The sequence below is a fragment of the Lissotriton helveticus genome, chromosome 4_1, assembly GCF_964261635.1.
Source record: "Lissotriton helveticus chromosome 4_1, aLisHel1.1, whole genome shotgun sequence".
NCBI lineage: Eukaryota > Metazoa > Chordata > Amphibia > Caudata > Salamandridae > Lissotriton > Lissotriton helveticus.
Window position 1 is genome coordinate 1,344,976,096 of NC_136063.1, and position 72,089 is coordinate 1,345,048,184.

Consider the following 72,089-nt stretch of genomic DNA (forward strand, 5'->3'; position numbering starts at 1 on the left):
CTTTACGCTTTTTACATATAAATCAACTAATCTAGTCTGATGCTTATAATGATTCAGTCGACAACAAACACAAGAAAAATTAGGCCTTTCACTTGAATTCACTTTAAAGTTTATAATTTCATTTTCAAATTTTTCTGCACTTAAAATCTCTACATTCTCTTCTACATTACCTTCTATTACTGTATCAATTGCTGCACTAACCTCTTTTTCACCAAAGTAACAAAACTCAATTTCATCACAAATGTTTTTGACATCTAATTCAGTTCCATGCAAAAGAGCACTGTTTAACTGTTTTAGTTTAAGTGCTGGACTTTTTGCATAGTACAACCTTCTCACTAATTTCCTCACTTTATTATGATGCACTGCTAACATCCTAAAATGGTGAAAAACACTCTGACATACTTTTCTTGAAAGACAAGCTAGTGAATGTCCTTGCAAACCTGTTTTTTCTCTCACTCTACAAGGATTTAACTCTTGTAAAATTTTCATTTTTTGTTTTACACTTTTCTTAGTATATGTCCGTAAGAAAGTGTGAAACAAATTAATTGATTCCTGACGGACACTACAAATACTACTACAATTCCATGTATATACTGGAGCCTTAGGACATCTCCCTAAAACTTCATCAGCTAACACCTCTTCTGTATTTCTAGGCACAATCTCTTCTTTTTCAACTGGACAACCATCCTTCACCTCAAATGCTCGACCACTGGTGTCAACTGCATGAACCAAATCATTATATTGAAAGTAACTTTCTTCATTAAAAAATGGCACAGAACTTGAACTATGCTTCCATTTTCCAGAAAAAAACTCACAGAAATTAGTTTGATTAATTACTCTCCTCCACTTACATTTTGATTTGAACACACTGATTATCTTATCAAGTGTACAAATTCTATTCATTACTAAACAAAACAATTTATTTTTCACTTTAAATGCTTCATCCACGATCTTAACTATGTTTTTTTTCTTGTTAAAAGCAGTCTTTTTTATACCTTTTTACATTTTTTAATAAATTTGTCACTATTCTGTTGTAAAACATTCGTCTACGTATTTCAGAAAACTGCTTGCTTCTTCGTTTGGTATGCAAAATGTAATCTCTTTGTACAGATCTAACATTTTTAGAAGGACATCCTGTTTTCTTCGAAATTACAGGTATTTCATTGTTGTTTCTTAAAAAAAAAAAAATTCTTGCCATTTCAATAACTTCCTCAGACATTTTTTAGTTTGCTTACCAGGAGCATTTTTCTTTTTCTCTGAAGATTTTATTTTGGTTGGTTGTTGATTTTCTTTTCCCTTAGTCCTTAATTTTCTTTTATGATTTTTTTCTCTTCTTTCTTTAGAAGGCATCTTTTAGTTTGTTTGTATAGATGATTATAATCTGTAGTAAAGAAAAAAATAACATATTATAGACCACTACAAACATATTACACATCAATTACAATAAGTAAATAATATAAACACTAGTATACAACAAAAGGCTCATTTACATTAAATGTGCTTTCTTTTCTGTCAAAAACGATTAACTAATTAATTGTTATGTCTTGTTTATATATAGGTGGTCTGTTTTTGGCCTGTACATACTTTGAAATCATATAAGCAAACACACACATACTGCTTGCAGAGAAAGAGATGGTAGATTACATGTAATATGCTGGACATGTGCCTAACATCACACCAAATCTATTGCATTTTCAATGCTTGTTTACTTTGGCTCCATCAATAAGGCATTCATATGTGACACACATTTGCCATAAAATCTAAATATTACCACTCTAGTTGCTAATTATATCAAGCTTCAGTCACAGTGTGATCTTAGGCACATTAATAGGATTTTAAATATAATGTACCATGTGTGTCTCTGCCAACAGTATGTGCGACTCTGTCTCAGATTACAATGATGGGAGAATCAAGCTTCACTTACAGTGTGATCTTAGGCAGATTAGTAGGATTTTAGATATAATATACCATGTTTGTCTCTGCCAACAGTATGTATGACACCGAGGGCGAGATCTATTGCATTGTCAGTGCTTGTTTACTTTGGTTCCATCAAGAAAGGAATTCAGATATGTCATACATTTGCCATTAATTCTGAATCTTAGCATTCTACTTGGTTATTATATCAAGCTTCACTCACAGTGTGATCTTAGGCAGATTAATAGGATTTTTGAAATATGTGTGAAACATCTGAATGCCTTCTTGATGCAATGTTTCACATAGGTGCAAGCAGAAAATGCATGCAGAATAATAAAATTTATAAAGAAATCTAGCTTCACTTGCAGTGTAATCTTAGGCGGATTAATAGGATTTTAGATATAATGCTCCATGTCTGTCTCTGCCAACAGTATGTGTGAAACCGAGGGCGAGATCTATTGCATTTTTTATCTTTTTTAATTTTTTAATTTATATATTTGCCATTAAAAGAAACCTTTAAACATATCTCTGGACCAGCATTACAACTGCGTGCGCAATATTTGACATAGCTGTGTTTTATAAGCTAGATTTCTTTATAAATTGCGCAAGAGTCTTGTAAATATGCTCCTCTTTATCTTATATTCCATCTCAATTGATACCATTACTGAAAAACTTTATGCATCCCCCACACCATTTCATATGGTTTTCTATCTGCTATTCCTATCGCTCTCCATACATTCACTGCTTCCACCCATCCTAAAGGTTGCAGAAGGCGCTTCAAAAAGAGGAGCATATTTACAAGTCCAAAGAAACCATAACACAATTTCTAAACCAGCATTGAATCCAAGCATAAAAAACAATTTATAAAGAAGTCTACCTTTTAAACACACAGCTATATCAAAGATTGCGCACGCAGCTTGTAAATATGCTTGTCTTTTTTTGTATATTCTATCTCAATTTATGCCATTAAAAAAAACTTTAAACATCTCTCACGGCATTTCATATTCTTGTCTGGGTGCCAATTTTATTATTCTGCATGCATTTTCTGCTTGCACCCATGTGAAACTTTACGCAAAAGTCTTGTAAATATGCTCCTCTTTATCTTATATTGCATATCAATTGATACCATTACTGAAATAGTTTATGCATCTCCCACACCATTTCATACGGTTTTCTATCTGCTATTCCTATCCCTCTCCATACATTCACTGCTTCCACCCATGCAAAAGGTTGCAGAAAGCGCTTCAAAAAAAGAGCATATTTACAAGTCCAATGGAACCATAACACAATTTCTAAACCAGCATTGAATCCAAGCATAAAAAAGAATTTATAAAGAAGTCTACCTTTTAAACACACAGCTATGTCAAAGATTGCGCACGCAGCTTCTAAATATGCTTGTCTTTTTTTGTATATTCTATCTCAATTTATGACATTAGAAGAAACCTTTAAACATCTCTCATGGCATTTCATATTCTTGTCTGGGTGCCAATTTTATTATTCTGCATGCATTTTCTGCTTGCACCCATGTGAAACGTTGCGCAAAAGTCTTGTAAATATGCTCCTCTTTATCTTATATTCCATCTCAATTGATACCATTACTGAAATACTTTATGCATCTCCCACACCATTTCATATGGTTTTCTATCTGCTATACCTATCCCTCTCCATACATTCACTGCTTCCACCCATGCTAAAGGTTGCAGAAGGCGCTTAAAAAAAGAGCATATTTGCAAGTCCAATGAAACCATAACACAATTTCTAAACCAGCATTGAATCCAAGCATAAAAAACAATTTATAAAGAAGTCTACCTTTTAAACACACAGCTATGTCAAAGATTGCGCACGCAGCTTGTAAATATGCTTGTCTTTTTTTGTATATTCTATCTCAATTTATGACATTAGAAGAAACCTTTAAACATCTCTCATGGCATTTCATATTCTTGTCTGGGTGCCAATTTTATAATTCTGCATGCACTTTCTGCTTGCACCCATGTGAAACTTTGCGCAAAAGTCTTGTAAATATGCTCCTCTTTATCTTATATTCCATCTCAATTGATACCATTACTGAAATACTTTATGCATCTCCCACACCATTTCATATGGTTTTCTATCTGCTATTCCTATCCCTCTCCATACATTCACTGCTTCCACCCGTACTAAAGGTTGCAGAAGGCGCTTAAAAAAAAGGAGCATATTTACAAGTCCAATGAAACCATTACACAATTTCTAAACCAGCAATGAATCCAAGCATAAAAACCAATTTATAAAGAAGTCTACCTTTTAAACACACAGCTATGTCAAAGATTGCGCACGCTGCTTGTAAATATGCTTATCTTTTATTTGTATATTCTATCTCAATTTATGCCATTAAAAGAAACCTTTAAACATCTCTCACAGCATTTCATATTCTTGTCTGGGTGCCAATTTTATTATTCTGCATGCATTTTCTGATTGCACCCATGTCAAACATTGTGCAAGAGTCTTGTAAATATACTCCTCTTTATCTTATATTCCATCTCAATTGATACCATTACTGAAATACTTTATGCATCGCCCACACCATTTCATATGGTTTTCTATCTGCTATACATATTCCTCTCCATACATTCACTGCTTCCACCCATGCTAAAGGTTGCAGAAGGCGCTTCAAAAATAGAACATATTTACAAGTCCAATGAAACCATAACACAATTTCTAAACCAGCATCGAATCCAAGCATAAAAAACTATTTATAAAGAAGTCTACCTTTTAAACACACAGCTATGTCAAAGATTGCGCACGCAGCTTGTAAATATGCTTGTCTTTTTTGGTAAATTCTATCTCAATTGATGCCATTAAAAGAAACCTTTAAACATCTCTCACGGCATTTCATATTCTTGTCTGGGTGCCAATTTTATTATTCTGCATGCATTTTCTGCTTGCACCCATGTGAAACTTTGCTCAAAAGTCTTGTAAATATGCTCCTCTTTATCTTATATTCCATCTCAATTCATACCATTACTGAAATACTTTATGCAACTACCACACCATTTCATATGGTTTTCTATCTGCTATTCCTATCCCTCTCCATACATTCACTGCTTCCACCCATGATAAAGGTTGCAGAAGGCGCTTCAAAAAAAGGAGCATATTTACAAGTCCAATGAAACCATAACACCATTTCTAAACCAGAATTGAATCCATGCATAAAAAACAATTTATAAAGAAGTCTACCTTTTAAACACACAGCTATATCAAAGATTGTGCACGCAGCTTGTAAATATGCTTGTCTTTTTTGGTATATTCTATCTCAATTCATGCCATTAAAAGAAGCTTTAAACATCTCTCACGGCATTTCATATTCTTGTCTGGGTGCCAATTTTTTTATTCTGCATGCATGTTCTGCTTGCACCCATGTGAAATTTTACGCAAAAGTCTTGTAAATATGCTCCTCTTTATCTTATATTCCATATCAATTGATACCATTACTGAAATAGTTTATGCATCTCCCACACCATTTCATATGGTTTTCTATCTGCTATTCCTATCCCTCTCCATACATTCACTGCTTCCACCCATGCTAAAGGTTGCAGAAGGCGCTTCAAAAAAAGAGCATATTTACAAGTCCAATGAAACCCTAACACAATTTCTAAACCAGCATTGAATCCAAGCATAAAAAACAATTTATAAAGAAGTCTACCTTTTAAACACACAGCTATGTCAAAGATTGCGCACGCAGTTTGTAAATATGCTTGTCTTTTTTTGTATATTCTATCTCAATTTATGCCATTAAAAGAAACCTTTAAACATCTCTCACGGCATTTCATATTCTTGTCTGGGTGCCAATTTTATTATTCTGCATGCATTTTCTGCTTGCACCCATGTGAAACTTGCTCAAAAGTCTTGTAAATATGCTCCTCTTTATCTTATATTCCATCTCAATTCATACCATTACTGAAATACTTTATGCATCTCCCACACCATTTCATATGGTTTTCTAGCTGCTATTCCTATCCCTCTCCAATTATTCACTGCTTCCACCCGTACTAAAGGTTGCAGAATGCGCTTAAACAAAAACACATATTTACAAGTCCAATGAAACCATAACACAATTTCTAAACCAGCATTGAATCCAAGCATAAAAAACAATTTATAAAGAAGTCTACCTTTTAAACACACAGCTATATCAAAGACTGTGCACGCAGCTTGTAAATATGCTTGTCTTTTTTTGTATACTCTATCTCAATTCATGCCATTAAAAGAAACCTTTAAACATCTCTCACGGCATTTCATATTCTTGTCTGGGTGCCAATTTTATTATTCTGCATACATTTTCTGCTTGCACCCATGTGAAGCTTTGCGCAAAAGTCTTGTAAATATGCTCCTCTTTATCTTATATTCCATCTCAATTCATACCATTACTGAAATACTTTATGCATCTCCCACACCATTTCATATGGTTTTCTATCTGCTATTCCTATCCCTCTCCATACATTCACTGCTTCCACCCGTACTAAAGGTTGCAGGAGACGCTGCAAAAAAAGAGCATATATACAAGTCCAATGAAACCATAACACAATTTCTAAACCAGCATTGAATCCAAGCATAAAAAACAATTTATAAAGAAGACTACCTTATAAACACACAGCTATGTCAAAGATTGCGCACGCAGCTTGTAAATATGCTTGTCTTTTTTTGTATATTCTATCTCAATTTATGCCATTAAAAGAAACCTTTAAACATCTCTCACAGCATTTCATATTCTTGTCTAGGTGCCAATTTTATTATTCTGCATGCATTTTCTGCTTGCACCCATGTGAAACTTTGCGCAAAAGTCTTGTAAATATGCTCCTCTTTATCTTATATTCCATCTCAATTGATACCATTACTGAAATACTTTATGCATCTCCCACACCATTTCATATGGTTTTCTATCTGCTATTCCTATCCCTCTCCATACATTCACTGCTTCCACCCGTACTAAAGGTTGCAGAAGGCGCTTCAAAAAAAGAGCATATTTACAAGTCCAATGAAACCATAACACAATTTCTAAACCAGCATTGAATCCAAGCATAAAAAACTATTTATAAAGAATACTACCTTATAAACACACAGCTAACATTATGGAAAAAGGTAAAAATATAATTCCTTAATTCACACAGACACTCACTATGATACTTGTCAAAAATCTTTAAGCTCTCTATCTTTTTTAAAACAATCATTACTCACCTTTAAAAATGCTTTGGAAGATATAGAACAATGTCAGTCACACTCAACAGATTTTCTTAAGCGGAATCTCTGAACAATGCTACCTTCACTGGAGCCTTTTAATAATGGCACAGATTCTTTCTCATTTCAGACCCATATTCTTGTACATAGCCAATAAAAATTCTTCCCTCACAAATTCAAAACCGAACTGTACATTTTAATTGGTTATACATTTCAAGCCTTTGAAACTCACATAACATTCACCCATCCCCCCAGTGCTCATTTACCCTGTAACCATGGTAACTCCCTCTTAAACCAGCACACAGTTTACAAGTTTATCATACTATGTTGCAAAACAATCCTTCAAGGCTGTTTGACCTCTCAATCTACTAGCTAATGGAATGCAATGTTTCTTTAAATGACTTTTTCTCAACCATTGAAATGACTTCTTACAAAAAAAGCATGCACCCTAATTTTCAGTGGAGATTTTTAACAAAGCTCTAATCATTTATGGTTATTCAACTGCACTGATTCACAACCACTTTTTTTCATAATCAAACTGCCATTTCATTTCCACAACTCATCTGACTTGAAGCACATCTACCTTCACAATGACAAAAGTCCGGTTTGTGGGTCATAGCTATGTCCACTGGAGTCAAAAATACGCAGTTAACAGAGGTATTTTCAATCTTGATTTACCAAATGTGGACATTGTATGGATTGGGCAGAGAGGATTGAGGAGTCACCAATTGATACCATTGGTAAAATCCTTTATGCATTTACCACACCCTGACCTTTTAAAAGTGCACTGCGGTGGAAATTACTTAGGCACTTTGACTGGTGTAGGTCTGGAAATGCTTTTAAAGGACATCTTTGGGCAATTGATGTCACTTTTTCCAAAAACTGCCTTGGTATTTTCTAATATATGCCAAAGGCAAAAATGGAACTGGTCCAAGCAATTTTGTCCACAGATTGAGAAAGCAAGGAAACATGTGAATAAATCTGTTTCTGCTTACCTCAGAGACTATGGTATGGGTTCCATTTACCACAACAACTTGCGTTACAACATGCAAGACATCTATAGGAGAGATGGTGTGCATTTTACAGATGAGGGGTGTCGTGCCCACATGATGACACTAGGACCCTGGGGCTCAGGGTCAGGGGGACAGGGACACCGGACACCACATCCGGTCAGGGGGCGGGGGGTCAGGGATCACTTGCCTGCAGGACCTCAGGGCGAGAGGTCAGGGGACCACAGGCGCACCACGCATATGCCAATACATGTGTAATAATAAACAGACGCTGACCACCCTACCGTCTCCTGTGCATTCCTGATCCCGATCAGAGCGACGCGACAACTGGAGACGATGGCGGCGACATCGACCTGCGTGGATTCACCTCGTCGGAAGGGATCAGGTTAGATCGATCGGTGTCAGGAGACTGGTGGCCAGGGTCAGGAGACAACGAAAACGGCTAGAAGATAGAGCGCAGCGACGCGGGAGCCCACCCCGGCTGCTGCGAGGAAAGACTGCCTGCCCCCGGTAAGCGCTGTGCATGTAAGCCCGAAGCTTGAAGATTTGCCGCGAGCTCTCGCGAGAGTCTCGGCGGTCATCTTAGGAGCAGGCGGGAGGACCAATAGGCGAGCGGCAATGGCTTGGTGGCCATTTTAGAATCAGGCAGCGCGTCCATTGGCTGCAAAACACCGTGTGACCATCGGCGGCCATCTTAAAAGCAGGCGAACAAGCCAATCAGAAGCGAGATTGGCTCGGCGCCATTTCAAGGCCAGGAAAATCGATCTGCCCAAAAGAAGTGCCGATTTTCAGGAAAAAAAAGGCAAAAGTGCCTATAAAGCACATGCAAAATCAAGGCAAGAAATAAATGAAGAAATTAACAAAGGCAAAAAGACAGAAATCAGGAAAATAAAGGCAACACAGAAGAGAAAAGAAGGAAACAATAAAGGGGCACAAATGAAAGAGAATTAAGGGCACAAACAAGGAGAAGACAAAGAAAAAAAAGGAGAACATGGAAAAAGACAAAAGAAGACGAGAATAAAGGCACAAAGACAGAAATAAAGAAAATAAAATAAAAGCAACAGAACAAAGGAAACAAGGAGAAATGGCAGACCCGAAACCAAGTGCGCAATACAGAAGACCACTGCCATTTAGCCTGTCTGAACCGCAAACAGGGATAAGATGGGAGAAATGGCTCCGACGTTTCGAAAACTACGCTGACGATACAGATGTCACAGCAGCCAAGAAACGAGGGCTGTTCCTAAACTACGTGGGCGATGAGGTCGAGGATCTGTTGGTGACACTGCCAGCTGCGGACATTGGCACTTATGACAATGCCTGACAGACAAGTTTGATCGGCAAAGAAATGTCGACTTCGAGAGGTACAGCTTCATGATCGCTTTCCAACAGGCGGAGGAATCACTAGACGATTTTGCAACGAAGTTGAGGAAACTAGTGGCTCACTGTGCATTTGACAAGTTTGATAACGAGCAGGCCATAAGGCTACTGATCATCGCAGGCTGTCGGGACATAGATTTCCGAACAAGAATACTGAAAGAACCGATAACGTTGGAGAATATCCTCGCCCTCGGGAGGACAGAAGCGCGAGCAACAGCACACGCGAAAGAAATGGAACGTGGCAAAGGAAGAGGTGGAGAACAAATTAATCGGATGGCGAACAACAACAACAAAACAGGAAACTGGAGACAAGACAGGGGCGGCCAGGCAGGGAGGAAGCAACAAGAAGGAACGTGCTACAGATGCGGACTAGAGTTCCCACACCGAGGCGGCCCATGCCCAGCATTTGGCCAGACGTGCCGAAAATGCAACGGCCGAGACCACTACGCAAGTGTGTGTCAAGGTGCACAGTTCAGAAATGACCTTGGAAGAACGAGTAGAGGAAGGATGCCGACGCGCAGACACATCAGGCATGTCGAGACAGGAGTGAGGAGCTCGTCCGCAGAATCAGGGGAAGAAGAAGAAGAAAAAACGGAGCGGCTATACCTCATGACAGAGGTTAACACAGACTCAGAAGAAGAGGAAGAAGAATGCGACGAAATAATATGCCTGGTGGACAAAAAGAAAATAAAGAAAATGGAGTCCGTAACAATCAAAGTGGGACCACATGATACCACGTTTGTGTTAGACAGCGGCGCAACATGCAATATCATGTGCGTCTCTGAATATTAGAAGATGAAAGTGAAGCCGGCTCTGAAGCCATCCCGAGTGAAAGTATTCACATGGGGGGCAAAGCGTCCAGCGATCAACCTAGGGAAGTTCAAAGAGGAACTATGATATAAGGATCAAAGGCTAACGGAGCAGATACATGTGCTCAAAGGAGACATCCCAGCACCATGCTTGTTGAGCAACGTCACGGCACAAATGATGGGACTAATAGAAATGACATATCAGATGTCAGAAAAAAAAATAAACATTCTAAAAGAATATCCCAAATTGATAGAGGGTTTAGGAAAGCTGAAAGGGCGGCAGATAACGTTGCACATAGATGAGACAATGAGACCAGCTGCGCAACATCACAGAAGGGTGCCCATACACCTACAGCCACAAGTCGAGGAAGAGCTGAAGGCCCTACTAAAACAGGACATCATAGAACGAGCGGATGGACCGACACCATGGGTGTCACCCATCGTGGCTGTCCCAAAGAAGGACAAATCGAAGATAAGAATATGTGTGGACATGAGGATCCCGAACAAGGCAATTGAACGTGAGCGGCACCCTGGCCCACACCTAGACGACATGATTAGCTGTCTCACAGGCATGAGAAGGTTCTCGAAACTGGATCTGTGCAAGGGGTACCACCAACTTGAATTAGACCCTCAGTCGCGATACATCACGACGTTCTCCACCCACCTCGGACTATTTAGGTACAAACGTTTGAGTTTCGGGATCTCGTCGGCTGCAGAAATATTTCAGGAGACAATTCGTCAAGTCATCAGGCCGGTCAAGAACAGCCTGAACTACAGTGACGATATCCTGGTGTTCGGGAAGTCAGACGAAGAACATGACATGGCCTTAAGGGAGGTATGCTCACATCTAGAAGAAGCAGGTCTAACGCTAAATGAAGAAAAAGGCGAACTGGGGCGAAACGAGCTAGTGTTCTTCGGTCACATATTTTCCAAAAAAGGAATGCGGCCAGACTGCAGCAAGGTAGAGACATTGGAAAAAGCAAAGAAGCCCACAGACGTGGCGGAAGTGAGATCGGGGGCTAGCAAGTTACTGTGCACGCTACATTAAAGATTTCGCCACCGTCAGCGCGCCACTGAGAGAACTGACAAAACAAGACCAAACATTTCAGTGGACCAGCGAGTGTGACAAAGGGTTTGAAGAGTTAAGAAGGGCAGTGACAGCAGTGGATCATTTGGCATACTTCGACCCGAAGCTATGCACAGAGCTGACAGTGGATGCCAGCCCCATGGGGCTGGGAGCAATTTTAGCACAACATCAGCCCGGGAGAGACTCCCCAAGACATATTGTTGCATACGGGAGCAAGAGTCTGACAGACGTTGAGAAAGGATATTCACAACCCGAAAAAGAGAGTCTGGCAGTGGTGTGGGCCTGTGAACATTACCACATGTTCGTATACGGAAAACCGTTCACGATCGTGACTGACCATCAGGCGTTGATAACTATCTATGGCAACCCGAACGCAAAGATACCGCCAAGAATAGAAAGGTGGGGAATCAGGCTCATGGACTACAATTTTAAAATTATTCACAAGCCAGGAAAAGAACAAAACCCAGCAGACTATGTGTCAAGGCACCCCCTGCCGCAAAACTCACAAGCGACCACGATGGCAGAAGAGTACCTGAACTTCGCACTGAAACTCAGTACACCGGCGACAATAACAGAGAGTGAACTAAATCAAGAAACGAAACAGGACGCCACCATGCAGGAGGCGATGAGGATCACCAGGGCGCAGCGATGAAGACACGTAAACAACAACATGGGCGTAGGAAAAGGAATAGACAAAGAAGAACTGCTGGCATTCAAAAGAATGAATGAGGAGCTGTCAGAATGCGAAAATGGAACAATAATGAGAGGCATGAGGATAGTGATGCCCCAAACGCTAAGAAAAAGAACGGTGGATTTGGCACACGAGTCCCACCGGGGCATGGTAGCCACAAAAAAGATGCTGCGGGAAAAAGTGTGGTTCCCGGGACTTGACAGCATGGTGGAAGAGATGTCAAATAACAGGACCACCGTCAAAACCAGAACCCCTGCAAATGTCCCCGCTGCCACAGGCGGTGTGGACCGAGCTGGCAGCAGACTTCTACGGGCCACTAGAAACAGGAAGCTATTTCCTGGTTGTGATAGACGAGTACTCAAGATTTCCCCTAGTAAAGCCAGTGTCATCAACATCGGCGAACGCCACGCTACCAGTGTTAGATGACATTTTTGCAGCATGGGGCTCGCCGCAGACATTAAAAACAGACAATGGCCCACCCTCAGGAGAAGAATTCAAAAGATTCATGGCGTACCTAGGCATACATCACAGACGAATAACGCCACTGTGGCCACAAGCAAATGGGATGGCTGAGCGGTTCATGGGGACCATCAAAAAGGCGGTGCAAAGAGCAAAACTGACTCAAATTTCGATCGGACAAGCCCTGTGCCAGGTACTGAGGGATTATCGGAACACACCACACAGTTCCACAGGGAAGTGCCCCGCTGAACTGGTACTAGGGCGAGTGAGCAGAACGAGACTGCCGCAGATGAAGGAAGGAAAAAAAGCGGAACAGAAGGACGTCGCCATCAGAGACAAGGGACAGAAAGCAAAAATTGAAGAGTATGCCGATCAAAAAAGGCATGCCACGCCTCACAAGTTAGAGGAAGGGGACATGGTGCTCGTGAAACAGTGGCAGGTGAGAAAGTCAGACAGCGCGTTCGCAAAGGATCCGCTGAAAGTGGTGAAAGTGAAGGGGCCCATGATCACCCCTGCTGCTGGCCAACACCAGATCACAAGAAACAGCTCCCACTTCAAAGAGGTGAAAACGGAAGAAGAAGGAGACATGCCAAAGGAGGAACCGACCAGAGAGACTTGGCAGGAAGATCCACCACCCGTTGTTGGAGAACAGCGACCAAAGCGAGAATGTAAAAAGACGAAGAGACTGATCGAAGAGATGTGAGGGGACTCTCTCTCTCTCTCTCCCTCTCTCTCTCTCTCTCTCTCTCTCTCTCTCTCTCTCTCTATCTCTCTGTATGATAATGAGCATGAGTCAAAAAGGACAAGTGGCAAGAAACTTTGTTTTGCAACAAGTGGGGCGATGTCGTGCTCACATGATGACACTAGGACCCTGGGGCTCAGGGTCAGGGGGACAGGGACACCGGACACCACATCCGGTCAGGGGGCGGGGGTCACTTGCCTGCAGGACCTCAGGGCGAGAGGTCAGGGGACCACGAGCGCGCCATGCATATGCCAATACATGTGTAATAATAAACAGACGCTGACCACCCTACCGTCTCCTGTGCTTTCCTGATCCAGATCAGCGCGACGCGACAAGGGGAATAGAGTTTTCCTCTTGAATATAAGACTCTGCATTGGTACCTACTTGTAGGTACAAAAAACACCCACTTAACACAACAGCTCTTTTCAGAGCTAACTTACCTCTAAACTCTCTACATTATTTTTTTACTGTATTTTTTACACTATTTTTCCCCGTGGTGTGCTCAGGGTGCGCATACCGGAGCGCGCACCAAGCGCTCACCCTGCGAAAATCAAAAAAAACGAATGTTTTTTTGCCCTTCAGGGTCCTTCTAGGCACCCCTCAGAAAACCTAGGGGGTCAGGAAATGTCTACCCTGCCCCCTTTTCATTATTTCCCCCTTTCTTTTTCACCTCTTGTGTCTCGATTCTACCAAGACACAAGATGGTGGACTCTCCGGACTGTTTAGAATGTTGGCAGACACCCGACAGCCAATCAGCTTTCCGCCCGCGCACTCCCGTAGCGCGCCGGGTACGCTCCCCAGTATGCGTACCGGTGAGCGCTTGGAGCGCGCCTATAGATATATATGTGTTTTTGAAGTTAATTTTCAAAAAAACCACCTAAGCAATTTTCAGCAAACATAGCAAAGGCGCATCTGCATACCAGTCCCTACAATTTTGCCAAGTTTGGCGAAATTCCGTTCAGCGGTTCGGGCTGTAGACTCGTCAGACCGTCCTATGGAAATTAACATGGGGGAAACACGTTTTGGGACCCCCCTTTTTTCTCAGCCCCCACTCCACGAATCCCCCCGAAACTTCCAGGGAAGGAGCGGGGCGGAGCTGGCCAAAATTTGGGAAAATTACACGCAAATTCCTCAACCGGCGCCAAAGTTATTCCCAATAGAATGTTGCGGATTTCCTATGGTAGCCAATCCTAACTATAACTACCTACTGGCGACCACCAGTAGGTAATATATATATATATATATATATATATATATATATATATATATATATATATATATCCAAGATACCACGTCTTGCTTCCTTCACTCAGGCTTTCCCCCAGAACAAGGAGACGCAGACACGGACCATTTTGTGCAAGTATTTAATCAGCTCAAGTTAGCGCATGACGTTTCGCTCTTAGCGAGCCTTGTTCACATATATTTACCTGCTGGCGGTCGCCAGTAGGCAGTTATAGTTAGGACCTATTTTCCATAGGAAATCCGCAACATTCTATTTGGAATTACTTTGGCGCCGGTTGACGAATCTTCGCGAAATTTTCAAATATGGTGGGTGCTCCGGTCCGGCGATTTGTGAAGCGGGAGCTTATAAAAAAGGGGGGTCCCAAAACATGTTTTCCCCATGCAATATTCCATAGGAACCGTTCATCGCGGCTACAGCCCGAACTGCTGAACGGAATTACACCAAATTTGGCAAAGAGGTAGTCCATGGTTCAGACTCATGCCTTTTGCTTAAATGGTGTAAATGTGTTCAGTAGTTCCTGAGAAAATTACAATTAAATGTAAATATATATCTATGATCTCAGTGGATCCGCGTATCCTGCTCAAACTCTAAGCACACCATCCTGATCATGCGTTGAATGCTAATTGGCTGTCAAGTGGTTGTCAACATTCGAAACGAGGAAGTGTTGGCAGCCATTTTGTGCCGCGGTAGAAGCGAAGATCTAGAAATTAGTGGAACAAGTGTTCAAAACTTAAAAAGGGGGCTGGTGAAACATATTTTGACCATCTAGACCTGCTTAGGGGGTCCTACAAAGAACCCTAGGACCCAAAAAAAGTTATCTTTAAAAAAAAAAAACTAAGAAATATGCGCTGGGTGCATGGATCTTCCGTAAAATAAATAAAAATGAAGCGCGGGCTCCTGTGCTTGTTTATAAATTAGCTACCTGGGAGGGCCAAATCCCAGGGTCTAAAATGTTACTTTTGATGGTGGTTCAGTGGAGCCCTGTAGCCCGTGGACCGCCATTCATCAGTGCTATAAAATAAATGGGTGAGGGAGCTCAAAGGTCCGTCGAAACCCCGGGGAATACCACCCTCCGGGTCTTTTTATATTTTGGGAGGGCGGCACGTGGTCTCCATTCTGGAGCAGTCGAAAGCCTTGGGGGACACCACCCCTAGGAGTGCTACTGATGTGTCTTGGGATGCCTACCCCTGGGACACTGCTGTTTGCTATGGCAGGGTGGGATTCAAGGTTCCCGCTCTGATATAGCAAACTTGAGGACATATTATCAAGTGCCATTTCGCCACAATTTATTTAAAAAGCCAAAAATACGGTGAAAATAATATTGCCCTATTTCTTAGGCGACACTAAGATGCATTAACGCATATTAGCAGCCGGTTTGCTAACGGCTCGCCTCGTATCTCCAATGAGTTGCAATGTAGGCGTTCCCAGTGGCAAGGTAGGTGTCCCTATGTCAATATAACATGGAAGAGGGAGGTATGACAACTGCATTGTATTTACAAGGCGGCCCTGGATTTGAGGACCGATAGCAAAACTATTGGTAATTGCGGTTTATGTCGGATCCTAACGTCTGTTCTGAAGTAGACTTAAGCATGTTTAATATGCGAGGTGGATTGATATGTTAAGTCCACAGTCTTATATTAACAAGCTTTTCACTTGCGAACATGAATTATCGCTGTATTTCTCGCGATATTGGGCGCATATTTACAAGGACAGTGTTAAAATTGTCATCGCTTTAGCGGTAGAAAAGTTCAGTTAAAGCGGCCATAGTGGGCTTTATAATAGGCTTTTGAGAATTTGTGAGAATTCCAATAGAAGCCCAAGTGTACACCAGAACATTTTAACGCTGTCCTTGTAAATATGCCCATAACAGACTCCTAATTTTACAGTAAAAAAAAATATTACCTACTACTAATTTTTATTATTCCTTCCAGGATCCCATCCCATGGGCGTATATTCAACGTTGGGGACTGTTGGTGGACGCCCAATGTCCCTACGGTGCCAGTCAGCTTCCTGCGTCCTTTGGAAGCCACCATTACTTTTCCACATGGGGACCTGCTAATATGCAGCTCCCCGTGGGGAAAAGCATTTTGCTTTGCATTTTAAAAGAGAGAGTAGGTTTTTGTGTTCTCTCTTTCAAAATGCAAACCAAGTTTGCTATGGCAGGGCGGGAGCCTCGACTCTCACCCTGCCATAGCAAACAGCAGTGTAAAAATACCTTCCGATAAGACAGCAAAGGCTTTTAAAGTCCATTATTGCAGTTTTACTGTAGTTTGCTGCTGTTAAAGAGGCAATAATTTTAACTCTGTCCTTGTAAATATGCCCCCAAGTTTTGGAACGTCGACAATCCTGTCTCCCATTTAAATCGGCACGAAGTATTTAGTGAAGTGTACACTGTGAACCGTGAAGCAACAGTGACTGATTGTGATCGATAAATAATTGCCCATTGCTGAGTACAGAGTAGGCAAATTGTACATGGAGTTTTGTAACGTCAGTGGCTATTCCTCGAGCCTTCTCTGGAGGTTAATTCGAAGAGTTGTGTACTTCCTTTGCTCGTAATGTACATAGTGTTCTATCGTCTCAGTTTGCTTACCCCTCTGTCATATAGAGGATCCTGAGTAACAATAACAGCTTCTGTACAGCCAGTACCTTTCAACCCTATCCCCAAACTGCGTACTGCCTGTTACCATAGTAACAGTTCATGGAACACTTAACTGAGCGCACAGGTCACAAGTTCACCATACAATGTTACTAATCCAAACATCAAGTGAGCTGGACTTTTTCAAAATTTCCATAGGAACTGTTAATCACAGCTACAGACTCTGGTAAAAAGCTGGTAAAGAGTTAGCCTCAGTATTATACTTCTAGTTATAAACCTCATTTCTACTTTTTAATTTTTTAATTTTCACTAAGCATACGATTATCACACTAAATAATAGTGAAATGTTGTCAGAAAAAGAAGAAGACGTATACACTAATTTTCTTTTTTTTTTAAACAAAAACAAATAAACAGTAAATGAACAAAATGTGAGATGGACTCCAATGATAGGAGCGTAGGTAACCTGCAAAACAAAAATGAAAATAATTCTTTGAAATTAGATCGATGTGATTGAATGAGGTGAGAGATTACATCTTTACGAAAGGCAAGATTGGTTTTTCTCACATGCCCACTCAGGGTAGTGCACCCTACCCCTCCCACAGAATCACCCTCAACAGGAGTCTGTAGGGCAGCACTGATTGTATGGTATAGATGGCATTTAAAATGAGACAGAGATGTGACTGAATGAGGTCAAAGATCACAAATTAACATAACACTTGGCAATATTACTTATTCGCACATGTGCAGTGTGCCTGATACATCCCACCCCTCTCATAGGTCCGCGCTGAAGAGGTGTCTGCAGGGAAGTGCCTGCTTCAAATGATTCAGAGATGATACAGATTTAGGTGAGAGATCACGTCATTATGCAGGAAAATATAGTTTATTTGCAGGACATTTAATTAGAGGCATTTGTTTCTAGGCCGCTCTGCTTACCTTTTGGAAACACTGTTTTTAGCAGAGTTCCCAACTTGAAGTCTGCTTTGGTTCTATACTGCAGACTGTATTAAATTCAGCCTTGATGTATTTATGTGCAGAGTGGACAGCAGCGTCCATAACTTGAAAAGAGAAAGAGAAACAATGTGAGAGAGAGGGAGAGAAATAAAGAGAGAAAAAAAGACATTGAAAGTGTGAGAGAGAGAAAGTAATAGATGGAGCAGGAGAGGTAGTGTTGATACTGGAGAAAATCTTCGTAGCTCACCTTTTTGCCTCCGCAGTGTGTCCAAGCATGTGCCGGTTCATAGTGCACCCTCAAGTTTAGTGATCTGAAAGATAGTATAGAGATAGTAATAATAGAGTACATACAACTGAACACGTATATTTCTGCGTTATGCCTTTGGACACTTAGGATACAGTATTACATCAACTTCTACTGCAAGCAGGCGTCTGTGCGCTCTTGTTATCCCAGAGTACTATACCCATGCACTCCCACTGCATAGCGGTGAGTGTTCATTACTGCGCACCCAGACTGTTGCACCTCATTGACTCCCAGTGTCCAGAAGTGAGTGCCCATTCTTGCGCACCCGGAATGTTGTAACCTATCCACCCCCACTGCCCAGAGGTAATTGTACATTCGTACGCAGTCAAGTTGCTGCACACTATCCAGTCTCTCCGCCCACAGGTGACTTCTTGTTGCTTCGGAAACAAGCTTCTTTGCTCACCTTTTGACATTGGCGGGATTCAAAGAGGGTCCACCACATGTCGAAGCAGCCTTCTTATCCGTTGTTACGATGGCCACGCATCATCGCAGAATCCTCAAACGTTGAGCTTTGGAGGTTTTGGGGGGAACACCAATTTGGGAAACACAACCTGTTAGACCAAAGGGAAGATAAGATTGTGCGTCATTTCTTTATCAAAGGAGAGAGGAAGTGAGAGACTGACTGAAAAGAATATTCGCAGCTCACCTTTCTGTCACCGGTGTGTCTTCCACCACGTGCCATGACATAGTGCACCTTGAAGCTCTACTTCTAAAAGATAGTAAAAGAAAGATGGTATGATTGGTAATTATTACAATCTTAATGTGGAGTAGAATAACATCGCCCTTTCACACACCTTCCCTCCTGCATTAAAATACAACTATTTGTGGAGTTCCAACTTGTTTAATGGACTTCGATTTATGAAGAATTAGTAGAGTAGTAATGTTATCCATCTGGTCATAGAAAACAAGAGGTGCGCAGTGATCCACGTGGTTTCAATCATCATGAGCAACAGGACTTTTGACCGACTATAGAAACTTTCCTGATATAGGAAAAAAAAATACAAATGAAATAAGATACATTATATAGGACTGCGTACGCCTAAATCGCTGCTTCGCCGTCTTGTATCCAATCTGCTACACCCCATCTACTCCCTCCGCTGCGCACCCAGGCCTCACTGCTCACCTTTTCACGGGCAGGGTATGTTCTGTATTATGCAGTCCCGCTCTGCCACCAAGAAGTGTCACATTTGGTGCTGAGCCTTAATATCACTATGGCAAAGTACATACTCGTGCACCTATCTTCATCACAGGTTTCTCAATCTGGTCATTTTTAATACTCACCACACTCATCACTACCTTCACAAAAACCCATCTCCGCAGTAAATCTGGCATTGAAGCACACCGGGGAGGCATTCGGCTTCACCCGGTGGGGCCCAATGATGAAGCATGTCACCAACCATGTTGGTGAGTGAGGGCCTTCTACCTAAAACTATTTGATTTGTACACTGTGTCCCATGCTCTTTGGTTTTTGCTTTGTTTTCTATTGAATTTACACTCTTCTGTTGTTTATATTAGTCTTACAGGGGGACCGAGAGTGTACCCATTTCCCTCTCACTCTCTTCGATTGATGGTATACTCCCTCTCTCTCTCTTTGATTGATAATACTTAGCAGTGCACAGCTGAGAGAGCTTAAAGGAGATAGCACTTTTCATCTCCGTGCAGTTACGCCGATCCTTCTTTTGAAAATGGCAAATCTGGGACTAACACACTCAGAATCAGAAGTGGACGCAATTCTAGCAGACACTACCCTATTTGCTGACCCAGCAATCTCCCAGGCAGTTGCACACACTTCGGAATGGGAACAATTGACAGAACAGAAACGTGATAGGATACACACTATCCTGCAAGGAACCATACTAAAACAATACCTCCTGACTAATACTGCACCAAGAGGCCTTCTGGTCACAAATGCCCCTCGCATCTTCCTCAATGATGCCACCTTCCGCAAAGAATGGGCCATGATAGCGTGGCACGGCACAAGTGATTGGCTAGTGCTGATAATCAAGACAGCACTATGCCTATCAGAAACCCTACTGGTTGAAATTCAGAAAACTGAAGCTCACTTCAAAACAACCATAACAGGCTACAAAAATAAGCTTGAAGAAATTAATAAATATCTTAATGAATATAAAGATACCTTAATGCAGTCCAAGGTTGACAAATTCCAGAAAGACCTAAAGAAGTTTGAGTTTGACAAAATTATACACTTACACGGAACCCACCCACACACCGCCGAATAGGAACCCTAACAACTCCGACTACTCAGATAGTAATTTGTCTAACAGTAGTGGATCAAGTGACGGGAATCAGAGACAACGAGGAAGGCGTGGAGGCAGAGGCAGATTTACACAAAACAATCAACAACCAAGATGGCCAACCTTCCCACCACCTCCACCACTACACTATCAACAACCCCCTTCCCCCTAATGGGCTGGAACCCATATTTACAAACCCCCTTCCATCAAAACCAATATCCACCGCCTTTTTTAGGGCGAGGCGGGAGAGGGAGAGGGAGGAGAAGAGGGACCAACCAGGTCTCTTGGGAGACAGTAGACCCAGTGGGCAACTACACCAGGCGCAAATCTCGAACACCAGGCACCAGTGCCCAGTAAGTCTGATCACCAACCTATCCAACTAAGAATTAACCACCATTGAAAAGGAAGTTTTGGAAAAGGGGTTGGGTTTTGTACCTACAGCCAGAACTGACAAGTTCAAATTACACTGCGAACTCTCAGAGTTTTTTAGAAAAATCAAACTCAAGTCATTTTTTGAGACAAAAGATGATACGAATAGTACAACGCATCACGGTGACACCAACCTTAAAATCAAGTCCGGGTTCACACCACCACCAGCAGAAATAAAAGCCTTTGAACAGGCTGTCTTTAATGACATGGAGGCCCTAGAAGCCCCAACTAACTTTAAGAATTTCAGTGCCTCACAATATCAAGCACTTCAAGATCTACAAAATGATAAGAACATCACAATCAAACCAGCTGATAAGGGGGGAGGGATTGCTATTCAGAACACAACAGACTATGACCAAATCTGTCAGAACCTCCTAAGTGACAGAAAGAATTACACCCCACTAATAAGTGACCCGACATCGGAACTGAAGACACATATTGACAGTCTAGTCAAGGAAGCACTGGAAAATTAACATATCTCCAAACATGAGGCTGATTTTTTAATAGCCAAAGATAGTGTGATACCCTATTTTTACACACTCCCTAGACGCACAAAAATAAAACACCTCCCCGCGGAAGACCGATCGTGTCTGGAATTGGTTCGCTCCTTGAACCCCTTTTTCGGTTCTGCGACCACTTCCTCAAACCGATTATACAGAACACTAGCACCTACCTAAAAGATACCAAGAGTCCTTTACAACTCCTACAAATTAAGTATGGGCGAATTTTGCAAATTTGCGATCCGCGAATTTGCGGATTTGCGAATTCGTGATCCGCAAAATTCGCGAATTAGTGCGAATTTGCATTTAAAAAAAAAAAAATAGTGTTCGCGGGGCGCTTTGCGTGTTCGCGGGGCAATATGCATGTTCGCAGGGCGCTTTGCGTGTTCGCTGTTTTTTTTTGTGCCAGACCGCTCGTTTTTGTGCCCTTCTGCCCTCTGCCCCACTCATTTTTGTGCCATTCTGCCCTCTGCCCCACTCGTTTTTATGCCCTTCTGCCCTCTGCCCCACACATTTTTGTGCCATTCTGCCCTCTGCCCCACTCGTTGTTGTGCCCTTCTGCCCTCTGCCCCACTCGTTGTTGTGCCATTCTGCCCTCTGCCCCACTTGTTGTTGTGCCCTTCTGCCCTCTGCCTCACTCGTTGTTGTACCCTTCTGCCCTCTGCCTCACTCGTTGTTGTGCCATTCTGCCCTCTGCCCCACTCGTTGTTGTGCCCTTCTGCCCTCTGCCCCACTCTTTGTTGTGCCATTCTGCCCTCTGCCACACTCGTTGTTGTGCCCTTCTGCCCTCTGCCACACTCGTTGTTGTGCCCTTCTGCCCTCTGCCCCTCTCCTGTGTTATTTTAGAATGGCGCCGGCAAGCTGCCAGCGCCATTCTAAAATAGTTACTAAGTTAGCTTCATCAGGAAGCACTAATAGATAAAATAAAGCAGGTGCTCGAATTCAGTTAAACTCGAGCACTTGCTTCTATTAGTGCTTCCTGTTGAAGCTAACTTAGTAACTATTTTAGAATGGCGCTGGCAGCTTGCTGGCGCCATTCTAAAATAGTTACAAGCTTGAAGCTTGAACTTTTGCTCCCCGGATCCGTTTCGCTCGCGGATTTGTGGATTTTCGGCAAATTCGCGGGAATTCGCGGATTGCTGAAAATCCGCAAAATCGGCGAGCAGAACGGATTTTACGCCCATGCTTACTACAAACCATTACCTTTGAGGAAGAATCCATTACCCCAGTCACACTAGACATAGAAAGTCTCTACACGAGTATTCCACAGGATGATACCCTGAAGGTCCTGAAGGTCCTGAGGACGGCCATGGGAATATTAGACCCCCAAGAATTTCATCCTGGAATGTGCAATAATAGCCTTGAAGCAAAATTTCTTTGAATACAAGGGAAAATGATATCTCCAAAGCACCGGAACATCGATGGGCAGTACTTTTGCTCCTAGTGTGGCCGGATTGTATGTGCATGACTTTGAAACAAAACACATCTTGCCCTCCAACGGCCGTTACTTCACCTCCATAGGTCTTTGGAGGCGTTATATAGACAACGACCTCCTCATATGGAAGGACGACGAATTACTACTGGGACAATTCTTCAAATAGATAAACTCCCTGGACCCAAATTCGAAGTTCACCCATTGCAGTAGCAAAGAAGAAGTTGTGTTCCTGGACGTCGTAATTAAAGCAACAGGTAACAGCCTAATGACAAAAACACACTACAAACCAACTGCTAAGTACAACCTCCTGGAATTCTCGAGTTTCCATCTGAGACCACTTAGGGAAAACCTGCCACACGACCAATACCTCAGGATTAGGAGAAACTTCAGCAATGTAAAGTACTACCGAGACCAGGCCTCCGATCTAACTGCAAAATTGAAATCAAGGGGCTACCCTACCGCTATCCTCAACAAAGGCTACAAAAGAGCCCAAAACCAACCCCGAGAAGCCCTGTTGGAAGACAACATACGGGTCCCTCAGGACATACCCCTACCATGCATCACCACCTATTGTAGCTTCTCAAACGCCATGAAAAAATCCATCAACAAAAACTGGAACATCATCACAAGCAATAAAAAAGACTGGACCAAACCCCTTTTCTCTTTCAAGAAAGGGAGAAGCCTTAAAGACTCACTAGTCCACACTCGCCCCACAAACAAAAACCCCTCATTGGAGAGATCAGTGACAGACACGTGGGGGCTGCCACGTGTGACTGGCCACTACCCTTGCTCCAACTTTAGCGTATGCCATCTAACAAAGCACACTAACCAACTTATGCTTGAACCAGGTAAACAATGGACTCAACGAGTCCATACTAACTGTAACTCAATCAACGTAATTTACCTGATCACCTGCCCATGCCATCTACGTTATGTGGGCATGACGACTCACAAGATCAAGCAAAGAATATGCGAACACCGTAGTAACATAAGGTGCCATAAGATCACTACAAAAATAAGTGAACACTTTCTCCATGCCAACCATTCCATGAACGATCTACATTGGACCGTCATCAAGCAGGTGTCTACAGGGAAAATCATAGCCAACACCCTGTTCGAAAAGAACAACGATGGGTCTACCGGCTGGGGACCCATATCGATGGCCTGAACGACGATACCATGGATGTCAATCTTGAAAAATTAAAATGAGCCCCTTCCCCAATGCTATTGCTATGTGGGAACATTAGCTCTGAATAACCCCTTTCCAGTATCCTTGATTAAGCCTAGTGACTGCACGGCTTGGGTTCCTGTTACTGACCTATCCTGTTCCCATTCCTACCCCTACTGTAATCTTTACTGAGACCCTATGAAACCTGGAGTATATACCAGCATAATCCGATTGCCGTTGGTGTAACTTTATTCCTCACAATTTTAATTACATTCACGGCCGTTTGTTAACTGAGGACCTACATCTTCCCGAACGAGCACCGTGCACTCAATGTTTTGATGCTATTTGGAGTCAGAACACCTGTTAGGATTGAGCATAAGACTAGCGAGACAACAGTATCAGGTTGTCTTGGTTACAGCGAGGGATACCAAGCCACGCCCCTCAACATAACTTTAATGCTCTCTGCTGGACATTAACAATTTGGCCCGCTTAGCATTAAGCTCGGGTACGTCCATCTGGTAACTCCCCCCATTTATTTATGATTCCTGTTTTTAGCTTTGAATACCATCTAGTGGGAGTTTGGAGCAGAATCCAATCAGAATCGTTTCACTGAAGTAACAGCCTTCCGAGTGAAGTCAGCGCTCTAGCACCACTTGCTTTCATGACATTTATCCGATTGGTCCTTTTTCCCTCACTTCCGGGTACCCCGACCCGCAGGCCCCTGCCGCAGCCTTTTTGTTACAATCTCGGACCCCGCCACGCCATCCATGGGGTCCGGTCAGAGGGCGAGGACAGGTTCCTAGCGGGTGCCTGGCGCTGCGGTCGTGAGTCCTTCCTTCACTACTCTAAGCTAAGCAACCGAACGAGCACCGTGCACTCAATGTTTTGATGCTATTTGGAGTCAGAACACCTGTTGGGATTGAGCATAAGACTAGCGAGACAACAGTATCAGGTTGTCTTGGTTACAGCGAGGGATACCAAGCCACGCCGCTCAACATAACTTTAATGCTCTCTGCTGGACATTAACAATTTGGCCCGCTTAGCATTAAGCTCGGGTACGTCCATCTGGTAACTCCCCCCATTTATTTATGATTCCTGTTTTTAGCTTTGAATACCATCTAGTGGGAGTTTGGAGCAGAATCCAATCAGAATCGTTTCACTGAAGTAACAGCCTTCCGAGTGAAGTCAGCGCTCTAGCACCACTTGCTTTCATGACATTTATCCGATTGGTCCTTTTTCCCTCACTTCCGGGTACCCCGACCCGCAGGCCCCTGCCGCAGCCTTTTTGTTACAATCTCGGACCCCGCCACGCCATCCATGGGGTCCGGTCAGAGGGCGAGGACAGGTTCCTAGCGGGTCCCTGGCGCTGAGGTCGTGAGTCCTTCCTTCACTACTCTAAGCTAAGCAACCAAAACCCACGATGGCGGACTTTTGCCTGTTGTACTTACCTGTTTGGGATGTGTTTATCTTCCGTTTACATTGTAGAATGTGCCATTTGTCGCCTCCACCCCCCTCCCGAGACCCATGAGGCGTGGATTGCTCACGAAACAAGTGAGCTTTTAACCTTCAGTTTTTCATGTGTTTTGCACACTCCGTTGTTAGCCACAAGTCTAAGGCTCACTGGCCTCAATCATTGGCCCATTGATATACAACCTAGACCACCTTTAGCGCTAAACGCCCGAGTAGGCGTGCATGTGCCATAATGACCACAATACGTTCCAGGTAGCATGCACTTCTATTAGTCGCGACTTCGTCGACCAACGCCGCCACTGTAAAATACCATTACAGTAGCCTTCTGGTAAACCTCCTTGAGGTTCCTAACCAGATCATTCCCTTTGAGCATGGTTTATTTGTGAACAGACTACAAAAACCAAAGCATTGATTAGATGTTGTTTGTTTTATATGTTTGTCTGTCATATTTTGAATTCACAGATCCAACGGGCACCTCTAATTTAGAGGCTACCCCACAAACCTGTTGCTTTGTTTACACACATTTTTTCGCTATTTTTAACTTTCACGTCCTCAGGTCAGGGTGGGCATTAGCATGCCCATACCGCCGAGGTACACTCTCCCATGGTCCTGAAGAATGCCCAGTAAATTGCACGCTAAGGGCAGAAGCATGTCGACCCCACTCTAAGTGGAAGTAGCCAAACAATTAATTTGTTAAATTTTCTGATTGGCTAATAAATAAAAAAAAATTGTGAGACACAATCTGGTCATTTTTAATACTCACCACAATCATCACTACCTTCACAAAAACCCATCTCCGCAGTAAATCTGGTGTTTAAGCACACCGGGGAGGCATTCAGCTTCACCCGGTGGGGCCCAATGATGAAGCATGTCACCAACCATGTTGGTGAGTGAGGGCCTTCTATACAAAACTATTTGATTTGTACACTGTGTTCCATGCTCTTTGGTTTCTGCTTTATTTTCTATTGAATTTACACTCTTCTGTTGTTTATATTATTTTTTTGTGTGTGTGCCGTTCTGACAACTAGACCTGGAACTAAGAAATCACTACAATGGAAATCTGGGCCACGTAGCATTGTTGTGTGTTTCCTGGAAGCTTAAGCGGAGTGGGCTGGATTGACGTATGACAGGTGCTGCGCGATGCTGTGACCAATGACTCAGGAGCTATGGGCGTGGTTCCGTCGTAAGCTATATGAGAAATCAACTGATTCGGGTGTCTGTGTTGTAGTGCTATAAAAACCTAAAATAAATAAATAAATAAAATAAATTATGTCTGTAAAGTTCCACAACATGGCCAACATGGAAGGTGCGGGGAATCACTAATCCTACATTCATCCAAAGTTGCACACATAAAAGATGGTGGACACGACGCATTTCTGAGAATATGAATGTTTGTTGTACATTCAATGGAGTGTTGTAGCTGTAGTAATACAGGGCCATGAAAGCTTTAGGTTGGAGTTTTTGGCACATGAAGGGCAGCTAATATATTACCTACTGGCGGTCGCCAGTAGGTATATATAGTTAGGATTTTTTCTCTATGGGTTTTTTGAAAATTCTATGTCTAATAACTTTGGCGTTTGTGGACGGAATTGGCTGAAATTTTCACGAAAATGGCACATTTTGTTTCTGAGCAGCCCTTGAAAATTTGAGGGGGGTTCGTCCAGTGGGGGCCGAGAAAAAAGGGGGGTCCCAAAACGTGTTTTTAACATTGAGTTTTCCATAGGGCGGTTGGCCTCACTTTTAGCCCGAACGGCTGAATGGATTTGCACGAAACTTGGCAAAATTGTAGGGACTGGTAGCCCGATGTGCCTTTTGTAGGTCTCAATATATGTGCTCCAGTGGATTTTGAGAAATTAACGTTTAAAAAAAGATATATATCTGTAACAGCGGACCGGTTAGCGCTCTGGTTCGCGGACTTTTCGCGCAACGGAGCTTTGTGAAGCGAAGCTGATTGGTTCTCCGGCGTCTGTCAACATTCCAAACAGTCCGTAGCGGCCGCCATCTTGTCTCTCGGTAGGATCGAGAGACAAGAGGAGGTCAAAACAAAGGGGGAAATAACTATAAGGGGGCATAGTAGATCCTCGCTGACCCCCTAGGTTTGATGTGGAGGTTTTAAAAGGGCCCCGCGGGGCAAAAAAAAATAATAATAATAATAATTGAACGGCTGAATGGATTTGCACGAAACTTGGCAAAATATTAGGGACTGGTAGCCCGATGTGCCTTTGCTAGGTCTCAATATATGTGCTCCAGTGGATTTTGAGAAATTAACGTTCAAAAAAAGATATATATCTGTAACAGCGCTCCGCTTCGCGTAACGGAGGTTTGCGAAGCTGATTGGTCATTCTGTCACTGGGCTATAGTTGGGCTACATCTGGCTGATATTTGGGCTACATTTGTTTTTTTGTGTGTCTGGCGGCCATCTTTGGGCTACATTGAGATACATTGGGCTTCATTGGGCTACATTCGGCTAATTAGCAAATAGCTCATCGCAAACTAGGAATGGTAAAGAATCGCTATTTATTCCTTAAAGTTCGCTATTTAGGAAATGCAAAAAACTTTGATGATATATATGGCGGTTCATCTCTAACAAGATAAGAAGCATAGGGATACATTTATGATGACTGGCGCATCACCAGGGATGTGTTAGTCATTCTGTGCCGCTGTTCCGTCACCTATGGTGTGCTGCATTTACAATGCGGCGCATCATGGGGCAAAAACAGCACAGATGCGTGATGTATCTGTGCCGTAAAGGTGGCGCATTGCTGGAGTTGTATCGCAAGTGTGATGAAGCTCCAGCAAGGGTCGGGGGTGCCCCTGTCGCAGGGTTTCTGTTCCCACACAGAACTGTGGACAGAGGATTGGAACCTCGGCGAATGCATTGCTGGAGTTGTATCGCAAGTGTGATGAAGCTCCAGCAAGGGTCGGGGGTGCCCCTGTCGCAGGGTTTCTGTTGTCACACAGAACTGTGGACAGAGGATTGGAACCTCGGCGAATTAGGGTGTCCCAAAACTCACGTTAGTAATCAAAAACTCCTTAGCAAGCTAGGTACAGTGTCACATTGGATATAACAAACTCTCAATGTTTAGACAATCCAGAATATGAACTTATAGTACCTCAGGATACGTGGAACTCATGAACAGTCGGTCGTTATAGATTTCTTAGAAACCAGAACATGGAGTTAAGAAGAACAGATGTGTATTTGAAATGTTTATTTACTAATGCCGTCTTCTCAGGCGTAGTACCTTAGATAATAAAAGTACACATATTATCAGTAGCAAAATTACCAGCATAGTTACTAGTACATAAAAAGTGAATGGTGATAGTATGTTAACATGCTGTAAATGAATAAGAGTTAGCAACACTTATAAGCAGCCGCGGGCCGTGGAGGGAGTTACGGTGAGGCAGGGAGGCGGGGAGGGGGAGAAGCAGGGTGGAGAATACAAGTACACATATTATCAGTAGCAAAATTACCAGCATAGTTACTAGTACATAAAAAGCGAATGGTGACAGTATGTTAACATGCTGTAAATGAATAAGAGTTAGCAACACTTATAAGCAGCCGCGGGCCGTGGAGGGAGTTACGGTGGGGCGGGGAGGGGGAGGGGCAAGGTAGAGAGGGCTCCACCCTGCTTCTCCCCCTCCCCGCCTCCCTGCCCCATCGTAACTCCCTCCACGGCCCGCGGCTGCTTATATCTCACCCTCCCTAATACACATATTATATTATTTGCTAAGAAGGTCTCTTTGTGTTGGTTTAGGGCGTGCCCATACTTTAGTGTCTTAGATTTGAAGGAATCACATCACCATACACCAGCTCTCTCTTCATGTGAACCGCATCAACTGTTGTGTATGTGTGTTCGGCAAAGCAATATAAAACCCGCCTCATGCCCAGAATTGGCAGAAGTTGCACTTATGTTATGAGTATGAAGTCGTGGAGATCAGACCTCATAACAATTCTGTATCGTGTTGTTCTTGAAACTTTAGCACTCGCTGTACAGATATAGTTTAACAAGTAAAGCAGATAGTAGACCAATAACATATTATTCTCATGTAAACCACGATGAACTACTAGGTGGAAAGCTAAAGCAACAACTAAGTGTCGTGTGCAGAAGTTGCAAAAAAGGAAAAATGGCGTTTAAACCGGTAATGAGCCCATGCTAACTTAACACGGTGTAAAGATATCCAGGACCTAGATGACACCTCCTCATGATCCGGAAACGAACTGAATAAGATAATAGAAGTGCCATCTCATGAGAGCAGATTGCAAGTTTATATGTGGACGGTCCGCAAGGTAAAGCATTAAAAACTAGGAAAATTTAATGCTAAAGAAAAATAAAACAGCCAAGTACTTTATCGAGTCTTAAGCCAATAGGCAAGGTAAATAATAAAAACTTGATAAATAAGTCAATGAATTGTCAATGAAATGCTAGTACTCAGCATATCAAACATGAAAAAGGTCTATGACATAACTGTGTATGCAAAATAAGCTGCAACAGCCTCCAATAGGAAGTCACCGTCTTCATCCGAAAACAGTTCAGCCATCCAATTTAAAAGCGGAAAAGAACATACGTGCTCTCCCAGCACCGGATCCTCTATCACCATCAGAGGACAGCTCGGTGGGTTTTCAAGAAAGCTCTCTTCCAAGAAAGACTGTGCTGCCGCCAGTAAATTCCAGGGACCAAGTAGTCCATGCATCAATGCCACAGCCATAATCCTTTCGCCAGGACAAACCAACTCGTGAGTAATGATAGGAGTCATCAGCTGATTAAAGTCGACGTCAGGAGAAACCGGTCCGCAGAGACACAAATCAATGGCCCAATCGAAATCACAGGTCAGGCAGTGAAATACAGGCTGGACACAGGTGAAGTAGGAGAACCGAAAAGATAATCCATATGCCGTGCTTAATATCGCCAACGGCATTGTGCCATAATATTCTAGCATGCGATTGCGGAACAGTGTCAGCAGCTGCAGGGTCGGAGGTTGCATAGGAGGGACATCCATATTTAAAAATGTAAAAAAGCACAAGAGCGTCCGCTGGTAATGCAAGTAAAAATGCCAATCCACGAACCAGAGTGCAGAAAATACAATGAAAGGAAGCAGGGATGACTCCAAAGATTTTCTCAAATGAAGTCACGAGACCACTGGTAACAACTTTAAAAAAGTGTGTCAGGGACTTTGTGGAGGATGCGTTAAAGATAGTCGGAAACATGTTGCTGAAATTGAAAGGCAAATCTTAATTGAAAAGGGTGTGCACCTCTGTACGGGTGTTCGCTATGTGAAGTACGAAAGTTTCACGGGCCGAACTCAAGGCCACCTCTCTCTGAGACAAAAGAGCTCTTATTCTTGCCATGCCGTTGAAACGTGTCCCAAGGTTGGTATTTGTGGCCAGATTGAAAACTCCCTATGTTCATGTGTGGGAGGAAATAGAACATTTCTGCAGCAAATACCCCCTTCACTTACTGTTACGATAAAAGGAATACTTTTAATTAACTCAGAACAATCTTCATTATTGAGCATCAAATAACTACCATTTTCCAACAACTTGAACGTGGGGATGATAGCAGGAACTGGCGTGCCTTGCAACACGCAAGCCATATTTGGTCGGTGTTTGTTGCATGAACCGTGTAACTGTATGTGCCTACACATTAGTGAATGATCTGGCGTCTCAGTGCATTCCTCTCCATTCAGATAAACTTCTTGATCATCTTTGAAACATCTGTATGTGTATGGAAGCGACCAGACCTCATGAAGAAAAGCACTACCTAAAGGTTCATAACGACCTATTGGTATATATTTCATACAATTTGAAAACTTATATAAAGCAAAAGGCAGCGTTATTAAACCGTGGATAAGGCATGTTGTCAAAAAACCCGCAATCCTCTGCTGATGATGTCACTGAGCATGTCATGAATGATGTAATATGTGACATCATCAGCAGTGGATTACGGGTAATAGTATCTCTAGTTTACTCCCCTATAGCTGTCTTTATTTTAACATAAGTGTGTGTTTCTCTCCCTTATACTTACTGTTTTTGGTTCGCTTCCAGTTCGCGTACCGGCGAGCGAACTAGGAAGCGAACTAAGAGAAATAGAGGTTGGCACAGTTCCAAATATTGTACCAATTTTTTAATAACGGGGAGGTAGTTCTGAAAAGAACTTTTTTTTTTTTTTTTCTGAACATTTTTTTACTGTTTTTGAATTTTTCGGAACAGTTTTATATTTTTTTGGGTTTTTCTTGGAGGGGGCAATGAAAACGATTCATTGTAAAGGGCTCAACAGGAGCAACAAAACAAAAAAAAGAAGTATTTATTATTTTGGGCGTTTCGGACAAACTTGCATATGATAGTCAATAGCTCTGTTGATCAGAGTGATGCTTCTTTCTCCGTAGGAAATGAATCCATCGCAAAATACGCAGGTGTGTTTTACTTCACCAAATCTCATTTGTATATTTGGCACCATCTCCCTGCCCTCTGGTCCCGTTACTTCCGGTACAACAGATCTTCTGGCCATAATAGGGAGATTATCTAGGTCGTTCCGAAACTGTGCAGCACTGTAGTTGTTAGGATGCCACCTAGTCATATGGCGATGCATTGTGTAGTTTCCGAAACTGTATTTTTTGTCGGTCCCTCTGGACAGTCTATCTTGACATATAAGGCAAGTTACGTATCTTGCATTTACTTTTTTCTGACCTTTGGGAATTTAAAAAAATTGCCAAATGAAGTTTTCTTTCCGGTGAGACGTCCTGGGCTGCTCAGGCAAAAACTGCCTCTCTTCGTGCTCGTCCTCCTGTTCCTCTTCTTCTTCTTCTTGTTGAATTATAACTTGAGCAGGTGGTCCACTCTTCCTTGGATGTGGTGGAGGTGGTGGGGAAGCACCAGCTGAAGCTACTAAAGAAGCCATTGCTCAGTGATCACAAAGGGTCTTTCTCTTACAATGATGAAAGTCAGAGTGAGGAAAGAAGGAGGGATTTTCATCATTTGGGAAAAACAAGAGTTCTCAACCAATCAAAAGTGTTCATTTTAGATTATATGACCTAGTCTTACATCATTAGGAAACCAAAAGTGAAATGAACCAATGAAAAGTGTTATTACCAAGTCACATGACTTGCTGTGTTTACGTTAAGCGCTTTGCAGGGCCTCCCGGTTTGCTTCCAGAAACCTGCGCTTTGCGACTCGCTTCGCGTACCAGTTCGCTAACGTAGCACGTCATATGACGTATCACGCGACAACGTGAAACGTCATGCGGACGGGAGGCGTCACGATGTTGTTTTCTAACGCGGCACTTGCGGTAAAGAAACGTTTACCGGCTCGCGGTCTATTTCGCGGCATCAAGGTCAGCTAACGGGAAGCTTCCCGATTCGCGAAGCGGGAACGAAGAAAAAAAAATATTTAAAAAAAAATTATTCATAAACATATAAAATATATTTTTGGATTTAAAGAAGAATAAATTTTACAGCTACAGATATTAGCTGTTAAAAAACCAATGAAATTCACAGAAAAAAACATAGGTTATAGACCATATATAGTTAGGAATTAGCATTTACAAAACCTTGAAAATTCACTGAAAAAACCATAGGTTATAGACCATATATAGTTAGGAATTAGCATTTAGAAAACCTTATTTTACTCACACAAAACCATTGAAATTCCATATATAGTTAGTTGCACTAACTATATATCGCGCACCCGCAATCCACTGCTGATGATGTCACATATTACATCATTCATGACATGGTCAGTGACATCACTGATGACATCACTGATGACATCTCAAATGACATCACTGATGACATCATCTAGTGTCTGTGTGTTTTTGTAAAGTTTAAATACGTTTTACATATTGAAGAATGACTGGATGTATGGAAGACTGAGTGTGTGTGTGGCTGGCTGGGAGGTGTGTGACTCTGTGCATATCAATGTGTACTTGTATCAGTGATTGTATAAGAGAGTAAGTATGTGTTAGTATATGTGTGAAAAGTATGGTGTTCTGTGTTTAACTATAGATGAGGAAATCGAAGTGTGATTGATTCTTCACAGGACTGACTAGGTGTATGAGTGCATATGATAGTGTTGTAATAATAAGTGACTGTATGTATGAGTAATTGTATGGGTGAATGAGTGAATGTGTGTGTAGACGTACGAATCAGTGAGTGTGTATGTAGTAACTGGTATTGGTGTGTCATGATGTCATCAGTGATGTCATTTGAGATGTCATCAGTGATGTCATTTCAGATGTCATTAGTGATGTCATCAGTGATGTCACTGAAGTATGGTGTTCTGTGTTTAACTGTATAGATAAAGAAATGGAAGTGTGATTGATTCTTTACAGGACTGGCTTGGTGTGTGAGTAACTCCATGGATGAGTGGCAGTGTGTGACTGTCTGCATAGGTGTATGAGTGCATATGATAGTGTTGTAATAATAAGTGACTGTATGTATGAGTGATTGTATGGGTGAATGAGTGAATGTGTGTGTAGACGTAGGAATCAGTGAGTGCTTATGTAGTAACTGGTATTGGTGTGTCATGATGTCATCAGTGATGTCATTTGAGATGTCATCAGTGATGTCATCAGTGATGTCATTTGAGATGTCATCAGTGATGTCATCAGTGATGTCACTGACCATGTCATGAATGATGTAATATGTGACATCATCAGCAGTGGATTGCGGGTGCGCGATATATAGTTAGTGCAACTAACTATATATGGAATTTCAATGGTTTTGTGTGAGTAAAATAAGGTTTTCTAAATGCTAATTCCTAACTATATATGGTCTATAACCTATGGTTTTTTCAGTGAATTTTCAAGGTTTTGTAAATGCTAATTCCTAACTATATATGGTCTATAACCTATGGTTTTTTCTGTGAATATATATATATACGTATGTGATCATTCGGGTATACTGTCGAACTTGGTGCTGGAAATCAGTGCTCGAGGTTCGGAGTCGCGTCCACATCCTGTTATTGTAGAGAAATTATGTAATATAAGGGCGTGCCTGAAAATGTACTGTAAATTCGGTGCTCATGTAAATTGCTGATATAGTTTTGGGTCGAGCAATAGCACACACTTATAAATTTACTATACATTTTGTTTACAGTATTGTAATGATTCAGTTTGTATGTTCGTATTTGTAGAATGAGCGAGAGAAAGTTATATAATCAAAGTTTTTGTTACTGGCAGAGGTAAGATGGTTGCATACACTATTTACAGCACAATATAATGTGGTAGAGCGCAGGAGCAGCATTTTATAAACATAATAAATACACAGACACAGATAGATAGTTGAAGTAGGTACGGGCACGTGTGCTCAACAACATTTTATTACGTTGCTGTTGGTAACAAGTAGAATAGTAATCATGACATCATACACAGGTATTCAATCGTAAACGGTTTATGACTTCTGCTGTACGAAGGTAGGAACACTATATGTGAAATAATACACAGAAGATTCTATCGTAAAGGGTTCATGAGTTGTGGTGCACTGAGGTAGGGCGGTTTGTGTGGAGCCTGCGATGATGCATGGTTCATGCAGACCGCACTGGTAACAATGTCTTTTGACTGCTGATTTTTGCCTTAATGAGGCCACGTGGCAAATATTTATGGTGTACTGAGTTAGTGGTCGTCTGGTGTTTAGCGGGTGCTCACCCTGCGATGATGTGTGGTCTGAACGGGCTAGGCTCAAAGCATTGATTGTTGTATACTGGACTGCATGAACCTTGAGGGGGAAAAAAACTACCATTGATGGTTATCAATTGCTCTGCAAACTAGGTCTACTGATTGCTCCCCATAACAAATTAAACAATTGCACTGCATGCAGTGCATTCTAACTTTCTAAAAATGGGAAGCTATGTCTGGTTGCGATGTTGAAGGTGATGCCCCAGAGGTACTTGGTATTGCCGGTGGTGGAGGTACATTTTGGCACAGTCTTCTACATTCTTTACTTTCAGGGGGCTTGGAGCGCACCAGACACGCCCCAATGTAATTACCTCTTGCATGATGGTTCATGTAGTTCATTATTTCTTGCTCAATTCAATTCAAAGTGTTCATAGCCAGTGCTGTATTATTAGTATCCCTAGACACGTGTTTCATGATTCCTCAATCGTCAGTAGGGAAAAATAGCAAAGTTCATAGGTTGCAGGGCATGCTGCCTTATCTCTCAGGACCAGTTCCACTCACAGCATGAAGGTGCAGGCTCCCGAACTCGTCAGCTCCCAAACTCGTCAGCTCACAGGAATTTGATACTTTCAGGGGGGTGGGAGCGCACCAGACACGCCCCAACGTAATTACCTCTTGCATGATGGTTCATGTAGTTAATTATTTCTTGCTCAATTCAATTCAAAGTGTTCATAGCCAGTGCTGTATTTTTAGTTTCAATTCGTATCCCTAGACACGTGTTTCATGATTCCTCAATCGTCAGTAGGGAAAAATAGCAAAGTTCATAGGTTGCAGGGCATGCTGCCTTATCTCTCAGGACCAGTTCCACTCACAGCATGAAGGTGCAGGCTCCCGAGCTCGTCAGCTCACAGTAATTTGATACTTTCAGGGGGGTGGGAGCGCACCAGACACGCCCCAACGTAATTACCTCTTGCATGATGGTTCATGTAGTTCATTATTTCTTGCTCAATTCAATTCAAAGTGTTCATAGCCAGTGCTGTATTATTAGTTTCAATTTGTATCCCTAGACACGTGTTTCATGATTCCTCAATCGTCAGTAGGGAAAAATAGCAAAGTTCATAGGTTGCAGGGCATGCTGCCTTATCTCTCAGGACCAGTTCCACTCACTGCATGAAGGTGCAGGCTCCCGAGCTCGTCAGCTCACAGGAATTTGATACTTTCAGGGGGGTGGGAGGGCACCAGACACGCCCCAACGTAATTACCTCTTGCATGATGGTTCATGTAGTTCATTATTTCTTGCTCAATTCAATTCAAAGTGTTCATAGCCAGTGCTGTATTATTAGTTTCAATTTGTATCCCTAGACACGTGTTTCATGATTCCTCAGTCGTCAGTAGGGACAAATAGCAAAGTTCATAGGTTGCAGGGCATGCTGCCTTATCTCTCAGGACCAGTTCCACTCACAGCATGAAGGTGCAGGCTCCCGAGCTCGTCAGCTCACAGGAATTTGATACTTTCAGGGTGGTGGGAGCGCACCAGACACGCCCCAACGTAATTACCTCTTGCATGATGGTTCATGTAGTTCATTATTTCTTGCTCAATTCAATTCAAAGTGTTCATAGCCAGTGCTGTATTATTAGTTTCAATTCGTATCCCTAGACACGTGTTTCATGATTCCTCAATCGTCAGTAGGGAAAAATAGCAAAGTTCATAGGTTGCAGGGCATGCTGCCTTATCTCTCAGGACCAGTTCCACTCACAGCATGAAGGTGCAGGCTCCCGAGCTCGGCAGCTCACAGGAATTTGATACTTTCAGGGGGGTGGGAGCGCACCAGACACGCCCCAACGTAATTACCTCTTGCATGATGGTTCATGTAGTTCATTATTTCTTGCTCAATTCAATTCAAAGTGTTCATAGCCAGTGCTGTATTATTAGTTTCAATTCGTATCCCTAGACACGTGTTTCATGATTCCTCAATCGTCAGTAGGGAAAAATAGCAAAGTTCATAGGTTGCAGGGCATGCTGCCTTATCTCTCAGGACCAGTTCCACTCACAGCATGAAGGTGCAGGCTCCCGAGCTCGGCAGCTCACAGGAATTTGATACTTTCAGGGGGGTGGGAGCGCACCAGACACGCCCCAACGTAATTACCTCTTGCATGATGGTTCATGTAGTTCATTATTTCTTGCTCAATTCAATTCAAAGTGTTCATAGCCAGTGCTGTATTATTAGTTTCAATTTGTTTACCTAGACACGTGTTTCATGATTCCTCAATCGTCAGTAGGGAAAAATAGCAAAGTTCATAGGTTGCAGGGCATGCTGCCTTATCTCTCAGGACCAGTTCCACTCACAGCATGAAGGTGCAGGCTCCCGAGCTCGTCAGCTCACAGGAATTTGATACTTTCAGGGGGGTGGGAGCGCACCAGACACGCCCCAACGTAATTACCTCTTGCATGATGGTTCATGTAGTTCATTATTTCTTGCTCAATTCAATTCAAAGTGTTCATAGCCAGTGCTGTATTATTAGTTTCAATTCGTATCCCTAGACACGTGTTTCATGATTCCTCAATCGTCAGTAGGGAAAAATAGCAAAGTTCATAGGTTGCAGGGCATGCTGCCTTATCTCTCAGGACCAGTTCCACTCACAGCATGAAGGTGCAGGCTCCCGAGCTCGTCAGCTCACAGGAATTTGATACTTTCAGGGTGGTGGGAGCGCACCAGACACGCCCCAACGTAATTACCTCTTGCATGATGGTTCATGTAGTTCATTATTTCTTGCTCAATTCAATTCAAAGTGTTCATAGCCAGTGCTGTATTATTAGTTTCAATTCGTATCCCTAGACACGTGTTTCATGATTCCTCAATCGTCAGTAGGGAAAAATAGCAAAGTTCATAGGTTGCAGGGCATGCTGCCTTATCTAACAGGACCAGTTCCACTCACAGCATGAAGGTGCAGGCTCCCGAGCTCGTCAGCTCACAGGAATTTGATACTTTCAGGGGGGTGGGAGCGCACCAGACACGCCCCAACGTAATTACCTCTTGCATGATGGTTCATGTAGTTAATTATTTCTTGCTCAATTCAATTCAAAGTGTTCATAGCCAGTGCTGTATTATTAGTTTCAATTCGTATCCCTAGACACGTGTTTCATGATTCCTCAATCGTCAGTAGGGAAAAATAGCAAAGTTCATAGGTTGCAGGGCATGCTGCCTTATCTCTCAGGACCAGTTCCACTCACAGCATGAAGGTGCAGGCTCCCGAGCTCGGCAGCTCACAGGAATTTGATACTTTCAGGGGGGTGGGAGCGCACCAGACACGCCCCAACGTAATTACCTCTTGCATGATGGTTAATGTAGTTCATTATTTCTTGCTCAATTCAATTCAAATTGTTCATAGCCAGTGCTGTATTATTAGTTTCAATTCGTATCCCTAGACACGTGTTTCATGATTCCTCAATCGTCAGTAGGGAAAAATAGCAAAGTTCATAGGTTGCAGGGCATGCTGCCTTATCTCTCAGGACCAGTTCCACTCACAGCATGAAGGTGCAGGCTCCCGAGCTCGTCAGCTCACAGGAATTTGATACTTTCAGGGGGGTGGGAGCGCACCAGACACGCCCCAACGTAATTACCTCTTGCATGATGGTTCATGTAGTTCATTATTTCTTGCTCAATTCAATTCAAAGTGTTCATAGCCAGTGCTGTATTATTAGTTTCAATTCGTATCCCTAGACACGTGTTTCATGATTCCTCAATCGTCAGTAGGGAAAAATAGCAAAGTTCATAGGTTGCAGGGCATGCTGCCTTATCTCTCAGGACCAGTTCCACTCACAGCATGAAGGTGCAGGCTCCCGAGCTCGTCAGCTCACAGGAATTTGATACTTTCAGGGGGGTGGGAGCGCACCAGACACGCCCCAACGTAATTACCTCTTGCATGATGGTTCATGTAGTTCATTATTTCTTGCTCAATTCAATTCAAAGTGTTCATAGCCAGTGCTGTATTATTAGTTTCAATTCGTATCCCTAGACACGTGTTTCATGATTCCTCAATCGTCAGTAGGGAAAAATAGCAAAGTTCATAGGTTGCAGGGCATGCTGCCTTATCTCTCAGTTCCAGTTCCACTCACAGCATGAAGGTGCAGGCTCCCGAGCTCGTCAGCTCACAGGAATTTGATACTTTCAGGGGGGTGGGAGCGCACCAGACACGCCCCAACGTAATTACCTCTTGCATGATGGTTCATGTAGTTCATTATTTCTTGCTCAATTCAATTCAAAGTGTTCATAGCCAGTGCTGTATTATTAGTTTCAATTCGTATCCCTAGACACGTGTTTCATGATTCCTCAATCGTCAGTAGGGAAAAATAGCAAAGTTCATAGGTTGCAGGGCATGCTACCTTATCTCTCAGGACCAGTTCCACTCACAGCATGAAGGTGCAGGCTCCCGAGCTCGTCAGCTCACAGGAATTTGATACTTTCAGGGGGGTGGGAGCGCACCAGACACACCCCAACGTAATTACCTCTTGCATGATGGTTCATGTAGTTCATTATTTCTTGCTCAATTCAATTCAAAGTGTTCATAGCCAGTGCTGTATTATTAGTTTCAATTCGTATCCCTAGACACGTGTTTCATGATTCCTCAATCGTCAGTAGGGAAAAATAGCAAAGTTCATAGGTTGCAGGGCATGCTGCCTTATCTCTCAGGACCAGTTCCACTCACAGCATGAAGGTGCAGGCTCCCGAGCTCGTCAGCTCACAGGAATTTGATACTTTCAGGGGGGTGGGAGCGCACCAGACACGCCCCAACATAATTACCTCTTGCATGATGGTTCATGTAGTTCATTATTTCTTGCTCAATTCAATTCAAAGTGTTCATAGCCAGTGCTGTATTATTAGTTTCAATTCGTATCCGTAGACACGTGTTTCATGATTCCTCAATCGTCAGTAGGGAAAAATAGCAAAGTTCATAGGTTGCAGGGCATGCTGCCTTATCTCTCAGGACCAGTTCCACTCACAGCATGAAGGTGCAGGCTCCCGAGCTCGTCAGCTCACAGGAATTTGATACTTTCAGGGGGGTGGGAGCGCACCAGACACGCCCCAACGTAATTACCTCTTGCATGATGGTTCATGTAGTTCATTATTTCTTGCTCAATTAAATTCAAAGTGTTCATAGCCAGTGCTGTATTATTAGTTTCAATTCGGATCCCTAGACACGTGTTTCATGATTCCTCAATCGTCAGTAGGGAAAAATAGCAAAGTTCATAGGTTGCAGGGCATGCTGCCTTATCTCTCAGGACCAGTTCCACTCACAGCATGAAGGTGCAGGCTCCCGAGCTCGTCAGCTCACAGGAATTTGATACTTTCAGGGGGGTGGGAGAGCACCAGACACGCCCCAACGTAATTACCTCTGGCATGATGGTTCATGTAGTTCATTATTTCTTGCTCAATTCAATTCAAAGTGTTCATAGCCAGTGCTGTATTATTAGTTTCAATTCGTATCCCTAGACACTTGTTTCATGATTCCTCAATCGTCAGTAGGGAAAAATAGCAAAGTTCATAGGTTGCAGGGCATGCTGCCTTATCTCTCAGGACCAGTTCCACTCACAGCATGAAGGTGCAGGCTCCCGAGCTCGTCAGCTCACAGGAATTTGATACTTTCAGGGGGGTGGGAGCGCACCAGACACGCCCCAACGTAATTACCTCTTGAATGATGGTTCATGTAGTTCATTATTTCTTGCTCAATTCAATTCAAAGTGTTCATAGCCAGTGCTGTATTATTAGTTTCAATTCTGATCCCTAGACACGTGTTTCATGATTCCTCAATCGTCAGTAGGGAAAAATAGCAAAGTTCATAGGTTGCAGGGCATGCTGCCTTATCTCTCAGGACCAGTTCCACTCACAGCATGAAGGTGCAGGCTCCCGAGCTCGTCAGCTCACAAGAATTTGATACTTTCAGGGTGGTGGGAGCACACCAGACACGCCCCAACGTAATTACCTCTTGCATGATGGTTCATGTAGTTCATTATTTCTTGCTCAATTCAATTCAAAGTATTCATAGCCAGTGCTGTATTATTAGTTTCAATTCGTATCCCTAGACACGTGTTTCATGATTCCTCAATCGTCAGTAGGGAAAAATAGCAAAGTTCATAGGTTGCAGGGCATGCTGCCTTATCTCTCAGGACCAGTTCCACTCACAGCATGAAGGTGCAGGCTCCCGAGCTCGTCAGCTCACAGGAATTTGATACTTTCAGGGGGGTGGGAGCGCACCAGACACGCCCCAACGTAATTACCTCTTGCATGATGGTTCATGTAGTTCATTATTTCTTGCTCAATTAAATTCAAAGTGTTCATAGCCAGTGCTGTATTATTAGTTTCAATTCGGATCCCTAGACACGTGTTTCATGATTCCTCAATCGTCAGTAGGGAAAAATAGCAAAGTTCATAGGTTGCAGGGCATGCTGCCTTATCTCTCAGGACCAGTTCCACTCACAGCATGAAGGTGCAGGCTCCCGAGCTCGTCAGCTCACAGGAATTTGATACTTTCAGGGTGGTGGGAGCACACCAGACACGCCCCAACGTAATTACCTCTTGCATGATGGTTCATGTAGTTCATTATTTCTTGCTCAATTCAATTCAAAGTGTTCATAGCCAGTGCTGTATTATTAGTTTCAATTCGTATCCCTAGACACGTGTTTCATGATTCCTCAATTGTCAGTAGGGAAAAATAGCAAAGTTCATAGGTTGCAGGGCATGCTGCCTTATCTCTCAGGACCAGTTCCACTCACAGCATGAAGGTGCAGGCTCCCGAGCTCGTCAGCTCACAGGAATTTGATACTTTCAGGGTGGTGGGAGCGCACCAGACACGCCCCAACGTAATTACCTCTTGCATGATGGTTCATGTAGTTCATTATTTCTTGCTCAATTCAATTCAAAGTGTTCATAGCCAGTGCTGTATTATTAGTTTCAATTCATATCCCTAGACACATGTTTCATGATTCCTCAATCGTCAGTAGGGAAAAATAGCAAAGTTCATAGGTTGCAGGGCATGCTGCCTTATCTCTCAGGACCAGTTCCACTCACAGCACGAAGGTGCAGGCTCCCGAGCTCGTCAGCTCACAGGAATTTGATACTTTCAGGGGGGTGGGAGCGCACCAGACACGCCCCAACGTAATTACCTCTTGCATGATGGTTCATGTAGTTCATTATTTCTTGCTCAATTCAATTCAAAGTGTTCATAGCCAGTGCTGTATTATTAGTTCCAATTCGTATCCCTAGACACGTGTTTCATGATTCCTCAATCGTCAGTAGGGAAAAATAGCAAAGTTCATAGGTTGCAGGGCATGCTGCCTTATCTCTCAGGACCAGTTCCACTCACAGCATGAAGGTGCAGGCTCCCGAGCTCATCAGCTCACAGGAATTTGATACTTTCATGGGGGTGGGAGTGCACCAGACACGCCCCAACGTAAATACCTCTTGCATGATGGTTCATGTAGTTCATCATTTCTTGCTCAATTCAATTCAAAGTGTTCATAGCCAGTGCTGTATTATTAGTTTCAATTCGTATCCCTAGACAAGAGTTTCATGATTCCTCAATCGTCAGTAGGGAAAAATAGCAAAGTTCATAGGTTGCAGGGCATGCTGCCTTATCTCTCAGGACCAGTTCCACTCACAGCATGAAGGTGCAGGCTCCCGAGCTCGTCAGCTCACAGGAATTTGATACTTTCAGGGGGGTGGGAGCGCACCAGACACGCCCCAACGTAATTACCTCTTGCATGATGGTTCATGTAGTTCATTATTTCTTGCTCAATTCAATTCAAAGTGTTCATAGCCAGTGCTGTATTATTAGTTTCAATTCGTATCCCTAGACACGTGTTTCATGATTCCTCAATCGTCAGTAGGGAAAAATAGCAAAGTTCATAGGTTGGAGGGCATGCTGCCTTATCTCTCAGGACCAGTTCCACTCACAGCATGAAGGTGCAGGCTCCCGAGCTCGTCAGCTCACAGGAATTTGATACTTTCAGGGGGGTGGGAGCGCACCAGACACGCCCCAACGTAATTACCTCTTGCATGATGGTTCATGTAGTTCATTATTTCTTGCTCAATTCAATTCAAAGTGTTCATAGCCAGTGCTGTATTATTAGTTTCAATTCGTATCCCTAGACACGTGTTTCATGATTACTCAATCGTCAGTAGGGAAAAATAGCAAAGTTCATAGGTTGCAGGGCATGCTGCCTTATCTCTCAGGACCAGTTCCACTCACAGCATGAAGGTGCAGGCTCCCGAGCTCGTCAGCTCACAGGAATTTGATACTTTCAGGGGGGTGGGAGCGCACCAGACACGCCCCAACGTAATTACCTCTTGCATGATGGTTCATGTAGTTCATTATTTCTTGGTCAATTCAATTCAAAGTGTTCATAGCCAGTGCTGTATTATTAGTTTCAATTCATATCCCTAGACACGTGTTTCATGATTCCTCAATCGTCAGTAGGGAAAAATAGCAAAGTTCATAGGTTGCAGGGCATGCTGCCTTATCTCTCTGGACCAGTTCCACTCACAGCATGAAGGTGCAGGCTCCCGAGCTCGTCAGCTCACAGGAATTTGATACTTTCAGGGGGGTGGGAGCGCACCAGACACGCCCCAACGTAATTACCTCTTGCATGATGGTTCATGTAGTTCATTATTTCTTGCTCAATTCAATTCAAAGTGTTCATAGCCAGTGCTGTATTATTAGTTTCAATTCGTATCCCTAGACACGTGTTTCATGATTCCTCAATCGTCAGTAGGGAAAAATAGCAAAGTTCATAGGTTGCAGGGCATGCTGCTTTATCTCTCAGGACCAGTTCCACTCACAGCATGAAGGTGCAGGCTCCCGAGCTCGTCAGCTCACAGGAATTTGATACTTTCAGGGGGGTGGGAGCGCACCAGTCACGCCCCAACGTAATTACCTCTTGCATGATGGTTCATGTAGTTCATTATTTCTTGCTCAATTCAATTCAAAGTGTTCATAGCCAGTGCTGTATTATTAGTTTCAATTCGTATCCCTAGACAAGTCTTTCATGATTCCTCAATCGTCAGTAGGGAAAAATAGCAAAGTTCATAGGTTGCAGGGCATGCTGCCTTATCTCTCAGGACCAGTTCCACTCACAGCATGAAGGTGCAGGCTCCCGAGCTCGTCAGCTCACAGGAATTTGATACTTTCAGGGGGGTGGGAGCGCACCAGACACGCCCCAACGTAATTACCTCTTGCATGATGGTTCATGTAGTTCATTATTTCTTGCTCAATTCTATTCAAAGTGTTCATAGCCAGTGCTGTATTATTAGTTTCAATTCGTATCCCTAGACACGTGTTTCATGATTACTCAATCGTCAGTAGGGAAAAATAGCAAAGTTCATAGGTTGCAGGGCATGCTGCCTTATCTCTCAGGACCAGTTCCACTCACAGCATGAAGGTGCAGGCTCCCGAGCTCGTCAGCTCACAGGAATTTGATACTTTCAGGGGGGTGGGAGCGCACCAGACACGCCCCAACGTAATTACCTCTTGCATGATGATTCATGTAGTTCATTATTTCTTGCTCAATTCAATTCAAAGTGTTCATAGCCAGTGCTGTATTATTAGTTTCAATTCGTATCCCTAGACACGTGTTTCATGATTCCTCAATCGTCAGTAGGGAAAAATAGCAAAGTTCATAGGTTGCAGGGCATGCTGCCTTATCTCTCAGGACCAGTACCACTCACAGCATGAAGGTGCAGGCTCCCCAGCTCGTCAGCTCACAAGAATTTGATACTTTCAGGGGGGTGGGAGCGCACCAGACACGCCCCAACGTAAATACCTCTTGCATGATGGTTCATGTAGTTCATTATTTCTTGCTCAATTCAATTCAAAGTGTTCATAGCCAGTGCTGTATTATTAGTTTCAATTCGTATCCCTAGACACGTGTTTCATGATTCCTCAATCGTCATTAGGGAAAAATAGCAAAGTTCATAGGTTGCAGGGCATGCTGCCTTATCTCTCAGGACCAGTTCCACTCACAGCATGAAGGTGCAGGCTCCCGAGCTAGTCAGCTCACAGGAATTTGATACTTTCAGGGGGGTGGGAGCGCACCAGACACGCCCCAACGTAATTACCTCCTGCATGATGGTTCATGTAGTTCATTATTTCTTGCTCAATTCAATTCAAAGTGTTCATAGCCAGTGCTGTATTATTAGTTTCAATTCGTATCCCTAAACACGTGTTTCATGATTCCTCAATCGTCAGTAGGGAAAAATAGCAAAGTTCATAGGTTGCTGGGCATGCTGCCTTATCTCTCAGGACCAGTTCCACTCACAGCATGAAGGTGCAGGCTCCCGAGCTCGTCAGCTCACAGGAATTCGATACTTTCAGGGGGGTGGGAGCGCACCAGACACGCCCCAACGTAATTACCTCTTGCATGATGGTTCATGTAGTTCATTATTTCTTGCTCAATTCAATTCAAAGTGTTCATAGCCAGTGCTGTATTATTAGTTTCAATTCGTATCCCTAGACACGTGTTTCATGATTCCTCAATCGTCAGTAGGGAAAAATAGCAAAGTTCATAGGTTGCAGGGCATGCTGCCTTATCTCTCAGGACCAGTTCCACTCACAGCATGAAGGTGCAGGCTCCCGAGCTCGTCAGCTCACAGGAATTTGATACTTTCAGGGGGGTGGGAGCGCACCAGACACGCCCCAACGTAATTACCTCTTGCATGATGGTTCATGTAGTTCATTATTTCTTGCTCAATTCAATTCAAAGTGTTCATAGCCAGTGCTGTATTATTAGTTTCAATTCGTATCCATAAACAAGAGTTTCATGATTCCTCAATCGTCAGTAGGGAAAAATAGCAAAGTTCATAGGTTGCAGGGCATGCTGCCTTATCTCTCAGGACCAGTTCCACTCACAGCATGAAGGTGCAGGCTCCCGAGCTCGTCAGCTCACAGGAATTTGATACTTTCAGGGGGGTGGGAGCGCACCAGACACGCCCCAACGTAATTACCTCTTGCATGATGGTTCATGTAGTTCATTATTTCTTGCTCAATTCAATTCAAAGTGTTCATAGCCAGTGCTGTATTATTAGTTTCAATTCGTATCCCTAGACACGTGTTTCATGATTCCTCAATCGTCAGTAGGGAAAAATAGCAAAGTTCATAGGTTGCAGGGCATGCTGCCTTATCTCTCAGGATCAGTTCCACTCACAGCATGAAGGTGCAGGCTCCCGAGCTCGTCAGCTCACAGGAATTTGATACTTTCAGGGGGTGGGAGCGCACCAGACACGCCCCAACGTAATTACCTCTTGCATGATAGTTCATGTAGTTCATTATTTCTTGCTCAATTCAATTCAAAGTGTTCATAGCCAGTGCTGTATTATTAGTTTCAATTCGTATCCCTAGACACTTGTTTCATGATTCCTCAATCGTCAGTAGGGAAAAATAGCAAAGTTCATAGGTTGCAGGGCATGCTGCCTTATCTCTCAGGACCAGTTCCACTCACAGCATGAAGGTGCAGGCTCCCGAGCTCGTCAGCTCACAGGAATTTGATACTTTCAGGGGGGTGGGAGCGCACCAGACACGCCCCAACGTAATTACCTCTTGCATGATGGTTCATGTAGTTCATTATTTCTTGCTCAATTCAATTCAAAGTGTTCATAGCCAGTGCTGTATTATTAGTTTCAATTCTGATCCCTAGACACGTGTTTCATGATTCCTCAATCGTCAGTAGGGAAAAATAGCAAAGTTCATAGGTTGCAGGGCATGCTGCCTTATCTCTCAGGACCAGTTCCACTCACAGCATGAAGGTGCAGGCTCCCGAGCTCGTCAGCTCACAAGAATTTGATACTTTCAGGGTGGTGGGAGCACACCAGACACGCCCCAACGTAATTACCTCTTGCATGATGGTTCATGTAGTTCATTATTTCTTGCTCAATTCAATTCAAAGTATTCATAGCCAGTGCTGTATTATTAGTTTCAATTCGTATCCCTAGACACGTGTTTCATGATTCCTCAATCGTCAGTAGGGAAAAATAGCAAAGTTCATAGGTTGCAGGGCATGCTGCCTTATCTCTCAGGACCAGTTCCACTCACAGCATGAAGGTGCAGGTTCCCGAGCTCGTCAGCTCACAGGAATTTGATACTTTCAGGGGGGTGGGAGCGCACCAGACACGCCCCAACGTAATTACCTCTTGCATGATGGTTCATGTAGTTCATTATTTCTTGCTCAATTAAATTCAAAGTGTTCATAGCCAGTGCTGTATTATTAGTTTCAATTCGGATCCCTAGACACGTGTTTCATGATTCCTCAATCGTCAGTAGGGAAAAATAGCAAAGTTCATAGGTTGCAGGGCATGCTGCCTTATCTCTCAGGACCAATTCCACTCACAGCATGAAGGTGCAGGCTCCCGAGCTCGTCAGCTCACAGGAATTTGATACTTTCAGGGTGGTGGGAGCACACCAGACACGCCCCAACGTAATTACCTCTTGCATGATGGTTCATGTAGTTCATTATTTCTTGCTCAATTCAATTCAAAGAGTTCATAGCCAGTGCTGTATTATTAGTTTCAATTCGTATCCCTAGACACGTGTTTCATGATTCCTCAATCGTCAGTAGGGAAAAATAGCAAAGTTCATAGGTTGCAGGGCATGCTGCCTTATCTCTCAGGACCAGTTCCACTCACAGCATGAAGGTGCAGGCTCCCGAGCTCGTCAGCTCACAGGAATTTGATACCTCCAGGGTGGTGGGAGCGCACCAGACAAGCCCCAACGTAATTACCTCTTGCATGATGGTTCATGTAGTTCATTATTTCTTGCTCAATTCAATTCAAAGTGTTCATAGCCAGTGCTGTATTATTAGTTTCAATTCATATACCTAGACACATGTTTCATGATTCCTCAATCGTCAGTAGGGAAAAATAGCAAAGTTCATAGGTTGCAGGGCATGCTGCCTTATCTCTTAGGACCAGTTCCACTCACAGCACGAAGGTGCAGGCTCCCGAGCTCGTCAGCTCACAGGAATTTGATACTTTCAGGGGGGTGGGAGCGCACCAGACACGCCCCAACGTAATTACCTCTTGCATGATGGTTCATGTAGTTCATTATTTCTTGCTCAATTCAATTCAAAGTGTTCATAGCCAGTGCTGTATTATTAGTTCCAATTCGTATCCCTAGACACGTGTTTCATGATTCCTCAATCGTCAGTAGGGAAAAATAGCAAAGTTCATAGGTTGCAGGGCATGCTGCCTTATCTCTCAGGACCAGTTCCACTCACAGCATGAAGGTGCAGGCTCCCGAGCTCATCAGCTCACAGGAATTTGATACTTTCATGGGGGTGGGAGTGCACCAGACACGCCCCAACGTAAATACCTCTTGCATGATGGTTCATGTAGTTCATCATTTCTTGCTCAATTCAATTCAAAGTGTTCATAGCCAGTGCTGTATTATTAGTTTCAATTCGTATCCCTAGACAAGAGTTTCATGATTCCTCAATCGTCAGTAGGGAAAAATAGCAAAGTTCATAGGTTGCAGGGCATGCTGCCTTATCTCTCAGGACCAGTTCCACTCACAGCATGAAGGTGCAGGCTCCCGAGCTCGTCAGCTCACAGGAATTTGATACTTTCAGGGGGGTGGGAGCGCACCAGACACGCCCCAACGTAATTACCTCTTGCATGATGGTTCATGTAGTTCATTATTTCTTGCTCAATTCAATTCAAAGTGTTCATAGCCAGTGCTGTATTATTAGTTTCAATTCGTATCCCTAGACACGTGTTTCATGATTCCTCAATCGTCAGTAGGGAAAAATAGCAAAGTTCATAGGTTGCAGGGCATGCTGCCTTATCTCTCAGGACCAGTTCCACTCACAGCATGAAGGTGCAGGCTCCCGAGCTCGTCAGCTCACAGGAATTTGATACTTTCAGGGTGGTGGGAGCGCACCAGACACGCCCCAACGTAATTACCTCTTGCATGATGGTTCATGTAGTTCATTATTTCTTGCTCAATTCAATTCAAAGTGTTCATAGCCAGTGCTGTATTATTAGTTTCAATTCGGATCCCTAGACACGTGTTTCATGATTCCTCAATCGTCAGTAGGGAAAAATAGCAAAGTTCATAGGTTGCAGGGCATGCTGCCTTATCTCTCAGGACCAGTTCCACTCACAGCATGAAGGTGCAGGCTCCCGAGCTCGTCAGCTCACAGGAATTTGATACTTTCAGGGGGGTGGGAGCGCACCAGACACGCCCCAACGTAATTACCTCTTGCATGATGGTTCATGTAGTTCATTATTTCTTGCTCAATTCAATTCAAAGTGTTCATAGCCAGTGCTGTATTATTAGTTTCAATTCGTATCCCTAGACACGTGTTTCATGATTCCTCAATCGTCAGTAGGGAAAAATAGCAAAGTTCATAGGTTGCAGGGCATGCTGCCTTATCTCTCAGGACCAGTTCCACTCACAGCATGAAGGTGCAGGCTCCCGAGCTCGTCAGCTCACAGGAATTTGATACTTTCAGGGTGGTGGGAGCGCACCAGACACGCCCCAACGTAATTACCTCTTGCATGATGGTTCATGTAGTTCATTATTTCTTGCTCAATTCAATTCAAAGTGTTCATAGCCAGTGCTGTATTATTAGTTTCAATTCGTATCCCTAGACACGTGTTTCATGATTCCTCAATCGTCAGTAGGGAAAAATAGCAAAGTTCATAGGTTGCAGGGCATGCTGCCTTATCTAACAGGACCAGTTCCACTCACAGCATGAAGGTGCAGGCTCCCGAGCTCGTCAGCTCACAGGAATTTGATACTTTCAGGGGGGTGGGAGCGCACCAGACACGCCCCAACGTAATTACCTCTTGCATGATGGTTCATGTAGTTCATTATTTCTTGCTCAATTCAATTCAAAGTGTTCATAGCCAGTGCTGTATTATTAGTTTCAATTCGTATCCCTAGACACGTGTTTCATGATTCCTCAATCGTCAGTAGGGAAAAATAGCAAAGTTCATAGGTTGCAGGGCATGCTGCCTTATCTCTCAGGACCAGTTCCACTCACAGCATGAAGGTGCAGGCTCCCGAGCTCGGCAGCTCACAGGAATTTGATACTTTCAGGGGGGTGGGAGCGCACCAGACACGCCCCAACGTAATTACCTCTTGCATGATGGTTCATGTAGTTCATTATTTCTTGCTCAATTCAATTCAAATTGTTCATAGCCAGTGCTGTATTATTAGTTTCAATTCGTATCCCTAGACACGTGTTTCATGATTCCTCAATCGTCAGTAGGGAAAAATAGCAAAGTTCATAGGTTGCAGGGCATGCTGCCTTATCTCTCAGGACCAGTTCCACTCACAGCATGAAGGTGCAGGCTCCCGAGCTCGTCAGCTCACAGGAATTTGATACTTTCAGGGGGGTGGGAGCGCACCAGACACGCCCCAACGTAATTACCTCTTGCATGATGGTTCATGTAGTTCATTATTTCTTGCTCAATTCAATTCAAAGTGTTCATAGCCAGTGCTGTATTATTAGTTTCAATTCGTATCCCTAGACACGTGTTTCATGATTCCTCAATCGTCAGTAGGGAAAAATAGCAAAGTTCATAGGTTGCAGGGCATGCTGCCTTATCTCTCAGGACCAGTTCCACTCACAGCATGAAGGTGCAGGCTCCCGAGCTCGTCAGCTCACAGGAATTTGATACTTTCAGGGGGGTGGGAGCGCACCAGACACGCCCCAACGTAATTACCTCTTGCATGATGGTTCATGTAGTTCATTATTTCTTGCTCAATTCAATTCAAAGTGTTCATAGCCAGTGCTGTATTATTAGTTTCAATTCGTATCCCTAGACACGTGTTTCATGATTCCTCAATCGTCAGTAGGGAAAAATAGCAAAGTTCATAGGTTGCAGGGCATGCTGCCTTATCTCTCAGTTCCAGTTCCACTCACAGCATGAAGGTGCAGGCTCCCGAGCTCGTCAGCTCACAGGAATTTGATACTTTCAGGGGGGTGGGAGCGCACCAGACACGCCCCAACGTAATTACCTCTTGCATGATGGTTCATGTAGTTCATTATTTCTTGCTCAATTCAATTCAAAGTGTTCATAGCCAGTGCTGTATTATTAGTTTCAATTCGTATCCCTAGACACGTGTTTCATGATTCCTCAATCGTCAGTAGGGAAAAATAGCAAAGTTCATAGGTTGCAGGGCATGCTACCTTATCTCTCAGGACCAGTTCCACTCACAGCATGAAGGTGCAGGCTCCCGAGCTCGTCAGCTCACAGGAATTTGATACTTTCAGGGGGGTGGGAGCGCACCAGACACACCCCAACGTAATTACCTCTTGCATGATGGTTCATGTAGTTCATTATTTCTTGCTCAATTCAATTCAAAGTGTTCATAGCCAGTGCTGTATTATTAGTTTCAATTCGTATCCCTAGACACGTGTTTCATGATTCCTCAATCGTCAGTAGGGAAAAATAGCAAAGTTCATAGGTTGCAGGGCATGCTGCCTTATCTCTCAGGACCAGTTCCACTCACAGCATGAAGGTGCAGGCTCCCGAGCTCGTCAGCTCACAGGAATTTGATACTTTCAGGGGGGTGGGAGCGCACCAGACACGCCCCAACATAATTACCTCTTGCATGATGGTTCATGTAGTTCATTATTTCTTGCTCAATTCAATTCAAAGTGTTCATAGCCAGTGCTGTATTATTAGTTTCAATTCGTATCCGTAGACACGTGTTTCATGATTCCTCAATCGTCAGTAGGGAAAAATAGCAAAGTTCATAGGTTGCAGGGCATGCTGCCTTATCTCTCAGGACCAGTTCCACTCACAGCATGAAGGTGCAGGCTCCCGAGCTCGTCAGCTCACAGGAATTTGATACTTTCAGGGGGGTGGGAGCGCACCAGACACGCCCCAACGTAATTACCTCTTGCATGATGGTTCATGTAGTTCATTATTTCTTGCTCAATTAAATTCAAAGTGTTCATAGCCAGTGCTGTATTATTAGTTTCAATTCGGATCCCTAGACACGTGTTTCATGATTCCTCAATCGTCAGTAGGGAAAAATAGCAAAGTTCATAGGTTGCAGGGCATGCTGCCTTATCTCTCAGGACCAGTTCCACTCACAGCATGAAGGTGCAGGCTCCCGAGCTCGTCAGCTCACAGGAATTTGATACTTTCAGGGGGGTGGGAGAGCACCAGACACGCCCCAACGTAATTACCTCTTGCATGATGGTTCATGTAGTTCATTATTTCTTGCTCAATTCAATTCAAAGTGTTCATAGCCAGTGCTGTATTATTAGTTTCAATTCGTATCCCTAGACACTTGTTTCATGATTCCTCAATCGTCAGTAGGGAAAAATAGCAAAGTTCATAGGTTGCAGGGCATGCTGCCTTATCTCTCAGGACCAGTTCCACTCACAGCATGAAGGTGCAGGCTCCCGAGCTCGTCAGCTCACAGGAATTTGATACTTTCAGGGGGGTGGGAGCGCACCAGACACGCCCCAACGTAATTACCTCTTGAATGATGGTTCATGTAGTTCATTATTTCTTGCTCAATTCAATTCAAAGTGTTCATAGCCAGTGCTGTATTATTAGTTTCAATTCTGATCCCTAGACACGTGTTTCATGATTCCTCAATCGTCAGTAGGGAAAAATAGCAAAGTTCATAGGTTGCAGGGCATGCTGCCTTATCTCTCAGGACCAGTTCCACTCACAGCATGAAGGTGCAGGCTCCCGAGCTCGTCAGCTCACAAGAATTTGATACTTTCAGGGTGGTGGGAGCACACCAGACACGCCCCAACGTAATTACCTCTTGCATGATGGTTCATGTAGTTCATTATTTCTTGCTCAATTCAATTCAAAGTATTCATAGCCAGTGCTGTATTATTAGTTTCAATTCGTATCCCTAGACACGTGTTTCATGATTCCTCAATCGTCAGTAGGGAAAAATAGCAAAGTTCATAGGTTGCAGGGCATGCTGCCTTATCTCTCAGGACCAGTTCCACTCACAGCATGAAGGTGCAGGCTCCCGAGCTCGTCAGCTCACAGGAATTTGATACTTTCAGGGGGGTGGGAGCGCACCAGACACGCCCCAACGTAATTACCTCTTGCATGATGGTTCATGTAGTTCATTATTTCTTGCTCAATTAAATTCAAAGTGTTCATAGCCAGTGCTGTATTATTAGTTTCAATTCGGATCCCTAGACACGTGTTTCATGATTCCTCAATCGTCAGTAGGGAAAAATAGCAAAGTTCATAGGTTGCAGGGCATGCTGCCTTATCTCTCAGGACCAGTTCCACTCACAGCATGAAGGTGCAGGCTCCCGAGCTCGTCAGCTCACAGGAATTTGATACTTTCAGGGTGGTGGGAGCACACCAGACACGCCCCAACGTAATTACCTCTTGCATGATGGTTCATGTAGTTCATTATTTCTTGCTCAATTCAATTCAAAGTGTTCATAGCCAGTGCTGTATTATTAGTTTCAATTCGTATCCCTAGACACGCGTTTCATGATTCCTCAATTGTCAGTAGGGAAAAATAGCAAAGTTCATAGGTTGCAGGGCATGCTGCCTTATCTCTCAGGACCAGTTCCACTCACAGCATGAAGGTGCAGGCTCCCGAGCTCGTCAGCTCACAGGAATTTGATACTTTCAGGGTGGTGGGAGCGCACCAGACACGCCCCAACGTAATTACCTCTTGCATGATGGTTCATGTAGTTCATTATTTCTTGCTCAATTCAATTCAAAGTGTTCATAGCCAGTGCTGTATTATTAGTTTCAATTCATATCCCTAGACACATGTTTCATGATTCCTCAATCGTCAGTAGGGAAAAATAGCAAAGTTCATAGGTTGCAGGGCATGCTGCCTTATCTCTCAGGACCAGTTCCACTCACAGCACGAAGGTGCAGGCTCCCGAGCTCGTCAGCTCACAGGAATTTGATACTTTCAGGGGGGTGGGAGCGCACCAGACACGCCCCAACGTAATTACCTCTTGCATGATGGTTCATGTAGTTCATTATTTCTTGCTCAATTCAATTCAAAGTGTTCATAGCCAGTGCTGTATTATTAGTTCCAATTCGTATCCCTAGACACGTGTTTCATGATTCCTCAATCGTCAGTAGGGAAAAATAGCAAAGTTCATAGGTTGCAGGGCATGCTGCCTTATCTCTCAGGACCAGTTCCACTCACAGCATGAAGGTGCAGGCTCCCGAGCTCATCAGCTCACAGGAATTTGATACTTTCATGGGGGTGGGAGTGCACCAGACACGCCCCAACGTAAATACCTCTTGCATGATGGTTCATGTAGTTCATCATTTCTTGCTCAATTCAATTCAAAGTGTTCATAGCCAGTGCTGTATTATTAGTTTCAATTCGTATCCCTAGACAAGAGTTTCATGATTCCTCAATCGTCAGTAGGGAAAAATAGCAAAGTTCATAGGTTGCAGGGCATGCTGCCTTATCTCTCAGGACCAGTTCCACTCACAGCATGAAGGTGCAGGCTCCCGAGCTCGTCAGCTCACAGGAATTTGATACTTTCAGGGGGGTGGGAGCGCACCAGACACGCCCCAACGTAATTACCTCTTGCATGATGGTTCATGTAGTTCATTATTTCTTGCTCAATTCAATTCAAAGTGTTCATAGCCAGTGCTGTATTATTAGTTTCAATTCGTATCCCTAGACACGTGTTTCATGATTCCTCAATCGTCAGTAGGGAAAAATAGCAAAGTTCATAGGTTGGAGGGCATGCTGCCTTATCTCTCAGGACCAGTTCCACTCACAGCATGAAGGTGCAGGCTCCCGAGCTCGTCAGCTCACAGGAATTTGATACTTTCAGGGGGGTGGGAGCGCACCAGACACGCCCCAACGTAATTACCTCTTGCATGATGGTTCATGTAGTTCATTATTTCTTGCTCAATTCAATTCAAAGTGTTCATAGCCAGTGCTGTATTATTAGTTTCAATTCGTATCCCTAGACACGTGTTTCATGATTACTCAATCGTCAGTAGGGAAAAATAGCAAAGTTCATAGGTTGCAGGGCATGCTGCCTTATCTCTCAGGACCAGTTCCACTCACAGCATGAAGGTGCAGGCTCCCGAGCTCGTCAGCTCACAGGAATTTGATACTTTCAGGGGGGTGGGAGCGCACCAGACACGCCCCAACGTAATTACCTCTTGCATGATGGTTCATGTAGTTCATTATTTCTTGGTCAATTCAATTCAAAGTGTTCATAGCCAGTGCTGTATTATTAGTTTCAATTCATATCCCTAGACACGTGTTTCATGATTCCTCAATCGTCAGTAGGGAAAAATAGCAAAGTTCATAGGTTGCAGGGCATGCTGCCTTATCTCTCTGGACCAGTTCCACTCACAGCATGAAGGTGCAGGCTCCCGAGCTCGTCAGCTCACAGGAATTTGATACTTTCAGGGGGGTGGGAGCGCACCAGACACGCCCCAACGTAATTACCTCTTGCATGATGGTTCATGTAGTTCATTATTTCTTGCTCAATTCAATTCAAAGTGTTCATAGCCAGTGCTGTATTATTAGTTTCAATTCGTATCCCTAGACACGTGTTTCATGATTCCTCAATCGTCAGTAGGGAAAAATAGCAAAGTTCATAGGTTGCAGGGCATGCTGCTTTATCTCTCAGGACCAGTTCCACTCACAGCATGAAGGTGCAGGCTCCCGAGCTCGTCAGCTCACAGGAATTTGATACTTTCAGGGGGGTGGGAGCGCACCAGTCACGCCCCAACGTAATTACCTCTTGCATGATGGTTCATGTAGTTCATTATTTCTTGCTCAATTCAATTCAAAGTGTTCATAGCCAGTGCTGTATTATTAGTTTCAATTCGTATCCCTAGACAAGTCTTTCATGATTCCTCAATCGTCAGTAGGGAAAAATAGCAAAGTTCATAGGTTGCAGGGCATGCTGCCTTATCTCTCAGGACCAGTTCCACTCACAGCATGAAGGTGCAGGCTCCCGAGCTCGTCAGCTCACAGGAATTTGATACTTTCAGGGGGGTGGGAGCGCACCAGACACGCCCCAACGTAATTACCTCTTGCATGATGGTTCATGTAGTTCATTATTTCTTGCTCAATTCTATTCAAAGTGTTCATAGCCAGTGCTGTATTATTAGTTTCAATTCGTATCCCTAGACACGTGTTTCATGATTACTCAATCGTCAGTAGGGAAAAATAGCAAAGTTCATAGGTTGCAGGGCATGCTGCCTTATCTCTCAGGACCAGTTCCACTCACAGCATGAAGGTGCAGGCTCCCGAGCTCGTCAGCTCACAGGAATTTGATACTTTCAGGGGGGTGGGAGCGCACCAGTCACGCCCCAACGTAATTACCTCTTGCATGATGGTTCATGTAGTTCATTATTTCTTGCTCAATTCAATTCAAAGTGTTCATAGCCAGTGCTGTATTATTAGTTTCAATTCGTATCCCTAGACAAGTCTTTCATGATTCCTCAATCGTCAGTAGGGAAAAATAGCAAAGTTCATAGGTTGCAGGGCATGCTGCCTTATCTCTCAGGACCAGTTCCACTCACAGCATGAAGGTGCAGGCTCCCGAGCTCGTCAGCTCACAGGAATTTGATACTTTCAGGGGGGTGGGAGCGCACCAGACACGCCCCAACGTAATTACCTCTTGCATGATGGTTCATGTAGTTCATTATTTCTTGCTCAATTCTATTCAAAGTGTTCATAGCCAGTGCTGTATTATTAGTTTCAATTCGTATCCCTAGACACGTGTTTCATGATTACTCAATCGTCAGTAGGGAAAAATAGCAAAGTTCATAGGTTGCAGGGCATGCTGCCTTATCTCTCAGGACCAGTTCCACTCACAGCATGAAGGTGCAGGCTCCCGAGCTCGTCAGCTCATAGGAATTTGATACTTTCAGGGGGGTGGGAGCGCACCAGACACGCCCCAACGTAATTACCTCTTGCATGATGATTCATGTAGTTCATTATTTCTTGCTCAATTCAATTCAAAGTGTTCATAGCCAGTGCTGTATTATTAGTTTCAATTCGTATCCCTAGACACGTGTTTCATGATTCCTCAATCGTCAGTAGGGAAAAATAGCAAAGTTCATAGGTTGCAGGGCATGCTGCCTTATCTCTCAGGACCAGTTCCACTCACAGCATGAAGGTGCAGGCTCCCCAGCTCGTCAGCTCACAAGAATTTGATACTTTCAGGGGGGTGGGAGCGCACCAGACACGCCCCAACGTAAATACCTCTTGCATGATGGTTCATGTAGTTCATTATTTCTTGCTCAATTCAATTCAAAGTGTTCATAGCCAGTGCTGTATTATTAGTTTCAATTCGTATCCCTAGACACGTGTTTCATGATTCCTCAATCGTCATTAGGGAAAAATAGCAAAGTTCATAGGTTGCAGGGCATGCTGCCTTATCTCTCAGGACCAGTTCCACTCACAGCATGAAGGTGCAGGCTCCCGAGCTAGTCAGCTCACAGGAATTTGATACTTTCAGGGGGGTGGGAGCGCACCAGACACGCCCCAACGTAATTACCTCTTGCATGATGGTTCATGTAGTTCATTATTTCTTGCTCAATTCAATTCAAAGTGTTCATAGCCAGTGCTGTATTATTAGTTTCAATTCGTATCCCTAGACACGTGTTTCATGATTCCTCAATCGTCAGTAGGGAAAAATAGCAAAGTTCATAGGTTGCAGGGCATGCTGCCTTATCTCTCAGGACCAGTTCCACTCACAGCATGAAGGTGCAGGCTCCCGAGCTCGTCAGCTCACAGGAATTTGATACTTTCAGGGGGGTGGGAGCGCACCAGACACGCCCCAACGTAATTACCTCTTGCATGATGGTTCATGTAGTTCATTATTTCTTGCTCAATTCAATTCAAAGTGTTCATAGCCAGTGCTGTATTATTAGTTTCAATTCGTATCCATAAACAAGAGTTTCATGATTCCTCAATCGTCAGTAGGGAAAAATAGCAAAGTTCATAGGTTGCAGGGCATGCTGCCTTATCTCTCAGGACCAGTTCCACTCACAGCATGAAGGTGCAGGCTCCCGAGCTCGTCAGCTCACAGGAATTTGATACTTTCAGGGGGGTGGGAGCGCACCAGACACGCCCCAACGTAATTACCTCTTGCATGATGGTTCATGTAGTTCATTATTTCTTGCTCAATTCAATTCAAAGTGTTCATAGCCAGTGCTGTATTATTAGTTTCAATTCGTATCCCTAGACACGTGTTTCATGATTCCTCAATCGTCAGTAGGGAAAAATAGCAAAGTTCATAGGTTGCAGGGCATGCTGCCTTATCTCTCAGGATCAGTTCCACTCACAGCATGAAGGTGCAGGCTCCGAGCTCGTCAGCTCACAGGAATTTGATACTTTCAGGGGGTGGGAGCGCACCAGACACGCCCCAACGTAATTACCTCTTGCATGATGGTTCATGTAGTTCATTATTTCTTGCTCAATTCAATTCAAAGTGTTCATAGCCAGTGCTGTATTATTAGTTTCAATTCGTATCCCTAGACACTTGTTTCATGATTCCTCAATCGTCAGTAGGGAAAAATAGCAAAGTTCATAGGTTGCAGGGCATGCTGCCTTATCTCTCAGGACCAGTTCCACTCACAGCATGAAGGTGCAGGCTCCCGAGCTCGTCAGCTCACAGGAATTTGATACTTTCAGGGGGGTGGGAGCGCACCAGACACGCCCCAACGTAATTACCTCTTGCATGATGGTTCATGTAGTTCATTATTTCTTGCTCAATTCAATTCAAAGTGTTCATAGCCAGTGCTGTATTATTAGTTTCAATTCTGATCCCTAGACACGTGTTTCATGATTCCTCAATCGTCAGTAGGGAAAAATAGCAAAGTTCATAGGTTGCAGGGCATGCTGCCTTATCTCTCAGGACCAGTTCCACTCACAGCATGAAGGTGCAGGCTCCCGAGCTCGTCAGCTCACAAGAATTTGATACTTTCAGGGTGGTGGGAGCACACCAGACACGCCCCAACGTAATTACCTCTTGCATGATGGTTCATGTAGTTCATTATTTCTTGCTCAATTCAATTCAAAGTATTCATAGCCAGTGCTGTATTATTAGTTTCAATTCGTATCCCTAGACACGTGTTTCATGATTCCTCAATCGTCAGTAGGGAAAAATAGCAAAGTTCATAGGTTGCAGGGCATGCTGCCTTATCTCTCAGGACCAGTTCCACTCACAGCATGAAGGTGCAGGTTCCCGAGCTCGTCAGCTCACAGGAATTTGATACTTTCAGGGGGGTGGGAGCGCACCAGACACGCCCCAACGTAATTACCTCTTGCATGATGGTTCATGTAGTTCATTATTTCTTGCTCAATTAAATTCAAAGTGTTCATAGCCAGTGCTGTATTATTAGTTTCAATTCGGATCCCTAGACACGTGTTTCATGATTCCTCAATCGTCAGTAGGGAAAAATAGCAAAGTTCATAGGTTGCAGGGCATGCTGCCTTATCTCTCAGGACCAGTTCCACTCACAGCATGAAGGTGCAGGCTCCCGAGCTCGTCAGCTCACAGGAATTTGATACTTTCAGGGTGGTGGGAGCACACCAGACACGCCCCAACGTAATTACCTCTTGCATGATGGTTCATGTAGTTCATTATTTCTTGCTCAATTCAATTCAAAGAGTTCATAGCCAGTGCTGTATTATTAGTTTCAATTCGTATCCCTAGACACGTGTTTCATGATTCCTCAATCGTCAGTAGGGAAAAATAGCAAAGTTCATAGGTTGCAGGGCATGCTGCCTTATCTCTCAGGACCAGTTCCACTCACAGCATGAAGGTGCAGGCTCCCGAGCTCGTCAGCTCACAGGAATTTGATACCTCCAGGGTGGTGGGAGCGCACCAGACACGCCCCAACGTAATTACCTCTTGCATGATGGTTCATGTAGTTCATTATTTCTTGCTCAATTCAATTCAAAGTGTTCATAGCCAGTGCTGTATTATTAGTTTCAATTCATATACCTAGACACATGTTTCATGATTCCTCAATCGTCAGTAGGGAAAAATAGCAAAGTTCATAGGTTGCAGGGCATGCTGCCTTATCTCTCAGGACCAGTTCCACTCACAGCACGAAGGTGCAGGCTCCCGAGCTCGTCAGCTCACAGGAATTTGATACTTTCAGGGGGGTGGGAGCGCACCAGACACGCCCCAACGTAATTACCTCTTGCATGATGGTTCATGTAGTTCATTATTTCTTGCTCAATTCAATTCAAAGTGTTCATAGCCAGTGCTGTATTATTAGTTCCAATTCGTATCCCTAGACACGTGTTTCATGATTCCTCAATCGTCAGTAGGGAAAAATAGCAAAGTTCATAGGTTGCAGGGCATGCTGCCTTATCTCTCAGGACCAGTTCCACTCACAGCATGAAGGTGCAGGCTCCCGAGCTCATCAGCTCACAGGAATTTGATACTTTCATGGGGGTGGGAGTGCACCAGACACGCCCCAACGTAAATACCTCTTGCATGATGGTTCATGTAGTTCATCATTTCTTGCTCAATTCAATTCAAAGTGTTCATAGCCAGTGCTGTATTATTAGTTTCAATTCGTATCCCTAGACAAGAGTTTCATGATTCCTCAATCGTCAGTAGGGAAAAATAGCAAAGTTCATAGGTTGCAGGGCATGCTGCCTTATCTCTCAGGACCAGTTCCACTCACAGCATGAAGGTGCAGGCTCCCGAGCTCGTCAGCTCACAGGAATTTGATACTTTCAGGGGGGTGGGAGCGCACCAGACACGCCCCAACGTAATTACCTCTTGCATGATGGTTCATGTAGTTCATTATTTCTTGCTCAATTCAATTCAAAGTGTTCATAGCCAGTGCTGTATTATTAGTTTCAATTCGTATCCCTAGACACGTGTTTCATGATTCCTCAATCGTCAGTAGGGAAAAATAGCAAAGTTCATAGGTTGGAGGGCATGCTGCCTTATCTCTCAGGACCAGTTCCACTCACAGCATGAAGGTGCAGGCTCCCGAGCTCGTCAGCTCACAGGAATTTGATACTTTCAGGGGGGTGGGAGCGCACCAGACACGCCCCAACGTAATTACCTCTTGCATGATGGTTCATGTAGTTCATTATTTCTTGCTCAATTCAATTCAAAGTGTTCATAGCCAGTGCTGTATTATTAGTTTCAATTCGTATCCCTAGACACGTGTTTCATGATTACTCAATCGTCAGTAGGGAAAAATAGCAAAGTTCATAGGTTGCAGGGCATGCTGCCTTATCTCTCAGGACCAGTTCCACTCACAGCATGAAGGTGCAGGCTCCCGAGCTCGTCAGCTCACAGGAATTTGATACTTTCATGGGGGTGGGAGTGCACCAGACACGCCCCAACGTAAATACCTCTTGCATGATGGTTCATGTAGTTCATCATTTCTTGCTCAATTCAATTCAAAGTGTTCATAGCCAGTGCTGTATTATTAGTTTCAATTCGTATCCCTAGACAAGAGTTTCATGATTCCTCAATCGTCAGTAGGGAAAAATAGCAAAGTTCATAGGTTGCAGGGCATGCTGCCTTATCTCTCAGGACCAGTTCCACTCACAGCATGAAGGTGCAGGCTCCCGAGCTCGTCAGCTCACAGGAATTTGATACTTTCAGGGGGGTGGGAGCGCACCAGACACGCCCCAACGTAATTACCTCTTGCATGATGGTTCATGTAGTTCATTATTTCTTGCTCAATTCAATTCAAAGTGTTCATAGCCAGTGCTGTATTATTAGTTTCAATTCGTATCCCTAGACACGTGTTTCATGATTCCTCAATCGTCAGTAGGGAAAAATAGCAAAGTTCATAGGTTGGAGGGCATGCTGCCTTATCTCTCAGGACCAGTTCCACTCACAGCATGAAGGTGCAGGCTCCCGAGCTCGTCAGCTCACAGGAATTTGATACTTTCAGGGGGGTGGGAGCGCACCAGACACGCCCCAACGTAATTACCTCTTGCATGATGGTTCATGTAGTTCATTATTTCTTGCTCAATTCAATTCAAAGTGTTCATAGCCAGTGCTGTATTATTAGTTTCAATTCGTATCCCTAGACACTTGTTTCATGATTACTCAATCGTCAGTAGGGAAAAATAGCAAAGTTCATAGGTTGCAGGGCATGCTGCCTTATCTCTCAGGACCAGTTCCACTCACAGCATGAAGGTGCAGGCTCCCGAGCTCGTCAGCTCACAGGAATTTGATACTTTCAGGGGGGTGGGAGCGCACCAGACACGCCCCAACGTAATTACCTCTTGCATGATGGTTCATGTAGTTCATTATTTCTTGCTCAATTCAATTCAAAGTGTTCATAGCCAGTGCTGTATTATTAGTTTCAATTCATATCCCTAGACATGTGTTTCATGATTCCTCAATCGTCAGTAGGGAAAAATAGCAAAGTTCATAGGTTGCAGGGCATGCTGCCTTATCTCTCTGGACCAGTTCCACTCACAGCATGAAGGTGCAGGCTCCCGAGCTCGTCAGCTCACAGAAATTTGATACTTTCAGGGGGGTGGGAGCGCACCAGACACGCCCCAACGTAATTACCTCTTGCATGATGGTTCATGTAGTTCATTATTTCTTGCTCAATTCAATTCAAAGTGTTCATAGCCAGTGCTGTATTATTAGTTTCAATTCGTATCCCTAGACACGTGTTTCATGATTCCTCAATCGTCAGTAGGGAAAAATAGCAAAGTTCATAGGTTGCAGGGCATGCTGCCTTATCTCTCAGGACCAGTTCCACTCACAGCATGAAGGTGCAGGCTCCCGAGCTCGTCAGCTCACAGGAATTTGATACTTTCAGGGGGGTGGGAGCGCACCAGTCACGCCCCAACGTAATTACCTCTTGCATGATGGTTCATGTAGTTCATTATTTCTTGCTCAATTCAATTCGAAGTGTTCATAGCCAGTGCTGTATTATTAGTTTCAATTCGTATCCCTAGACAAGTCTTTCATGATTCCTCAATCGTCAGTAGGGAAAAATAGCAAAGTTCATAGGTTGCAGGGCATGCTGCCTTATCTCTCAGGACCAGTTCCACTCACAGCATGAAGGTGCAGGCTCCCGAGCTCGTCAGCTCACAGGAATTTGATACTTTCAGGGGGGTGGGAGCGCACCAGACACGCCCCAACGTAATTACCTCTTGCATGATGGTTCATGTAGTTCATTATTTCTTGCTCAATTCTATTCAAAGTGTTCATAGCCAGTGCTGTATTATTAGTTTCAATTCGTATCCCTAGACACGTGTTTCATGATTACTCAATCGTCAGTAGGGAAAAATAGCAAAGTTCATAGGTTGCAGGGCATGCTGCCTTATCTCTCAGGACCAGTTCCACTCACAGCATGAAGGTGCAGGCTCCCGAGCTCGTCAGCTCACAGGAATTTGATACTTTCAGGGGGGTGGGAACGCACCAGACACGCCCCAACGTAATCACCTCTTGCATGATGATTCATGTAGTTCATTATTTCTTGCTCAATTCAATTCAAAGTGTTCATAGCCAGTGCTGTATTATTAGTTTCAATTCGTATCCCTAGACACGTGTTTCATGATTCCTCAATCGTCAGTAGGGAAAAATAGCAAAGTTCATAGGTTGCAGGGCATGCTGCCTTATCTCTCAGGACCAGTTCCACTCACAGCATGAAGGTGCAGGCTCCCCAGCTCGTCAGCTCACAAGAATTTGATACTTTCAGGGGGGTGGGAGCGCACCAGACACGCCCCAACGTAAATACCTCTTGCATGATGGTTCATGTAGTTCATTATTTCTTGCTCAATTCAATTCAAAGTGTTCATAGCCAGTGCTGTATTATTAGTTTCAATTCGTATCCCTAGACACGTGTTTCATGATTCCTCAATCGTCATTAGGGAAAAATAGCAAAGTTCATAGGTTGCAGGGCATGCTGCCTTATCTCTCAGGACCAGTTCCACTCACAGCATGAAGGTGCAGGCTCCCGAGCTAGTCAGCTCACAGGAATTTGATACTTTCAGGGGGGTGGGAGCGCACCAGACACGCCCCAACGTAATTACCTCCTGCATGATGGTTCATGTAGTTCATTATTTCTTGCTCAATTCAATTCAAAGTGTTCATAGCCAGTGCTGTATTATTAGTTTCAATTCGTATCCCTAAACACGTGTTTCATGATTCCTCAATCGTCAGTAGGGAAAAATAGCAAAGTTCATAGGTTGCTGGGCATGCTGCCTTATCTCTCAGGACCAGTTCCACTCACAGCATGAAGGTGCAGGCTCCCGAGCTCGTCAGCTCACAGGAATTCGATACTTTCAGGGGGGTGGGAGCGCACCAGACACGCCCCAACGTAATTACCTCTTGCATGATGGTTCAGTTAGTTCATTATTTCTTGCTCAATTCAATTCAAAGTGTTCATAGCCAGTGCTGTATTATTAGTTTCAATTCGTATCCCTAGACACGTGTTTCATGATTCCTCAATCGTCAGTAGGGAAAAATAGCAAAGTTCATAGGTTGCAGGGCATGCTGCCTTATCTCTCAGGACCAGTTCCACTCACAGCATGAAGGTGCAGGCTCCCGAGCTCGTCAGCTCACAGGAATTTGATACTTTCAGGGGGGTGGGAGCGCACCAGACACGCCCCAACGTAATTACCTCTTGCATGATGGTTCATGTAGTTCATTATTTCTTGCTCAATTCAATTCAAAGTGTTCATAGCCAGTGCTGTATTATTAGTTTCAATTCGTATCCCTAGACACGTGTTTCATGATTCCTCAATCGTCAGTAGGGAAAAATAGCAAAGTTCATAGGTTGCAGGGCATGCTGCCTTATCTCTCAGGACCAGTTCCACTCACAGCATGAAGGTGCAGGCTCCCGAGCTCGTCAGCTCACAGGAATTTGATACTTTCAGGGGGTGGGAGCGCACCAGACACGCCCCAACGTAATTACCTCTTGCATGATGGTTCATGTAGTTCATTATTTCTTGCTCAATTCAATTCAAAGTGTTCATAGCGAGTGCTGTATTATTAGTTTCAATTCGTATCCCTAGACACTTGTTTCATGATTCCTCAATCGTCAGTAGGGAAAAATAGCAAAGTTCATAGGTTGCAGCGCATGCTGCCTTATCTCTCAGGACCAGTTCCACTCACAGCATGAAGGTGCAGGCTCCCGAGCTCGTCAGCTCACAGGAATTTGATACTTTCAGGGGGGTGGGAGCGCACCAGACACGCCCCAACGTAATTACCTCTTGCATGATGGTTCATGTAGTTCATTATTTCTTGCTCAATTCAATTCAAAGTGTTCATAGCCAGTGCTGTATTATTAGTTTCAATTCGGATCCCTAGACACGTGTTTCATGATTCCTCAATCGTCAGTAGGGAAAAATAGCAAAGTTCATAGGTTGCAGGGCATGCTACCTTATCTCTCAGGACCAGTTCCACTCACAGCATGAAGGTGCAGGCTCCCGAGCTCGTCAGCTCACAGGAATTTGATACTTTCAGGGGGGTGGGAGCGCACCAGACACGCCCCAACGTAATTACCTCTTGCATGATGGTTCATGTAGTTCATTATTTCTTGCTCAATTCAATTCAAAGTGTTCATAGCCAGTGCTGTATTATTAGTTTCAATTCGTATCCCTAGACACTTGTTTCATGATTCCTCAATCGTCAGTAGGGAAAAATAGCAAAGTTCATAGGTTGCAGGGCATGCTGCCTTATCTCTCAGGACCAGTTCCACTCACAGCATGAAGGTGCAGGCTCCCGAGCTCGTCAGCTCACAGGAATTTGATACTTTCAGGGGGGTGGGAGCGCACCAGACACGCCCCAACGTAATTACCTCTTGCATGATGGTTCATGTAGTTCATTATTTCTTGCTCAATTCAATTCAAAGTGTTCATAGCCAGTGCTGTATTATTAGTTTCAATTCGGATCCCTAGACATGTGTTTCATGATTCCTCAATCGTCAGTAGGGAAAAAGTAGCAAAGTTCATAGGTTGCAGGGCATGCTGCCTTATCTCTCAGGACCAGTTCCACTCACAGCATGAAGGTGCAGGCTCCCGAGCTCGTCAGCTCACAGGAATTTGATACTTTCAGGGTGGTGGGAGCACACCAGACACGCCCCAACGTAATTACCTCTTGCATGATGGTTCATGTAGTTCATTATTTCTTGCTCAATTCAATTCAAAGTGTTCATAGCCAGTGCTGTATTATTAGTTTCAATTCGTATCCCTAGACACGTGTTTCATGATTCCTCAATCGTCAGTAGGGAAAAATAGCAAAGTTCATAGGTTGCAGGGCATGCTGCCTTATCTCTCAGGACCAGTTCCACTCACAGCATGAAGGTGCAGGCTCCCGAGCTCGTCAGCTCACAGGAATTTGATACTTTCAGGGTGGTGGGAGCGCACCAGACACGCCCCAACGTAATTACCTCTTGCATGATGGTTCATGTAGTTCATTATTTCTTGCTCAATTCACTTCAAAGTGTTCATAGCCAGTGCTGTATTATTAGTTCCAATTCGTATCCCTAGACACGTGTTTCATGATTCCTCAATCGTCAGTAGGGAAAAATAGCAAAGTTCATAGGTTGCAGGGCATGCTGCCTTATCTCTCAGGACCAGTTCCACTCACAGCATGAAGGTGCAGGCTCCCGAGCTCATCAGCTCACAGGAATTTGATACTTTCAGGGGGGTGGGAGCGCACCAGACACGCCCCAACGTAAATACCTCTTGCATGATGGTTCATGTAGTTCATTATTTCTTGCTCAATTCAATTCAAAGTGTTCATAGCCAGTGCTGTATTATTAGTTTCAATTCATATCCCTAGACACATGTTTCATGATTCCTCAATCGTCAGTAGGGAAAAATAGCAAAGTTCATAGGTTGCAGGGCATGCTGCCTTATCTCTCAGGACCAGTTCCACTCACAGCACGAAGGTGCAGGCTCCCGAGCTCGTCAGCTCACAGGAATTTGATACTTTCAGGGGGGTGGGAGCGCACCAGACACGCCCCAACGTAATTACCTCTTGCATGATGGTTCATGTAGTTCATTATTTCTTGCTCAATTCAATTCAAAGTGTTCATAGCCAGTGCTGTATTATTAGTTCCAATTCGTATCCCTAGACACGTGTTTCATGATTCCTCAATCGTCAGTAGGGAAAAATAGCAAAGTTCATAGGTTGCAGGGCATGCTGCCTTATCTCTCAGGACCAGTTCCACTCACAGCATGAAGGTGCAGGCTCCCGAGCTCATCAACTCACAGGAATTTGATACTTTCAGGGGGGTGGGAGTGCACCAGACACGCCCCAACGTAAATACCTCTTGCATGATGGTTCATGTAGTTCATCATTTCTTGCTCAATTCAATTCAAAGTGTTCATAGCCAGTGCTGTATTATTAGTTTCAATTCGTATCCCTAGACAAGAGTTTCATGATTCCTCAATCGTCAGTAGGGAAAAATAGCAAAGTTCATAGGTTGGAGGGCATGCTGCCTTATCTCTCAGGACCAGTTCCACTCACAGCATGAAGGTGCAGGCTCCCGAGCTCGTCAGCTCACAGGAATTTGATACTTTCAGGGGGGTGGGAGCGCACCAGACACGCCCCAACGTAATTACCTCTTGCATGATGGTTCATGTAGTTCATTATTTCTTGCTCAATTCAATTCAAAGTGTTCATAGCCAGTGCTGTATTATTAGTTTCAATTCGTATCCCTAGACACGTGTTTCATGATTCCTCAATCGTCATTAGGGAAAAATAGCAAAGTTCATAGGTTGCAGGGCATGCTGCCTTATCTCTCAGGACCAGTTCCACTCACAGCATGAAGGTGCAGGCTCCCGAGCTAGTCAGCTCACAGGAATTTGATACTTTCAGGGGGGTGGGAGCGCACCAGACACGCCCCAACGTAATTACCTCCTGCATGATGGTTCATGTAGTTCATTATTTCTTGCTCAATTCAATTCAAAGTGTTCATAGCCAGTGCTGTATTATTAGTTTCAATTCGTATCCCTAAACACGTGTTTCATGATTCCTCAATCGTCAGTAGGGAAAAATAGCAAAGTTCATAGGTTGCTGGGCATGCTGCCTTATCTCTCAGGACCAGTTCCACTCACAGCATGAAGGTGCAGGCTCCCGAGCTCGTCAGCTCACAGGAATTCGATACTTTCAGGGGGGTGGGAGCGCACCAGACACGCCCCAACGTAATTACCTCTTGCATGATGGTTCAGTTAGTTCATTATTTCTTGCTCAATTCAATTCAAAGTGTTCATAGCCAGTGCTGTATTATTAGTTTCAATTCGTATCCCTAGACACGTGTTTCATGATTCCTCAATCGTCAGTAGGGAAAAATAGCAAAGTTCATAGGTTGCAGGGCATGCTGCCTTATCTCTCAGGACCAGTTCCACTCACAGCATGAAGGTGCAGGCTCCCGAGCTCGTCAGCTCACAGGAATTTGATACTTTCAGGGGGGTGGGAGCGCACCAGACACGCCCCAACGTAATTACCTCTTGCATGATGGTTCATGTAGTTCATTATTTCTTGCTCAATTCAATTCAAAGTGTTCATAGCCAGTGCTGTATTATTAGTTTCAATTCGTATCCCTAGACACGTGTTTCATGATTCCTCAATCGTCAGTAGGGAAAAATAGCAAAGTTCATAGGTTGCAGGGCATGCTGCCTTATCTCTCAGGACCAGTTCCACTCACAGCATGAAGGTGCAGGCTCCCGAGCTCGTCAGCTCACAGGAATTTGATACTTTCAGGGGGTGGGAGCGCACCAGACACGCCCCAACGTAATTACCTCTTGCATGATGGTTCATGTAGTTCATTATTTCTTGCTCAATTCAATTCAAAGTGTTCATAGCGAGTGCTGTATTATTAGTTTCAATTCGTATCCCTAGACACTTGTTTCATGATTCCTCAATCGTCAGTAGGGAAAAATAGCAAAGTTCATAGGTTGCAGCGCATGCTGCCTTATCTCTCAGGACCAGTTCCACTCACAGCATGAAGGTGCAGGCTCCCGAGCTCGTCAGCTCACAGGAATTTGATACTTTCAGGGGGGTGGGAGCGCACCAGACACGCCCCAACGTAATTACCTCTTGCATGATGGTTCATGTAGTTCATTATTTCTTGCTCAATTCAATTCAAAGTGTTCATAGCCAGTGCTGTATTATTAGTTTCAATTCGGATCCCTAGACACGTGTTTCATGATTCCTCAATCGTCAGTAGGGAAAAATAGCAAAGTTCATAGGTTGCAGGGCATGCTACCTTATCTCTCAGGACCAGTTCCACTCACAGCATGAAGGTGCAGGCTCCCGAGCTCGTCAGCTCACAGGAATTTGATACTTTCAGGGGGGTGGGAGCGCACCAGACACGCCCCAACGTAATTACCTCTTGCATGATGGTTCATGTAGTTCATTATTTCTTGCTCAATTCAATTCAAAGTGTTCATAGCCAGTGCTGTATTATTAGTTTCAATTCGTATCCCTAGACACTTGTTTCATGATTCCTCAATCGTCAGTAGGGAAAAATAGCAAAGTTCATAGGTTGCAGGGCATGCTGCCTTATCTCTCAGGACCAGTTCCACTCACAGCATGAAGGTGCAGGCTCCCGAGCTCGTCAGCTCACAGGAATTTGATACTTTCAGGGGGGTGGGAGCGCACCAGACACGCCCCAACGTAATTACCTCTTGCATGATGGTTCATGTAGTTCATTATTTCTTGCTCAATTCAATTCAAAGTGTTCATAGCCAGTGCTGTATTATTAGTTTCAATTCGGATCCCTAGACATGTGTTTCATGATTCCTCAATCGTCAGTAGGGAAAAAGTAGCAAAGTTCATAGGTTGCAGGGCATGCTGCCTTATCTCTCAGGACCAGTTCCACTCACAGCATGAAGGTGCAGGCTCCCGAGCTCGTCAGCTCACACGAATTTGATACTTTCAGGGTGGTGGGAGCACACCAGACACGCCCCAACGTAATTACCTCTTGCATGATGGTTCATGTAGTTCATTATTTCTTGCTCAATTCAATTCAAAGTGTTCATAGCCAGTGCTGTATTATTAGTTTCAATTCGTATCCCTAGACACGTGTTTCATGATTCCTCAATCGTCAGTAGGGAAAAATAGCAAAGTTCATAGGTTGCAGGGCATGCTGCCTTATCTCTCAGGACCAGTTCCACTCACAGCATGAAGGTGCAGGCTCCCGAGCTCGTCAGCTCACAGGAATTTGATACTTTCAGGGTGGTGGGAGCGCACCAGACACGCCCCAACGTAATTACCTCTTGCATGATGGTTCATGTAGTTCATTATTTCTTGCTCAATTCAATTCAAAGTGTTCATAGCCAGTGCTGTATTATTAGTTTCAATTCGCATCCCTAGACACATGTTTCATGATTCCTCAATCGTCAGTAGGGAAAAATTAGCAAAGTTCATAGGTTGCAGGGCATGCTGCCTTATCTCTCAGGACCAGTTCCACTCACAGCACGAAGGTGCAGGCTCCCGAGCTCGTCAGCTCACAGGAATTTGATACTTTCAGGGGGGTGGGAGCGCACCAGACATGCCCCAACGTAATTACCTCTTGCATGATGGTTCATGTAGTTCATTATTTCTTGCTCAATTCACTTCAAAGTGTTCATAGCCAGTGCTGTATTATTAGTTCCAATTCGTATCCCTAGACACGTGTTTCATGATTCCTCAATCGTCAGTAGGGAAAAATAGCAAAGTTCATAGGTTGCAGGGCATGCTGCCTTATCTCTCAGGACCAGTTCCACTCACAGCATGAAGGTGCAGGCTCCCGAGCTCATCAGCTCACAGGAATTTGATACTTTCAGGGGGGTGGGAGCGCACCAGACACGCCCCAACGTAAATACCTCTTGCATGATGGTTCATGTAGTTCATTATTTCTTGCTCAATTCAATTCAAAGTGTTCATAGCCAGTGCTGTATTATTAGTTTCAATTCATATCCCTAGACACATGTTTCATGATTCCTCAATCGTCAGTAGGGAAAAATAGCAAAGTTCATAGGTTGCAGGGCATGCTGCCTTATCTCTCAGGACCAGTTCCACTCACAGCACGAAGGTGCAGGCTCCCGAGCTCGTCAGCTCACAGGAATTTGATACTTTCAGGGGGGTGGGAGCGCACCAGACACGCCCCAACGTAATTACCTCTTGCATGATGGTTCATGTAGTTCATTATTTCTTGCTCAATTCAATTCAAAGTGTTCATAGCCAGTGCTGTATTATTAGTTCCAATTCGTATCCCTAGACACGTGTTTCATGATTCCTCAATCGTCAGTAGGGAAAAATAGCAAAGTTCATAGGTTGCAGGGCATGCTGCCTTATCTCTCAGGACCAGTTCCACTCACAGCATGAAGGTGCAGGCTCCCGAGCTCATCAACTCACAGGAATTTGATACTTTCAGGGGGGTGGGAGTGCACCAGACACGCCCCAACGTAAATACCTCTTGCATGATGGTTCATGTAGTTCATCATTTCTTGCTCAATTCAATTCAAAGTGTTCATAGCCAGTGCTGTATTATTAGTTTCAATTCGTATCCCTAGACAAGAGTTTCATGATTCCTCAATCGTCAGTAGGGAAAAATAGCAAAGTTCATAGGTTGGAGGGCATGCTGCCTTATCTCTCAGGACCAGTTCCACTCACAGCATGAAGGTGCAGGCTCCCGAGCTCGTCAGCTCACAGGAATTTGATACTTTCAGGGGGGTGGGAGCGCACCAGACACGCCCCAACGTAATTACCTCTTGCATGATGGTTCATGTAGTTCATTATTTCTTGCTCAATTCAATTCAAAGTGTTCATAGCCAGTGCTGTATTATTAGTTTCAATTCGTATCCCTAGACACGTGTTTCATGATTACTCAATCGTCAGTAGGGAAAAATAGCAAAGTTCATAGGTTGCAGGGCATGCTGCC